Below are 69,216 nucleotides of genomic sequence, written 5' to 3'. Positions count from 1 at the left end.
TCACACCAAGGGCACACTGCCCTGTGCTGCTCTGCCACCCATTCCCCAGCTTCAGAAGCAGAGCAAAGCCATGCAGACAGCAAAACCCACCCCTGCGCCGGGCTAACAAATGGCCAAACAACTGCACAGGCACTTTGCAGCATCATTTTTCCAACAGATTTAGCAGCAGACTGGCTTTTACAGTGCAGCTCTCCCTTCCATTGCTTTATTCATCCTCCGTAATGCACCACCCCCTTAAGAAAAGAGGAAAGCTGTTAAAACCAGCCCATTTCAGAGAAACAGCACTTAACAGCACCCCCCAGCACAAAATGGTTCCTGGAGGGCTGCTGCAGCCCTTCATGCTCTGATTTAAAGGCCAAGCAATTAGCAGCACAAGCTGGGAATGCGCTCACAGCAGCAGTGCGCAGGTGGGAGGCTGGCTGCTATTTCAGGGCACTGTTATTTCAGGAGTGAGGTTGAGCAGCCCCAGTTCTGCTCCCCAAGGTTATGGGGGAGGTTTGCAGTGCTGATGGATGGCTGGATAGTACAGGTGGCGAGCGCCAGTGACAGCTCTTGGGCTGGGGGCTGTGCGGTTGAAGGAGCACCCGTGTGCAGGCTGGCTGTGCCTGACACAGATAGCACCAACCCAGCCAACAGGATGGTGTTAAGCTTCCCATGGGCAACGCCTGTCTCTCATCTGGCTCAGCAGGCTTTGCTCATCTCAGCGGCAGTCTCAACACTGTGGGCTGCTCCGTGTGGTTTTGGGGGAATATTCCTGCTGCATCACCCCAGCAAAGAACTGGGTCCCACTGAGCACAGTCTCTCCCGTCACATCCCTGCAGGCAAGGGCTGAATTATTTTCTGGTGGAACCACTGTCACAGGGAGCATCACACCTTATGCATCTTCCTTTGCTCGCTGGCTTGGGCATCATGCAGGCTTCCTGTCCTTACCCGTGGGGCTGCCCCCCCCCACTTCTCACCTTGTAGCTGAATGAGAGCTGTTTGGGTGCAGCTGATAGGGAAGATGAGGTTTTAACCTAAGATTGACCACAGGGAAAAGGGCTTTTAAGTCTGAGTGCTAACTGAGATCGATTACAGCCATGGGGAAATGACTCGCAGACCCCCACTGCTCGTTTCTCCAGATGCATTTTGTTTGAAATCATTGCTTGAGTTAGGGGCACGTGTTCAGCACCAGGCTTTCTTGGTTCTGTAGCCCAGCATGTGCTCTCATTTCCTCTTCTGAGAACTTTCACCCCTTCCCCCCACCATATAGACCCCACTTGGAAGGAGAGGAGCACAGCAATCCTCTCTGCTAACACACAGTGGTTTGCTTCTGTCCTTTGCATCTCACAGCTTTGGATTCCCGTTTATTCTTGCTCTCCCATCCCTTCTGCCCTCAGGAATGGGGAATTAGATCCTAAAACACGGCCAGAGCATTGCACGGCCAGATGTCCCCCATTCCTCACCTTACCTTTTCCTTCCCTTCCTCCTGCAGGAAAACAGGACCACTGGCAGCAGTGTGCACACAGAGCTGAGCTGCAATGCCATGCAACCATACAGTGCCACAGCCTTGGCTGCATCTCACACCCCAGAGACGGAGATGCTGTTGGGGATTTGGGTGAAATAACAGCCTGCTGAGGGCTGGGGCTGCATGCTTTGGCGGAGGGCTGCAGGCGTGTAATGGTGCTTCTCCCTCACCATCTCTGGTATTAGCTTAATAGCACAGGGAAATAACAGGATGAAAAATTTGCTCCCCTCCAAGCACTAAAAGCCAAGTTTCAAGGTTAATTGTCTGCCCTGTAGGAACAGCTTTAGCGCGCTGTGAGGGGCTTAATTAGTGTCATTTTAGCCAAGCAGAGAGAGCACGCCCCAAACCCGTACTGCGTGCCCCCGAGCCCATTTTGCTCTCACTGTGCTGCTGGGAGAGGTGATAGATTGCAGGCTGCTCCCTGCACTGGCACCAAGTGGGTTGGATTTGGGGCTGATCAGGAAACCTCAGCCAGGCAGCTGCAGCCTCGTGTCCTGCATCCATGGGTGCTGCGCCCATGGGGTCAGTGCCTGTGTTTTCTGAGCCATTGTGCTGCAGCTCAATGCAGAGGAGGGAGAGCATCCCGATGGGAGTGCATGGGGAACAGCCAGTCATGGGGCTGGGGGGAATGCTGGTGTGGTCTTGCAGCAGATGCAGGCATGCAGCAGGTCATGCAGCTGCCTTGTTTCCAATCCCTGCTGCAACAATGCCGTTGGGGAAACAGCCCAGAAATGGGCTCTGTTGCTGCTCCCCTTCACCCTTGCTGGTTTTTCTCTCTGCCACCGGAGCAGCTGCTTTCAGCCCAGATTTGGAAACCAAGGCAGTGCCAGCAGTGGGGCACAGTCGGATGGTCCCCAGCTGTGACCCAGGGCTTTCCCATGGCAGCACCCCTAGCAGGTGGGCAGCAGGACCGCGGTGCCCTGAGCACAGCTTCCCGGCGCCCAGCATCATTCCTCGCCGGCTCCGTCCCATGGAGATGGCCATGACCTGCTGCGCAATCCCAGCCACGAGGCTGCCCTGGATGCCTGCCTGTCTGTGCTGGAAGAGACCTTGGGAAAGAACAGTGCAATGGGACTTAAAAGTTTTCTCTGTGCTGAAGAATTCCCTGCAGCCTCCGCTAAGCCCATCCACTGGCACAGCCCCATCGTTCCATGTCACCATGCCATGTCTGCCTGGCGCGGGTTGCACCGGGTCTGTCCTGCTCTGCAGAAAGGCTCCAGCTCTCCTCCTTCCCCCTCTGCCCTTTGCACTTCAATGTCTCACCCATGTCCAAGTGGGACCCATGGGGCATGGCAGTTCCCCTCCAGCACTAACAAACCACAGCAGCAAACATTTATCCCGACGGCCAGGGCTGCCTCACACCGAGGCATCTGCCCTTTTTGCAGGGATCTGCCAAAAAATAAGTTCTAAGCATTGTGCAGATGATGGGTACTGCATCCTCCAAAGGGGACCTTGGGATTGTGGTGCTGCCTGACAATGTCTGGTGCTCTGGGTGCAGGAAGGAGGGACGTGCAGTGCAGCACAGGGAACAGGGACAGCCCGAGGTGCATCTTGGCTTTAGCAACAAGGGGATTAAACACCTTAAACCTCAAACAAGGTTTTGTTTCAGGCCCTGCTTTCTACAAAACAGATCGCTTTGTGCTCGGTTATCCTTCGCCTTGCCAAAAAGGTTGTGGAAGAGAATCACAAAGTTGGCTCCTGCAGCTTCTTTGTGCTGGAACCACCTGAGCTGGCACCTCGTAGGATCTCACCCCAGGATGCACACATCAGGTGGTGGCGGGGGGGGATCCTGGGGCAGGATTTGGGCAAGGAGGAGCACGGTGGTGGTGCTCACTGCTCTCCCTGTGCCCCTGCTGCTGGCTCTCCAGGCTTTGGGCTCATGGCAGTGAGGTGATGTATTTTTAATTCATTTAAAGGAATTAAGCTCATCTGTGTCCGTCTGCTGACAGTTTTTTCACTTTCATTAATTTCTGAACTGTTCACCTGGTTTTCCTGGGGCCTGGCAGGGCCTTGGCCTTACAGAGATACCTGTTTCCTGCAGACTGAACAATGCAGGAGGCTGGGCAGTGGCAGGATACTCCTACAGCTGTGTCCCCATGAGCAGGGACAGTCCTAGTCACTGCCACGTTGTCTGGCAGGGATCAGCTAATTGGGGGATGTCCGAGGGAGCAATGCTCCGTACCAATCTGTGACCATGAGGGGGTTGATGTGCTCCAGTCAAGCAAAGCTTCTGGCCAAAGTTTGGAGGGAAGAGGAATAAAAAGCTCCTGGATGCACCAGGGAGAAGGCAGGAATGCTTTGCTGGGCTGGCATAAATCAAGGCAGGAGCAGGCAGCAACAGGGCAGCTGCAGAGACACCTACCTCAGCAAGGATAAATCCTTTTCCAAGTGTGCCCTTGCTCCTAATGGCCCCTGCAGCCCCTCTGCAATTCGAGTTGTGTAATTGCTGCTAGCCACTCTGTCCAGAGGGCTGCTCGCTCCTAATTGCATTTCCTGTGTCTGGCCACCACGAATCCTGCCAGCATTTCCTGAACGTGTTTGGATCAGTTTGGATGTGAGTGAGTGCTGAAACCAGGGATGGTATAAACCAGGGCTGGTGTGCAGAAGTGGGGTGAGATTGCTGGGATGTGAGACCACAGCAATTGCTGCAGGCTGAGCCCAACCAGCCATGGGTGCAGGGTTTCAGCTCTGACCTCAGCTCAGCCCCTGAGGGATGCTGCAGGGAGCACATCCAGGGGCACTGCTCTCATCCTTGGCTGGGTGGTGACAGGGATCTGGCTGGAGTCTGGCTGTCCCGTGCCCCCAAGCTTTTTCATGCCTCCCTTCTGAGTTGTTTCTGCAGTGCAGCCTGTAAACAACCATGAAACGGGGGAAGAAGAGAAGATAAAAATAACAACAGCAGTAGTGGATTTGAAGTAAATAACAGCACCACATCAAAGGGGAGGTGGAGCGATGCTCCAAGGAGGTATTTATAGGCAGCTTTGTAGTTCCTGGGGTTAAAGCTGCATGCTCCTGTGGAAGCCTCAGCCCTTCTTCTTTGTGTCCCAGAACTGCACATTGCCCTTCCCTTGGGGCCTGGGGTGTTCTGAGCCCCACCACATGGCTTTGAGAGATCATATGGAGGATGTGCTGTCCCCAGCAGGCTCTGTGGCACAGAGTGGTGCTGGGTGCTGCTGCGGGGGCCATCACACGTGGCACAAAGCCCCACCACTGATGTTGTCCTCCTGCTGACCCCTGGAGGAATTTTTCCCCTCTGCAGCCCCCCTACGTGCCGCATCTAAGAGCAAGGCTGAATGCCCAGGGTGAGGAATAGGAGGTGATGCAGGATGTGGCGACTCAGCCCCTCCATCCCTCCTGCTGTGGTGAGCATTAGGTGGCTCTTCTGCTAATGGAGACACCCTAATAATGTGCCATGTGGGTCTGGAGCAATGCAGTGCACTTACAGGATAGCAATGCATAGTGAAAAGGTGCTGGAGTGCATGGAGTAGCTTTGTAGTCACAGGGAAAGCTGCCTATTTGGGATGGAACTATAAGGCAATGGGGTGCCTGTGGTGTGGGGTGGGCTCATGACAGGGTGAGGTTGTAGCAGCGACCTTTGCAGCTGCCTCCTGCTTTGGGAAGCCAACTTCTCTTCAAGCGTTTGTCCCCACAGAGAGGACATCTGGAGGGATTCAAATGGTTTGGGGGATTTAGGGATTTAGGGCTTTAGGGGAGAGTGGAGCAGCAATAAACCCTGTAGCCGGCTCTGTAGGATCAGTGCACTGAGAACAAGAGAGAGCTCAGGGGACTTCCACCCTCCTGGAGCCCTGAAATATCCTCCTTGCTCCTGCTGCTGCTCCCTGGGCTGTGGCAGCACGGGCTCTGCATGCTGGTGCTGCTGCTCTCTAATCAGACACGGGATTTGCAATTAAGCGACATGGAGTGCCTTGGGGACACAGCCTGCTGTTTGAGCCGAGCTCAGACGAGTTCGGGGAGGGAGAGACCTGATTTCCCACTTAGCAGACAGGTCACGATCAGTGGATTCATTGATCCCAGAAAGCAAAGCTTCTGCTTCATTAGAGACATGCCGGTGATGAACGCAGCCTCAGGGAGCGGGGAAGCTGCTGTGAATCGTTCTCCAAATGCCGGCTCTGACCGCTGTGCAGAGGGAGCTGCTCCATCGTGCTTCACACATCACGCACTTGGTTCTGAGGGCACAGAAATATGCTGAGCCTGGAGGGATGCTATTCCCCTTTGCCTGCAGGAAGGACGGATCCTGCTCTGCCCTCTGCTGCCTTTCCAATTTGCTCTGCCCGGCTCAGCTATCCCTGCAGGGAGGTCTCCTTGCTGGCTCCTGCCAAAAGTTCCTGGCAATAACTTCCCGGTGCCCTTCAGTGCAGCTGCTCAAGACAGCAGATGGGGCCGTGGGTTGTAGCTGTGCCAGACCGGTCGCTCTGCAAACCTGGTTTGTGATAAGCTGTGCTTATGCAAGCAGCTCCAGCTACACCCGACGTTCCCAATTCCTCACGTAAAAACCTACCGAGATGCTCACAGCACAGCAGGAACCAGCTCTGAAGGTGAGCACTGCCCAGGAGCCGTGCTGTCTCTCCTCCCTGCATCACGACATGCACCCACTGGGCACCGCAACCAGCCAGCATGATAAAAACACCCACGGGTGAAAACAGAAGACAGTAACTGGGAGAGGACTGTGAGCCCTCAACGTGGAGATTTTGTAGGCTTTCCTCCATTTTCTGCATGAGGACAGCCACACAGGGGATGCTGTTCTGTAAGATTTCTGCTCCAGAGAATCGTGTTATGCTGTTGGCTTGGGGCAGGGATGTGTCATCGTGCTCCTAGAGGCCTTGGGACTTCTTGCAGCTAATTCCTTCTTTCAAGAAAGCATCTCCCGTGGGCGATCATCGCTCCGTGGCATCGCTGTGTTCCTTCCCAGCACGATTGCCCAGCGGTGACTGTGCTGGCTTCTGCCAAGGAGAAGATGCCTGGCAGGCAGCCCTGATGCCAGCACGAGCATCTTCAGCTTTCAACATCAACAAGCCCCCGTACCACGACACATTCCCCTTCGCAGGAGCTCTCCTCCTGAGGCCATTGTTCAACAACTGCTCTAGGAGCAGATCTCGAGCTCCCAAGCACTCGGCTCTGATTTCTGGCTCAAAGGAGCAGGAAGCACAGCACGCTCAGCCCAGCTCGACTTTCAGCCTGAGAGCATCTCAGGCTTTTGGAGAATTTGGGTATGTGTAGCTGAGCTGGGTCGCTGCATCCCTCGCAACCACGTGAAAGCATGCATGGAGGCAAAGGTGCAGCTACCTCTGCAGATGTACAGGGATCATCAGGATCCATGCGAGTCCCCAGCACTAACTGGGGTGTCAGTGGGAGCAGAGTCTGATTCGCACACCGTATGTTCCCAATCCACCACGTTCAATCAAGCCTAATAAAATTAATAGGGGAGCATTGAAAATCTCGTGATTAATTCTTCATGATCTGTAATAGGGGAGCTGTGTGCCAATTACTCGAGTAAATCATTCATCAGAATATAAATAGAGCTAACCTCCAGCACAAACACTAGAGGATTTCCACTAGGATTGCAGGTCTGGATTGCAGCATTGCACGGCTGGTGACAACACGTTATCAGATGGAGAACAGAAGAGTATCTGGAATTTCAGTGCTGTCTGAACAGCCCAAGGTTTCAGCCTTGTGTTCCAGTGTAATTTGCTTCTGTTTGCAATGCAGTCTTGTTTGTTTACGGTGTTTTGATGCTGTCTTTGATCTGTGCAGCTTGTCGGTCCAAACTGCTGAAGGTTTGCAGGGGGGTCAGCTTCATTTCACGAAAGGTTTCAACCGACGAGCTGTGACACTGCCCTTGGGGAAGGGACGTGAAGTGTTGGTGAAAAAGGCCCCAGACCTATGTGCTGAAGTTAACCTGTGCTCTTGGCTGGAGCTTTCCAGCCATATTTGCAGTATCTCATTTCCAAGGGAAACCCCCAACAGTACTCCTCGCCCTGCACTGTTGGGAGTCCCTCAGTTCTCCTTGCATTCAGGGACATTGAAATGTTTCTGAGCAAGCTGTAGCTTGCTGAGCCATGGCATCCTGCTAAATCTGACAGCCAGCATCCTCCACTGCATGCATGCCTGACCCACATGCAATGAGTGTGCAATGCTCAGAAACCCTCTACAGCAGATGCACCATTGGTCCTCCTTCTGTCAGGACTGTTCTTCGTCCCTCATACCAAGAATGACTTTGTTTAAGTGATCTCTGCCCACCCAGGCATTTTGCAATTGCATACTCATCAGTGACCCCTCAGGATCACGATGGTATTTAGGAGGCTGTTGGGAGGCTTCAAGCTGAGAAGGGACTTGGGAACACTGAGGGAAATGCTGTTCCTTAGCTCAGTGCTCGGAAATTGAAAGCTGAATAAAAGGCATGCCATGGGGAGAAGGAAAGGGATGGGAACACAGAGAGAGACCCACCCTACAGAAAGTCCTCTTCGTCTCCTTCCCAGCTGCTGGGATGTTTCCCAGAGGCACAATAGAGGTGTATGGTGGGACTCCACCATTGTAAATCCCCCAACCCAATGTCCCCTCAACTGGGGAATTGGCAGTAGGAGTGACATGGGAGCTCTGGGACTGTTTCCCATGCAGCTTGTGACAGTCCTCCTCCCCTGAAGCACATGCCCTTGCAGGGTGATCCCCAGTGCGGGGTTGACAGGATGGACATGTCTGTGACATCCCAGCCCCGCTGGCCTTTATTCTCTCAGCCCACCATGACATCCTTGTCCTCTCCCCACCAGCCACACTGACAGCACAGGGACATCTTCCTCTTGCAGCACAGAGGCTGGTCTGGAGACAATTTCTCCCTGCTAATTCCCTCCCCTGGGGGACATTTCCTCCTCTCTGAACATTGCCATCATTGCTCTTCCCATTGCATTCCCTTCGCCCTCCCCTCTGCCCCAAGGACCCAGCTGGTGGGACTTGCAAAACAAACATCCTCCCATCTGCTCCTGCGCTCCAGCCTGGGAGATGGCAGAGGCGATAATTACACACTCAGCGCAGCAAAATTATCCAGCACAAGGGAGAAGAGGCCGGAAGCAGCTGGAGATAATTCGTTTGGGGAACGTTGTTCCCACCCACAGTGCTTTCATCTCACCCCAAACCAGCCAGCTTTGCAAATTCTACTATGAATGTGTTCAGGGAGCCCAGACAGAATGGGGTCCAGCCTTGTGCAAGCACCCACAGCGCAGAGCTGGTTCTGCAGGTGAGGAGATGAGGATGCATGGGTGCAGCAGAGCAGCAGATCCAATGAAACCCAGTTTTTCACTGAGCGAAGAATCCTTGCTAAGTTTCAAAGTACCTTCCAAGTGCAACCTTAAAGGATGCTGTTTTGCTGGCGATGCATGCATGTGAGCTGCCACTCCTGCACCTTTTCACTGCCTGTTAGGGCATGTATGTACAGACATCCCTTTATCCCTTTCCTCACCACTGCTTCTGAGACATCTCTGGAAGGGACGCCTGCAGCTCACTCACGACACTTCCTTCCTATTAAACTCCCTTTTGAAAAAAATCTATTTCCCCTCAAATGAAGATCTTTAAAACTGGACGGTCCATGTAGAGGCCCCGTGGGGGCATGGAAGATACTACCAGACTGCCCACACAGTCAGGTTCAGAACTGCAGCCCACCACATCCACCAATCATAAATACCCAGAAGAGGAGCGCAGAAAATAATGGTGTCACAGGATCACAGAACCACAGAATGGCTTAAGTTGCAAGGGACCTTAAAGACTACTGAGCTCCAACTCCCCTGCTATGGGCTGGCTGTTCCCCACCAGATTAGGCCCCATCTAACCTAGCCCCAGGCACCTCCAGGCATGGGACACCCACAGCTTCTCTGGGGAACCTGTTCCAGTGACACACTGCCCTGAGTAAACATTTCCTAATATAAATTTCCCCTCTTTTAGTTTAAAGCCATTCTCCCTCGTCCTATCGCTGTGGGACTGTTGGGCCCCCTCCCGTTTATCAGCTCCCTTTAGGTAGTGGAAGGCTGCAGCGAGGTCTCCCTGGAGGTTCTCTTCCCCAGGCTGCACACCCGCAGCTCTCAGCCTGCACCCACTGCAGATGCGCTCCACTCTGACATCCCCGTGCCCTCTGCAGACCCCGCTCCAGCAGCTCCATATCCCTGTGCTGGGGACCCCTGGACGCAGTGCTCCTGGTGGGACCTCACGAGGGCAGAGCAGAGGGGGACAATCCCTCCCAGCTGTGCAACCCCTCAGCTGATGCAGCCTGTTGGCTTTCGGGGCTGCAGACGCGCAGTGCTGGCTCGTGTCCCACTTCTCATCCACCGGGACCCCCAACTCCTTCCGCACAGAAAAAAGAGATCCCGGGGACCTCTTGTCTCCTCAGTCCTGCTCTGCAGTGTCACTGACGCCCTGTTTGTGTTCACCTGGGCCTGCGTGGCCAGGCCCTGCAAACCCACCATATGCAAACCCCCTGTCAGCTCCCCCCAGCTCCAGGGGGCCGCACGAGGCCCCAGTCCCCCCCACCACCTCGGTTGCTTCACTGGTCAAGGGGGCAAAGTCCGACCGCCGTCAGCACGGGCCGCCCTGCCCGGCGCTGCGGACAGACACACGCTCAGAGCCCTCAGCGGAGGCGGCGGGGCCCGCAGCGAGGTCAGCCGGGAGCCAGGTGGGACGAGGCCCCGCGAGGTGCCGCGATCAGACCAGGCCTCTCCCAGCTCGGGCCGCGGCGTCCTCTGGGCCGTGTAGTTCCCGCGGCGCACGGAGGACTACACTTCCCAGCAACGCCGCCGCGCTCGCTGGCGGCCGGCCGGGGGAAGGCCGCGGGGTGCCCCGGCTTCGGCCCCGTGCCATGGCGGGGAGGCCCGGGCCGGGAGGCCGGCGGGGAGCGGGGCTGCGGTGGTGGCCGCGGGATTGCTGCGGCGGGCTGGGAGGCCTGGAGTACGGCGAGGTACCGGGAGCGGGACGAGGGGGGTGAGCGGGGGGTGCCGCGGGGTCTGCTGCTCTGCCTCTCCCCTCCCCGCCCCGCTGCCCGGCTCCGTGTGGCTCTGCGGGGTTCCCCCTAAGTAGGGCTGCCCGGTCTCCGTGCCGTGCTGCTGCAGCACGGTGTTCTCCGGCACGGCGCTGTGAATGGAGCTGTGCTGCGCTCTGCCAGCAGCAGGGAGATGTTGGCTCCTGTTGGCTCCTGTCGGCTCCTGCTGTCCTCGGTAGGACTGGGAACGCAGCAGGTGGCATGAGGTCACCACGGCCGGGTGCTCCGTGCCCTCCCCATCGCGTTCCCGTTGCACCGCACTGGCTTGTGCAGTGCCCAGCGTGCTGTGAATGTGAGGCCGAGGGTTGCAGGGCTGCCAAGCCACCTGGGGAACAAATCAGTGCCCTGTGCAACCTCTGAACGGGGCTTGTTCGTGTGGGACACAGCAATAAACCCCTGGGCTATGTCTGCAGTTGGAGCAGATGCACAGGGATGCTCAGCATCAGTGCACACAGTGCTTGAGATGCTTTCCACAGCCCTTCCTGGCACTGATTTCTGCTTAGTCCATGATTGCATGCTCCATCTACGTGGCAACAGCTGTGTTTGCCCAGAATCCAGGGTGCCTCAACAAGACGTGGGTGCCTATGCAACTCTCATCCACCCTGATTTTGGGGCTGTGCAGCTTGAAAGCAAGCAGGATTTGCTACCAGGAGACTCTCAGAGATCGCAGGTGTGGTTATTTATCACCTGTCAGGGAGGAAAGGGGAAAGTTGAATGTTCTGTGCTCGTTATGTTGTCTCAGTGACTTGCAGAGACAGCTCATCCTAATGGGTTTGTTCCCATTTTATCCCAATGAGCACACGCTAGGCACAGGCCAGTCTGCTTCCTGCTAGCAGCAGCAAATTTGGTTGTTGAGAAGGAGAAAAAAAAGGTGAGCGCAATGTTAATGATGTTGCCAGACAGGAGTTAGTAGGTCAAGAAGCTTTTGTTCAGCCTGTGCTGGTAGTGTGCACAGCACTGTATGAAACAAGAGGAAAGAAGCTGTCCTGGTCTTGTGGGTTTGCAACTGAAGTGGGACTGGACAGTTTGGTCCTGGCACCAGTGGTGTGCAGGTTATCTTGGCAGAGCTCATTTTGAAGGGATTTTGAAGTCTGATGGCAAAGGTCTGGCCAGGTGTGACAAGAGGGGCTGGAGAAGGTAGGAATGGGAGCAGAGGGTCATGACCAGGCCATGGGGGCTCTCCCCTTTCTTCCTCACTGGGATGGAGGTGCCCCATAGAGCTGGGATAGTCAGTGGTGGCCTGTGGGCAGCAAGCAAACCTCTGTGAGGATTCCCCGTTCTGCCCATACTGAAGCAACCTTTGCTCTTGCACTTTGTAATGTGGGCGGTCTTCTCGTTGTGAGGGGACACCAGGTCAAACAGCCCCTCTCCATAAATCCCACCACAGCTCCAGTCCCTTTGAAGAGCTCAAGAGGAGACAGCGGGAGTTTCTTTCTTGCACAGGCAAAGCAAAGGCAATGCTTTTTCCAGCCCTTCCTGTCCTCTGGCATTGAAGGACTTGCAAACACAGCTGTGTTTGGGAAGCAAAAACCTTCCACGTCTCAATGTTGTCTTGATTTCGATTCAAGTGAGGGAAGGGCTTGGGCTGGGCTAGTTTGTCATTTGTTTTCACAGTTTTGGGGAAAAGAAAAAGAGAAAGGTGCTGGTTGTTTTTCATTGAAATACCACTGCAGGGAGAGGGGACAGGGATGGAGGAGTAGCATGGCTTACTCCATGTAAAAATGCTGACAATGTCAAGGAGCTGTCCTGGGAAAAATGTTTCTTTCTTAAAAGGAAAAAGAGAGAAAAGCAGCAAGCTTTAAGGTTTCCTTTTGTTGCTGTTAAATAAGACAGGAAAGTCTTTTGCAACCACTAACAATGCCAGAGCATCCCTGTGCAATACTGTGGGCTTGCATCAGCCTTGGTTTATGGAAGGCAAGTTGGAAGCTGATGCAGTTCAATGCTCAGAGTTTCCACGCAGAGCAGCACTTCAGGGACAGTCCTCAGTCCCCAGGGTCACTGGGACACAGTGGAATGGTGCTGCCTTTCCTGCAGCTCAGAAGCAATCTTGGCTTTCCTAGCTGACCTGGAGTCCTGATGCACATCCTCACTGCCGCAGGGTCTTTGCGGTGCCCATGTCCTTCACCAAGCTCCGTGAGAGCCCAGTGATCCCAGAGCATGGGAGGAGTTGGTCTGAAGGTTCATCAGCTCCTGTAGAGCATTTGATTTGGGATGAAGTACCCCATCTTTGGGTACAACACTCAGTGCCTCTGCAGGAACTCTCACCCCCATTAACTGCCTCTCTCCCCTCAGGTGGATGTGACAGCCATGGCGCGGGTCTTCAGCTATGTGGATGTGACTGATTCTGACTTCATTGCAGCCGTCCTGTCTATTGCCTTCAACCCATTCTTCTGGAACGTGGTAAGAGCTGCCTGAACGCTTTCTTTTGTCAGTTGATGTAGGAATACCCTTTGGGCTGTGCTGAATAACCCCCCACCCCCACCAAATTACCCCAAGAGCATCCCTCCTGCAAGAGCTCTGTAGTTCTCATCCTGGTGCAGGTGTTTATTGTTCTGGGAACTTCTCTAGGAGAGGAACTGCTTCTGGAGAAGTTTGGTAGAGAGAGCTGTGCTCGGTTCCTAGGCACTGGAAAAGAGTGAACAGGGAGTTTCTCTGCCAAGAGAGTCCTGGCACTGTGGCTCCTGGGGATGGCAGTGACTATGACATATGTTGCAGAGGTCAGGAAAAAGGAAGCCAAAGCAGGATGCAGAAGGAATTAGGAACTAAGCTCAGATGAGGGGACAGAGTAATCAAACCCATCCTTCAACCATCTGCTGCACCTCCCACCCTGGCAGCCAGGCACTGCTCACTGTACATGGTGAGACATCAGTGGCACAAGTGCCACTCATACCTAGGAATTAACTCCTGCAGGGTATGCACCAGGCCAGTTGTCCACTGCTTCCCATGCAAATATGTTGACAGGAGGCTGCCTGGATGCAAGAAACATAAATAATCAGCCAAAAGTTAACCTGAGGAAATTTCCCCTCCATCCTTCTGCAAAGTCTGGCAAAGAGCTGCAGAGGTGTCAGTGAGCCAGCCCCAAGCGTGGGCAGGGGTATCTGTGCACGGTGATGCTTACTGTTTCAGCAGGCACTGTGTTGCCACTGGGTATGGTAGTGCTTTGGGAATGGAGAACGGAAAAGGTTTTGCTGCCCTTTATTGATGTGCTTTGCAACCTCCCTGCAAGAGCAACAGGATTCATCTCTGGCCCTGTTGTGCAAGCATTGCAGAGCCAACACACCAGGCAAGGAGCCCAGGCCGGTGAAAGCACAAGTTCCTGCAGCGTCCTCGGCAGCACAGCTGAGGTTTGGGGACGAAACCTTCTCCCTGCAAGCACTCATGGAAACGGGATGTCATCGCAGCCAAGATTCCTGAAGTCGCTGCCAAACCTCCCTGCAGTGATTCTCACCCTGGGGAAGTCTCCTTACAAAGGCCTTGTTTTTGCAGAGGGGGAGGGCTCGGCTCTCTCTGAGCATGGGGGCTCTTGAGATTGTCTCACGCTGGGCTTTGGAAAAGCAAGGCTCTCCTAGCCGTGATTCACTATGGAAACCTCCGTCGGAGTTCTTTATTGCAGCCTCCCTAATTTTTCATGCAATTCGTTATTAAAAAGTCTCACAGTGTCTGAAATGCGAACTAGAATAAGCCACATTATTTCTACTGTGGAGTCGTCGCTTAGCATAAAGAATCAATGAACAAGAAGATTCAGAATGTGGTCTCTGGGGGAAGAGATCAGCTCCAGCAAGAAATTGCATAAAAGGGAAGGAAAAAAAAGTACTTTATTGGTGTCTGCTGCTATGCCTGTGACTGTGCTGGTTGCCTGCAGCTTGGGAAATAGTGTTGCTATTTGGATCAAGACTTCAACTGCTCTTAAAGTACAGGGAAATCTGATGTAACAGCAGGAAGTTCATTGCTCTGGGTTGTTGCTGTCCCCTTGCAGCATCTGAAGAGCATTGCCGCTGGCGGCAGGTGGCACTGCAAGCAAGTCGTGCAGAGCTCCACCTGGGAGCAGAAGGCATCTGTATGGGTTTGCAGCGAGCAGTGATCTGCTGCGCTGATGGGGAGCTCTGGGGAGGTGAGCGTGGCACGAGGTGCTCCTGAGCTGCCAAGGGCCAGGTGCCTCTCGCAGTGCACGTGCCTCCATCCATATGCTTGTGCTGCCCTGTCCCCAGGGCTTCCCTCTGATGTGTTCAGGCTCTGGCTCACACCAGTCACAGCTTGAAGGCTGTTGCAGAAGTGCTATGGAATCTTCAGCCCTGAGCAAGCCTCCGCTGTTGCTGTATTTTAGCAGCAGTGGCTCCAGCCATCCCTAGATTTTCTCTAACCTGCTTCCTTCACCTCCTCCCAGTCCTTTTCGTGGGATCAGTGTCTCCTGCCTGCACCAACCCAGCAGCAATTCTTTCCTTCTCCACACCCCCGCATAGGCTTGCTTTGTCTTCTGCTCTCTGAGTTTCTTCTCAGCTGTTGAGATCATCTCTGCATCTGAATTACTTTGTTTGAGCTTGCAAGAGCCTCAGTGTAAAGATGGTTTCTGTGTTGTGCCAGGAACCCTCTGCTTTCTCTCCTTAATTAAGTAAACCGGGACCCTGATCAAAACACCTCCTGTGCATGAAATTCCTGATTTGGACAGAAACTGGGTGGGGATGCATTGATTTAGTTCAGCATCTTAATTCCCATTTTCTGCTGAACTCCAGCCAGGTCTGCCTCTTGCAAAGTTTGGCGCCGGGTTGTCCTCTCTGTGTAGAGCCTCTGAATAAAAATGTGCTGGGGAAACCCCGGCTCAGTGGGGGCTCAGGCTGTGTGTGTCTCAAGGCCACGGGGGGAGCGAGCTCCGGCTGCCCCACTCTCAGCAGTCACAGGGCATTGGTAAGCAGCCGGCGTGTTTCTTCTGGACAAACACTGTTTGTGTTTGTGACTGTGTTTGGAGATGAAGCAAGGCTGATGGAGGCTGTGCAGTAGTGTGGCTGCAGAGCAAACCGTGGTTCTTGCTGATGTAATTCTGTTAAGAGAGCAATTTAGAGAACCAGAGCCTATGAGGGACAGTTTGCAGGACTCCAACTGGGCTGGGCTGGGTTGATTCTCCTCATATTCTTCCCAAGGGATAAAAGCCCCCCCAAAAAAAACCTCAGGTTCCCCATTTTGCAACCTCCTCCATGCAGACATGTCCTGGGGGGGTACCATGAATGTCCCCCTGGGATCCCCAACTGAATTTCCCACCAAACCCAGGGGTCACATCCCCCTTTCTCTTTTCCCTTCTCTGTGCAAATCCAGCTCATCCCCAGGTGACCCTCAGGTTATGTTATCCATGGGACAGCTTGGATGTATTTCCGCGCTCCTCACTTTTTTTTCCTCTCCTCCTCCTGCCTCTGCTTTCCCACCCACCATAGCTGTTACGGAAGGAGCTGTTGGTTCCATGCTCCCACGTGAGGTTGGTTGCAGGCCAGCCTGACTTTCTGAGAAAAAGCACTTAAATTGGATGTTCAAAGCATCCAGGAGACCTGAGCCACAGTTGTGCTGTTGGGGGGGCACCCGATGAGAAGGAGGTGTGTCAATGAAGCCATGTCGTAAAACTTCAATGAGTCGAGGAGGCAGAACCTTCAATAAATCCCATCTGTGTTTGGAAAGCTGCAGGACGATGGGAGAAATTTCCCTTCCGTTGGTAACTAAGGAAGATATTAAATAACGGCTCCTCAGGGGCAAACATTTCAAAGCCAGGAGAGGCAGATAACCCGCGTATTGGAAGCTTCAGAGAGCTCTCTGAGCCTTGGTATATGGGGAGTTTCTAGAAGGCTGGAAGGTTTCTGGCACTGTCTCAGTAGCAAAGAGGCACGTGGCGTAGCAGTGAGCCAGGTGTGTGACGTCTGTCACCACGCAAGCAGGTTGAAGTGGGCAGCGCATCCATCCACCAGCAATCCTTTTCATGGTTTGAGCCTCTTAAAAATTTATGGCTGGCATCGTGGCCTGATTCAGAGATGGCACATCTTTCAGTTGCTGTGTGAGAGCGTGCTCTTCCCGTCACCTCTTGTGACCCTCCCGAAATACCCATGCATCCTGTAGGAATCTGCAGGGCAAAAGCCCAGGTGTCAAGGTTGGGAGTGGGATTAGAGTAACTTAGCATGATTTATCAAGAAAATAGACCCCATCAGGCAAATGTGAATTTATTCTTCAAGGTTGCGGCTTTTCCTGTTCAGGGTAACAAGATCTCTGTTCTCGGCTTCTGTCAAGTGTTTAAACTGCATGAGGTTTTGATTAAAGAAGTGGTTGCACAGGGACCTGAGCTGACAACGCCTGGCTCCTGATGGATGCGTATCTCTTGGTTCATTTATTTTTAATTTCCCTTCCTTTTCTCCTTCTTTGGAGACTAGAGAAGCCTGCCAAGTGGATAAGAAGTGCCTGAGTGGGGTGGAGGGGGAGTTTGCAGGCACTGGCAGCCCAATTTCACCTCCTTCTGACCACTTCTTGCTATATTTGGAGGAAGGTGCCTGCCTAAACCTCCCCACACTGCTGCGAGCTGTCAGGATTGAAACCTCCAGGAGCCAAACCCAGAAACCTTCTGGGGGCAGGAGAAAAATGCCTTATGCTGTGGGATTTCAGCAGCTCTGGCTGCTCGTCTCACAGAAGGGAAAGATTGAGAGGTGGCTTGACTGTGGCGTGTTAGTACCTGGCTGGGGAAAGGAAATTGCAGGGTAAGAAATGGCTGTCAGCCGGCAGCAGGGCGAGGGCTGGGGCGGGCTGCTGGCAGAGGGGGGCCCTGCACAGCTTTGTGCATTCAGCACAGGGCGGGATTGGATAGATGAGCCAGCTGGAGTGGGTGATTTAATGGTCTCTTCTGGCCTTAAAATTCTGCAAATCTGCAAGAGTTTCGTGATCTCTCTGAAAAGCCTTTGCCTGCGTGTAGCTGTGGGTAAGAACACGAAAACAGCCCTCGACCATCTTCTGGAAAGTGCTTTGAGATCCTGTTGTAGCAGCCGTGGCACAGTGACAATGATTATCTGCTTATAACAGATGCTAGATCAATAGCGGAGCTTGAAGCTACGCTGCAAGGCAATTGACTGCAGAAAGCAATTCTTTATTGGGGTAAATCTGGCCTTGCAACAAGGCTCAGATTCATTCTTACAACTCCGGTCTTAAAATGTCAGCACCAGCTCTGATGCCTTTCATCCTTTGTGCTGGGAGAGAATGCGCATTATTCATAATTGGACTCTACCAGGCAGGAATAGCCGTTTTCATTTCCTACAGTGCCTGAGAAACAGTGAGGATTTGCTTTTTTTCTTTTTTTTTTTCCCTTGCCCAAACAGCACTTAGTGGCAGTTTTATTCTGAGTGACTCGGTAACGCTTCCCACTCAGGCGGTGGTGGCTTCGGAGCGATGCTGTAATCATGTTGTGAGAGTGCAGCATCGATTCCCATGGCCACCTCGTAACAAACGCCCCAGGACTGTTGTGAGTCCACCATCCCCAGGCCAAATCTGTAATACTGCACCTGTTTGGCTGCTAAATTTAGTGTTTCCAGTGTGTCAACACCGCTGAGAGACACATAACAGGTTCCAAAACCGGGTCACATCCTCCGGCCTGCTGGCTGGAGTGACACAATTAGGAGCACTGTCACCCTGGGGGAGAGAGACATCCTGCAGCCCAGCACCACTGTCCTTTTCCCTTCAGAATGCCAGACTGGTGCTTTAACCCTACAGGCTGCTGGCAGCCAGGCTGGACTAAGTCAGAACACGTACAGAAAATGAAAATATACATTGAAGCTGAAAGTCTCCATTCACTGCGCCTCGGAGGATTGTGTATAGGCTCTAGATGTTCCTCTCTGTCCCCCTCCATCCCTATCCAGCGTACTGCAGCAAAACACTCTCTTGCAGATGAGATGCTGCTCAACATTGTTAATCTGTGAAACTACAAGTCTATGTCAACCTACATCCAGTGGGACAAAGCAAAAAATGCAGCAAGAAGCAAAAAAGAATGTGGTATTATCGACCCACACAGGGAGATGTGAAAGCCTACTGGGCAGCCCAGGGCTTTAGTAGCATTTCTGCCCAGCCCCAAAGCTCGGCGCTGGTGGCGAAGGGCTCTGGGAATCCCAACACATGCCCTGTGATGTTGGCTGTACTGGGGCTGTGCAAGGGCTTCAGGCAGTTTCCTGCCACAGTCACAAATTGAGCTCAGTGTTCTCCAGCTGTTTAGCAGAAACCTGCCCAATTCCCAGAAAGACAGGATCTCCCAAAATACGTTGCTCTGACGAAGAAAGGCAGAGACACACAGTCTGCTGGGGCGTGGGGGTCAGGCTGGATTTAGGCTGCTGGCGCTCAGGGATAGCACTGTGGTTGAAGCATGCCCTTGTTATTTCTGGTTTTCTCGCCTCTTGATGAACTCAGAGGGGACACATCTCCAGCTGCTCGCATGGCTGTAGGAAATGAGCAGTAAAGCAGATTAGTAAATGAGTGAGGCAAAGCCCTCCTTTTGTTTTCCACCCGAATTTTATTCCTCATGGCAGGAGTAGCTGGAAATACCACTTGGCAGAAGAATCCCACATCCCTGCTCTCGTGCATGAAACCAGGTGGCTCAACAGCCCGATCACAGCAGCGTGAGCTGGGCACTGGTTGCTGGTAAATATCAAGAGCCTTTTTCAGTTAAACAAATACCAGCAACTCCCAGCCTGCCTGCCTGGGTTCTCTCCCTTACTTCCCTCTTTCTAAGGCATCCTCCCAAAGCTTTACACTGATGTACTCTAACCTGGAGACAAACAGTACTGTCGTGATGTTGCTGGGGAGCACTGTGGCCATGAAGCCTTCCAGCAGTGGTTTGGGTTGGCTCATTGCAGAGGGATGGGAACAGCATTGTGCCAGCTGGGCTACCCAGAGCAAGGGCTTTAATTTTGGAGGGTGGCCTTGGAATAGCCCTTCCCAGCAACGTGCTGGGTGATTTTTCTTTTCCCTATCAAGCCATCCTCCGTGCTTGCTCATATGCAGGAAAGGAGGAGAACTCTCTTTGAAAATTAAGAGTTAGGTTGCCTGAAAAGCTGACAGCCCAAGGCTTCCACAGCAGCGTGCATCTTCATTAAACTTTCCTCATCGCCCAGCAAATTTTGGGTCAAGAGGGACTGACAGCAGCCCTTGATTTTCCCATGCAACATTACAATCACAAACCTCTTCAGTGCATTACCTAGCTGTCCAAATTTGACAATATCTTGCTTTTTCCCCCCCTGCAAACCCTTTTTTTTCCCCTTTCTTCACTCCTCCAGACCGAGGATAATGCAGCCGTGGGTTCGTTCTGCAGGTCAGGACGTGCAAGCAGCATCCTTGTCTGGCTGAAGGGCTTTCACTCGCAGTCTGCGTGGGCACATTCATATTTTTGGTGTGATCCTTTTTGTGCATTTGGGAAGAAAAGTCTGAAGTGGGTGAAATGAAGATGAGTTTTAGCAATTTTCTCTGCACTCAGCTGTTGCAGGAAAGTCTGACCACCAGGGCTCATGGAACACCTTCGTCACCTTCTTTGTGTGGTGGGAGGTTTGCTCATTATCTGATTTGTGCTTCGCTTATAAAGGAAAATGTAATTGTAGCAGCTCCTTGCCATAAAAGAACAAAGACTTTTTCAGGGAAGGAAAGGTTCCATGCAGCTTATATGATCCTCTACAGTACTCTATCTACTTTTCTCACCTCCAGCATCAGCTCCGTACTGCATGATGTTATCTGTGGCCACCTCTGGCTTGAGCCTCTCCCTTGCTATAGAAATGCCCCTTTCAGAAGGACCAAATTGAGTTTCCTCCTCCCTTTCTGGGTGCAGGGAAGAAGGACCCAAAATCACCCCACATTGCCATGATGTTTCTATTCCTGCCTCTTCCTCCAGAGCTGTGTTTTCTGTGGTGAATCCAACAGTAGATGCTTAATCTGTAAAATCCCACAGAGGATTTTGCACTGGGAAGAAAAAAACCATTCAGTTCACGTGTGGATTGGGGTGGGAGGCTGATAGTTTTCCAAATCTCTCGTGTTCCAGATTGATCTTGGAGTTCAGATAGCCCAGAGGTGGAGAGCCAAAGTTTTCTACAAGGGTTCAAGTGAAATAATAAAAATCTGTATGCTCACAGTGCTGAGAAGGAAGCTGCAATGTGTACCAAGCATCAGACGTGAAGAAATTATCTCCTCCACCTCCCATTGCCATGGTGAGCACAGCTGCATATACATGCGTAACAGCACTGGAGTGATCCCAAATCAGATCATCTTGGGGCACGCTTGGCTGTTCATACTAAAACAGAATGACCTCAGACGAGATACAGTATTTTTAACTATGAAGCATTCTTACTAAGTGCCCTTTCCTGTTTATTTTTACCAGGACATTGTTTTAATGACTGTAGAATTACTCATTTGATTCCCAAGGCTGGAAAGCAGAAATGAATTAGTTTCATTTCAGGACTTAGTCGTGCAGTCATTTTCCAGAGATTGATGTACTCGGAAGCCAAAGTGAATGCCTTGCCCAACTGAGGAACATTTCCCTCCTGCCTGCAGCCATCAACAGAGACAGGCGTGAGCGTGGGTTCCTGGTATGGATGCTGCTGGCTTCTTGCTAGAATACATGGCACAGATGCACTCAGCCTCCCCATCCGCAGCCATGCACCGCTGTTGGTCCATCCTGTGCTTTGGTACAAATGCATGAGTGAATGCAACAAGATTTGGGCATTTTGCATGGCTTGCACACACATCTCAGCCTTGGGCTTGAGGCTTCAAAACAGAGATCGTTTGGAGTGCAGAGAAGAGGATCATCAGCTATTCGCTTGGCTTTGGGGTTGTTTCCTGCATTGAGCAAAAGCCTAAAGGCATGTGGTTGCATCTGGTGCCTCCCATAATCACCATAGGAACCACCAGCAAGCCCAAGGGGTTTGGTTATTGTATGTAACCCTTCAGATTGTTATTACAAGTGTTATTTCACTTCACACATTGGTCTAATAAGCAGCTCCATGTTCCCAGTATGATTTGCATCAATCTGACTCCTTTGGAACCCAGACGAAGGTGTAAACACTGGTTACAAAATTGAGATGAGCCCATTCATTGCTACATTACTTCCCAAAGCATCCAGAACAGGCTTTCCAGCCCTGGGGTCCTACTTGTTGTGCTGGGCTGTGTGAACATCTCATCCCCAAGGACAGGGGAACGGAGCTCGGCTGCCTGCGTTACATAAAGATCACATTGTCCCTCTCTATTGTTGGCCATTGGGACAACAGCAGCATCACAAACATACGTGTCCTCGGCGCCGTGGGAAATGTTCCCAGGGGAGGCTTAGCACAGAGCATAGAACACGATACGCCGAGCAGTGCGAGGACAGGGGCTGAGCCACCCCACAGAGCAGCGAGTACCGATCTGCCAGTGAACTCTCACTACTTTGTGAAGGGGTATTGGGTTTCCATTGCATTCTGTGCTCTACTGGGTATATTTATTCTCTCCCTCGCCCTCCCATTGCGGCTTCTGGGAGAGTGATGAGTGAGAACACGCTGTCCAGAAGGATGGGTGTGTTGGGAGTCCTTATTAGCAGACTTATTCCAGAGAATTAAGCCCTAATTTCATAAAAGGGCAAAGAGAGTGGCTACAGCTGTGGGAGAAGCAGACCAGCTTTGTGTGTTGTTTGCAAACAGGACAAGAAGTCCTGCTCCCAGACTGCTGGTCCTGCCCATTATTGTATTACGACCAATAATTGTAGTAACTCCTTACTTTTTAAAACAAAAATTACAAAGTAGTTCACAAGCAGCCCCTCCTGCCTCCTTGCGCTATCACTTGTTCCTTGGCTTGTTTTGTTTTTGTGCTTGGGCAGGGCTTTACAATGTTCCTGATCTTCTTCTATGTCACCTTTTGGCAACCCCGCTGCACGGTTTGCCTCTGCAACGCCTGTCATTGTTTCTCTCTGAATTAATTGTTGTGTGTAATTGCGACCTGCCGCAGGACGCTGCCTTGCTCTATTAAAAAGAGCGATGCTAATGAAGAACATTGGGTACCACGTTACAGGAGAGCAAGGCTCGACTCACTGGGACGCGTACTCTGCGTTCTGTTATTGCCAGCCCAGGCAGAAATGGTGTTTCTGTCTCTCGTCAGTCACTGGCTAATGACTGTAATTTTTACTTGCTGAGAAACTCTGGTTATAATGGTCCTTATTAACAGATACAGGAGATGCTACCAGACCTGCATTATGGGCAGAGAGGAGGAAAACAACCTCTGCGTGGAGGCAATTTTATTATTTATTTGTAGCAATAGGAGCGATCCTGAATTAGTGTCAGATTCAACAGTGTGGCTAATGAGCAGGGTTGAGCTGGAATACAAGCAAACCTATTAACAACAGCAAACTGCAAAGATGATGCCTGGGCCTGCAAACCCCCACAGCAAACAGAAGATCTCAGTCAGCACGTCGGGCTGTGTTTGTGTGCTGATGTGTTTGCATCTTGAGATGCTTCTGCTTGTGAATCACCTCCAGCCCTCCTCCAGTCCCCTTCTCCTTTGCCACCTCCCATTACTCTTGTATGCTGAATGAGCTGGAGCCTCTGATTTGATCTTTAAGACAACAGAGTCTAAGTATCTCCACTCCCATGGGCTATGACTGCTGAAAGAATCGCTTCTCTTGAAATAGTGCAGCATCCAGCTTTGGTTTTCGGCTTTGAGTGGCACACCTGCAGGTTGGAGACGTGGTTGGGAATGTGGTGACAGAGCTGGGTGCTGCACTGCAACACAGGTCATGTGGGAGAGCAGGAAGCCATAGCATTAGCTGACATCTTCAGGGCAGCTTTATAGCAGTGTCTTTGCAATTAATCAGAGGCCTCAAAAATGTCAGAGCCGTTAGCTGACCTCAATCTTCTTTTACCTGGAACCAGAGAAGGCTTGTCTCAGCCTGCTAAGAGGATATTTCTTACACAGGATGCATTTGCTGAAGACTGTCCACTTTTATTCCATCTGGAATAACTGGGTTTAATCCGACTGGTCTTATTTGCAGCTGTTACAGAGGTTTAAACTGCAGGTTTGCAGCAATGATTGGAAAGCTTTGGAAAGCAGAGTGGATGCTTTGTGACAAAGATAGAAAGCTTTGTGCCCCCATCTAAAACCAAACCCAAGGCACTGAAATCTGCAGCGACTTCAGAATGACTTGACCTCAGCACCGTGGGTCAGCTGTGATCCAGGGCCTGATTTGGAAACAAGACAGCAGAGTGGAGGTGCGAAAATAGAAGGGAAGTCTTAAAAAAGAGACACCGACTGCCTCATAACGTGGCATTTGTATTGAGAGCTTGCTGACAGCGTGGTGCAGCACAGAGCTCTTTACATATCGATGCCAGATCAAACATCGTCAGTGCTATTGTTGGAGTGCTTTGTTTAAAAATGGGTCTTCTGGGCAGATGGCCGGGTTCAGAGCAGCGTCTGTGTGTATAGCACTTCAGGCACCTTCCCCTGCTTTGCTTACTTATTGCTGCGGGAGTATGAGCAACAGAAAAAAAAACAAGCAAGTACAGGATGTGAGATGGGCAGAACAGTCTCAGTCATCGAGAGATCGACGTGCACCTTTGCTTCCAGTCAGCTTGGGAAGGTGCCTGCTTGACAGAGTGCCTGAGCAAAGTCAGACCTGTTTTTTTCTCAGGAAAAATGCTCCAAAAAATGTATGAAAATATGAGATGTGTGGTTTTCTGGCTCAGGTTGAGTGTGAGCCAAGACATCTGAGCGCAGAAGATGTGAAAAATAAAATGTGCAAAATCCCATCAGGGAAAACGCTTCCTCATCCTGCGTGCAAGATGCTCATCTGGCACCTGAGCTGCTCACCCGAGATGGGTCCCTGTGGGCTCCAGCCCCGTGCACTGGTGCAGGTGCAGCCTTCGCCTGTCGCTCGGAAGCTTATTTTGTTAGGATGCATTTTCAGTGTTGGGCCATCCACACCCCATCCCGGGCTGGGAATGGAAGGGCCTCCCACAGCCCATGCTGAGCTCTGGAGAAGTCATTATTTCACAACTGCTTTTTCCATGGGCTGTGTTGGCCAGCAGAACCCGTTAGGGCCGTGCAGCGTGAGCCCTGCGTGGGCTCGAGGAGCTGCTGGTTAGGGCTCCAGATGCCCACTGCCAGAATTAATTAACTCAGCTCACCCTGGGTTATGCAAAATCACCTGCCTTCAGCTTCCAGCTCCTCGGACATAAATCATGAGCTCCTTGCCTTGAGGAGAAGCTGTTCAGATTTTGTGTTGGAAATTGCTAGCAAGTACAACCCATATTCCATGTCGGTTTTGTTTTTATTGAAGAGGAGAGGATATGGCTCATGGAACATTTGCAGACCCAGGCTGCCTCGGTGTTCGTTAAGTAGGGGCTTGTTTTTATTGCAGTCAGCTAATGAGATGGTACTTTGACAAATCACATAAACACTATTAGACAAATGAAATTTATTATCTAACTGTTTATCAAGAGTGGATTCAAGGTAAAGACTCGTGTGGAGGTAATCTCAAGGGACAGCTTTGAGGTAAAGCATACCCAGTCCTTATGAAACCCTTATCTGTTTACCTGCCGACTCATTTTCTTTCCCCAACTCAAGGCCGTTAGCTGAGGTGACCTGTGCCATTTCAGTCCAATTGCTTTCACTGGAGAAGGATGTGGGCTTTTTTTCTAAGCTAAACTCATCCATGCTTGAGACAATCTGGGTTTCCATAGAACTCATTTTTCCAATTCTAAATAAACAGTCACTCTACTCTTCTCCCTATGTGTCAGAGTCCTCAGACTGGATCCCGTTGACCCCTCGTCTGCAGCACGCTGGCTTCTTCGGGGAAGAGCTGCTAGAAGAAGCACTTCAGCACTGATTTCTTCCTCTTAACTCCCCCGTTTCAGCAACGGCTTTGTCACAGTGGCACAGATGAGTCCCACAGCTCCGCAGTGCCTATGCTGCCAGAGAGGAGGTGTCTTCAAAGCCACCAATCTCCCCACATCACCAAGGCTGGGCTTTGGAAGGAAGCCTGGCCTTCTTTTAGCTTCTCAATATTTATCTTCTTGAGCCCGTGGGTGCTCTCATTTTATGCAGCCTTTCATGCTTTCCACATGCATTTTTGTCCTCCGTGAAGCTATCTGTCACCTGTGCTCACAGCCATGCTGCTCCAGCTGGCTGTTCTCACACCACAGTGTCTTTATGCAGCCAATCCACATACCACGTCGTCTTTCCTAAACCCCGCTGTTGTTTCTTTTGGCAAGAACAAACAACAAATCCCCACACCCAAGGCCCATGAAAGGCAATGGAAAAGTCTTCTTGAGTCGAACCAATGTCTTCCTTTTGAAGCTCTGGCAGACACGGATCAGCTAAGCCTTTCCACTTGGCTGTGCCTTGCTGACAGCTGTTATTACCATCGTACAGATTGGGAAAGTGAGAAAACTGACTGCTGCAGCCTCCCAGGGTGGCTTTGGGACTTGTGTCAGGACTCAGGGAGCCCAACACCCTCAGGCTCTGCCCCTGCCCATGCCCTCCTCTGACTCTGTGTGGCACAAGCTGTCACCCACTGTCTCCATCGTCTGCTGCTCGTTACACCAGGACTGCAGCAGCCCCTCTCTGGGAGCCAAAGGCACACTTCTGACCGTGCTGGCTTAACTCTTCACCGAAAACCCAGAGGCTGGTACAGCACTTCTGCCGTTGTTCTCTGCCTCAGCTGCAGCATCCTTTGGGAACGGGATGTTGCAAACCCCACTCTGTCGCCACCATGGGTCTGCACTGATCCTGGAGGTACTTTGACACTTGGATTGTGCCTATATCTCATCTCCTCCTGGTGCGTTATCAAAAAAAGGCATTTACAAACCAAGGCTCTGGCTTGTGTTGCTGTATAGCTTCCATGAAACTGTTAACACGGTGCCTGTCTCTTCTAATATCTCTGCAGTGTTTTAATTGCATGGACTGGAAGCTGCTGTTCCAGCACTAAGTGAGGGAACTTTGCAGGGCTTTAATCATTTGCTAAAAAGCTTTCGGGCTCCATTACCATCTCACAGCATTCTGTAATTGAGTGCCTGGGAGTAAAGAAGCCTTCAGAGCAACAGCTCAGATCCTGGATCAGACAGTTCGAAGCTCCAGTGGCTTCCCTCAATGCAGGAGGAAGCAACTAAATGACATTAAGCTCTGTGAGGTGATGGCAGGAGGCAGTGGGGCAGAAAGGGGCCTCACAGCTGCTCTCAAGCACCAGCTTCTCCTCCTGTTTCTGCAAAGCATCCATTCGGGGACAGCTCAGCGGATGCAAGCGGGCAGTGCAGTTTGGCACGTGGCATTCAGTCTGCTGAGCAGTGCCAGTGGTGGAGCACAGCTGAGAACTGGTGGCTAATAGCATACAAGAGGTGGATGCGGGATGCATGAAGACCCAGCCTGCTAATGGCTATGGGAAGGAGGACATCCGTTGTTCATCAGTGGTGCAGGGACAGCAATCCTTGCTATCACCACCACGGCTGCATGGAGAACATGACTGAGGGGAGGTGACTGCTAATTGCTGCAGCGAGTCAAGGGCTGTTTAAGCAGCTAATTAATTCCTCCTAATCAGCCCTTGATCTGTTGAAAACTGCATGGCATTATCTCTTCTGCTGCAACACCTTGATAATTCCTGTCTTGAATGGCCTTCACGGAGAACATATTTAAATAAACTCAATAGAGATTTCAGACAGATAGCAACTATAATTACCAGCTTGTACAAATTAAACCATGGTTTGTTCTGTTCTTTTTCTCCTGCTTTCGCTGCCCAGAGCTCCTACTAATCATGTTCTTGCTGCCAGTGGCACGCGGGTCCCCGGGGCGTTGCTGCACGTGCCTTTGGAAAGCCTGCACCATGCCCAGTGCTGGGGTGGGCAGATGGGGCTGCACGTGGGCATCCAGCATCCCTACCGTGCTGCTCCTGGGCTGGGATGACAGGGATTTTGGGAAGGGATGCAGCAGCCTGGTGATGGAAATACCACACGTGGAAGGCAGCATGGTGCTCCCCAGCATCAGCCCTGCCTGCTTTCCCCCTCCTACTTCTGCTGAGGTTTAACCTGAGGTTTTCTCCCCTTGGAGCTGCAGGACCACTCAGATATGTGCCTCAAGGAGCCCACATCGGAGCTTACAGCTTGAACAAGCAGTGCTGCCTTCCCAGCACTCAGCAATAAACCATCTGCACCGAGCGCGCGGTTTGTTAGGAAGGATAAGGTCAGGCCACACTCATTTCCTCTGCGGTCACTTGGGACAGCCATAGATGCTGCCTGCTCTGGCATTTGGCAAAGGTCAGGCAGCCCCAGTGCTGCCAGGCATGCAGTGTGTGCATTTACATTGAGCCTGCTCAGTTATTCCTGCCCTGCCTCATTGCACCCTCCCTGTTCCATGTAACGCCTGTAAGTGCCTTAGTCAGAGTTTGGGTGCTCAGGCGTATCTATTTTCTCCCATTTTTTAGACAAATGCAATAACTGCAAGCAAGGTCATTTTCTGGCACCCAGGCTGTGACAGAGAGCGGAGAACGTCATGCTGGTTTAATGAGGGAAAATGGATTTTTCATAGCAGGGGAACAGTTCTGTTCCCATGATCTCTAAAGGTGAAATAGGAGTACCGTCACATTTCCTGCCCTCTCCTCGCTCTGTGAGCTGGCAAGGACACATCTACCACTGTAGGAGATGCTCACATGGCGCCAACGAATGGGCCAGGATTTCCCCTGCCCCAGCAGCAGCACAGTGCCCAGTGCTTGGGGCTGCCCAGGGGAGCTCAGACAGAAGGGGAATGTTAAAAATTTGCTCAGGTCTCTCTTCTATTAAGGTTTTTTAGTTTGAGTTGAATTGTCCAGGCATCCAGGGCTATGCATGCATATCCTCTTGGGTCTGAGGTGCACAGTGCCAGTCAGATGATCTGATTATTCTTCCTCTTGGCTTTTCACAGAATGTTTGAGTCCTGTATTTCTTGGTGGGTTGTTTCCTGGGCCCTACGTGATGGAAAATACTGTGAGACAAGGTACAAGGGAGGCACCTCCCGTTCATTGTCATAGAATCATAGGTTGGAAGGGACTGTGAAAATCATCTAGAAAGACCACTAGGTCATCTCAACCAGCCACTGACCCATCACCATCATGCCCTAAACCATGTCCCAGAGTGCTACATCAACCACAAAATAATAGAAGCATAGAGCATAGCATCATAGTCGTATTTTAGCCCAGAACAGTTCACTCACTCTGTGCCAACAGCTTGGTCAGGGCAGAAGCATCCCCAGAGGCAGGCAGAGCCCTCCGATGCCTCAGTTTCCCTTTGTGAAAGAGAGCTGCTAATCCTTCCCAGGCACTCCACATGCCTAAATTCACCAAAGCCCACGCGGTGTTCTGATGCTATGGCAATGGGGCAGCGTGAGGACAAGACCAGCTGATTAGCATTGAGATGCAGCAGTGAGCCTTTGGGGTATCTGGTTTCATTCCCTACCTCTGGGGCAAGCCGGATATAGAAAGGGAGTCATGCAAAACAGAGCAAAGTCTCTATTTCAAAGCTGGGGTTGAGCAAATTAAAATGTAACGTGTTCAAAAGCTCACTTCCTTGGATGGCAGACAAAAAAAAATCAATTTCCTTGAAACAAATACTAAATATTAATGAGAGGATATGGTCTGCCATGCACAGAAAGCTGTAAAGAGCAGTTCCCGTTGATCAACTGCAGAGGAGAGCTCCTGAGATGAAATTGGTTTTCGAGCAGATATTTGTGGCCCGTCTCAAGGCAGCTCAGGAAGGTTTACCCACCCAAAAAAAGAACAAGAAACTCAGAACATTGCCTTCTTGGTATCAGGGCAGCCACTGGGGATGTGTGCCTGTGCTTTCATTTTTGTTTTCACGTTAGCCCAAGTGGCTGGGGAGATGGCTGGGTTGGTGTGCACAGCAATCGACGCGGTGTTATGTGGGCAGGGAATGATGCCCGGGGAGGTGGAAAATGCCAAAAGCAGAGCATGGGACCCAGCAGCACAGCCAGTTCTGCAACCATGTCTGCTTGCTGAATTATTTCTATAATGAGCATTGGGGAAACATTCAGCAGTCTCTTACAGCCATCAGCAAGATTCCTAAAGTAAAAGCACAGGCCTTTAAAGAAAGTCTTGGTTTTTTCTACTGTTTTGACTCTTGGGCAAGGCAAGAAAGTTGGTATTACTCTGTATCCAAACAAGGAGGCTGGAAAACTGAAAACACTCGGACAGCTGGCACATGGGGCTTCCCATTCTGATGCCAAGATCGCTCAGGTTGCCCAGGCACAGCGCTGGGAGCGTGGGCAGCCAGGCTCAGCCCAGGGAACAGGCACGGCACCGGGAATAGCTGCAGCCGTGGAGGATGCCAAAATCATCTCGTATCCGTCATGCAGTAAATAAAAACACGTTGGCTCATGATTCTGTAAAACCATAACGCCAGCTGCGTAACCGCAGGTTGAACAAGAGCTAATATTAGCCAGCAAACAACTAAAATTAGAAAATCAGAAATTGAGCCAGAACTAATTAGCTGCTCAAGGAACAGAACCAGAACCGGAACAAATTAATTGTTAGGAAGCTGAAATACCGGTGTGGGACCCCTCAGGAGGTCTCTGGGCAGGCTGTTGCTCGGTGGTGAGTCGTTGTGTGAGATTCTGGGGTGCTTGGGGAAGAGTCCCAGCTATGCCCAAAGGCTGTGGCAGCCCAAGAGGAGGTGATGTGTTGGTGCACAGAGCTGGGACAGCTCCTGAAGGGCTCAGAAATGTTCTTCATCCACCTTGTTTTGTAAACCAGCACTATGGCAAGGGGAATTAACAAGACCACCAGAAGAGCTCTACTCAGCCCCACAGCACTGCCAGCTCCACTCCTGCCGCTGGCTGAGATGCTCTGCAACTCTCCCAACAGCAGCCAGGAGCTGCAGCCATGCAAGCGATGCTAGGATAATTTCCAGGGAATTAAGGAGCTCACATAGATAACGGGCACGTGGCTGCATTTCTCATCTGTGACTCAGTCACCTGTATGGTTACTTCTTTTCCTTTCCGAAGCCAGTAACTCACCCCATATTTCTTTTTCCCATCTCGCAGCATTCAAACAGCAGCTCCCATTTTAGCAGCAGCATGACGCACGGTGTTTTAAATTCAATTTAGAATACAAACTATTTATACCAGCCAGAAAAAGGCAGTGAAGCAGCTCTCTCTGTCATGAGTGGATTTGTAATTTCGGAGCAATCATTGCATAACTAATTGAATCAGCTCTCAGCATGTGAAATCAGTGCCCTGCTTATCAGAGGTTTTCATCTCACTCCCCTCCTGAAGCCAGCAGTCCCCCTCTACTTTGTGCTTCTGCATCAGCCTGGGAAGAAGGCAGCACCTGCAAAGCTGCCCTTCTCTGCTCGCTGCTTAAATGAAGCCAATAGATTACCAAATGCACTCAGAATAGCTGTATTATGGATGCTCCCCAGAGCTGCCCATGCGAGGGGCTGAAGTGTGTCTGAAGCTAATGAAGAGCCAACCATGTCTGAGAAGCAAATTGGTGTTCAGCCATTCCCCCGACTCTTGCCTCTCACTTCATTGCCTGGGTGTGCTTGGATTGGCTTGAATTCAGGGTCTGATCTAAACCATAGAATCACAGAATTATAGTATGGCTGAGGTTGGAAGAGACGTGGGACATGGTTTAGTGGGAGCTATTGGTAATAGGTGAATGGTTGGACTGGATGATCTTTTAGGTCTTTTCCAACCTTGGTGATTCTATGATTCTATGATTCTATGACCTTAAAGACCACCTAGTTCCAGACTCCTGCTCTTGAAAAGGTTTCCATCCACTAGATCAGACTGCCAGGGCCCCCCTTGAGCACATCCAGGGATGGGGCACGTACAGGAATGGGGCACATAAAACTTCTCCGAGGGAAGGAGGGCCACAGTGCAGGATCTGAAAATGAAACCTAGAAGAGGCAATAAATATACCCACAGCATTCCGAGGGATACAGACAGGCAGAAAAGTTAATCATGTAAAGACTTTGGTCTGCTCTGGGGTGAAGATCCCAATTGTGGTGACCTGGGTGGATGCAGACCTCCAGTTTTGGGAGCAGTTCCAGCCACCTCCATGCAGCAGCATCTTGGGGTGTGAAGGGCACCTCACTTTGGGCAGGGGGCCATCAGCTTCTGCTTCTCTGTAAAACCTGGAGCTCTTTTGGAAGTAGGCTGGGAGGAATTACCCCTGTCAGGTGTGCTCCCACAGCTGGATGTAGATCACAGAGCCTGGAAAAACAAAGCAGGGTGTCCATCACCTGCTCTGGGGTCTGTTTTTCTTCTTCCTTGCAGGAGCCTGGGACTCTTCCAGTGGCTCTGGACATCTTCAGCAGTGCTCTCAGCCTGTTAAACAAGACAGGGAACCCCTGAGGTTGATGTGAAGCAGGCTTTCTGAGAGCCAGTGCTCAGTGCTGCTGGCTTGTATGCTGGACAGGGAGATGTTGGCACAGTTAGAACCAGGCTTTCCTCCCAGGCTCCATTTAAGCCACATCAAATCAGTGATCCCTGCTTGCTTCTCACCCAAAGCCATGGAGACAGTGCTCTCCGAGCAGCAGTGGGGTTGTGTACCTCCAACCACCTCTTCTGTTCTCTGTTGTCTCTCCAGGTAGCAAGGTGGGAACACAAAACACGGGCACTCAGCCGAGGCTTCGGCTCTCCACGCACCGCCTGCTACTGCCTGGGCGCTGTTATCCTGCTGCTCAACTGCGTGCGCAGCCACTGGTAAGGAGCTCACTCTACTGCTATGCATAAATGCAAAGAAGTGCATCTGCAAGGCAGGGTGATGAGGGACATCTGCTCTGCAGTGTTGTATCCAGCCTGTCTATCAGCCTTATGTGCTGTTGGTTTATGCCTTCAGCCAGATTTATTCCAGGATTTGGAGTTCTGCTGGCAAGCAGAGGGATGAGATGGGCTGGCTGTGTTCAGGAGAGCAAACCATCAGCATCAGCAGCCATCAGACACCACAGGTTTTCTTGTCCCTCTCTCAGGGTTGTTTCCCCTGCCCTATGTGCAGTCCAGGTGGCAGGAAGGCTGTTTGCACAGCACGGATCATATGTAACAGCAAAATCTTTTAATTTTCTCGTGGAAACTATAAACAAAATTAAACCTGTTTTTAAGAAGCTGCAGTTTCCTGAGCAGAAGAGTGGGATTATCTGTGCACTTAGCAAGCAGTCTCTTTAAACTCTTATCTGTGATCTGTTTAAATACTACCTGTGCTAGCTAATAGTGTTGTATGACTGATGCACTGTACACCATGGGAATACGCCTTTTGACGTTCTAAGTGCAGCAAAGAGGTTTACTGCAGAAGATTTCCTCAATGCCAGCAATTTATCTGTGATCTGATAGGCTTTATCTTCAATGCTGTTAGAAGAGACAGACTCTACTAAATTTCCAGATTCAATTATGCCAGGGTCAGAGCTAATGGGTTGTTTAGTACTTCAGGTAATTTCCCAGGCACCGAGATCTCAGGTTGGAATTTGCACATGTAGTTAAGAGCTTTGCCTTCCTGGAAGTGACACCGAGACCCGCTCTTGCCCTTCTGCGTTTGTCACAGCTACTGCTTATTGCAGAAGCCATAAGAAAGCCTGGAATGAATGTGGCCATAATTGAGTTCAGGCATTGCAGAGGGCATGTGTGTGCTCTGCTCGTGTCTCAGTGACATTGTGTGCTAGGATTTGGTTGGAGTATGTCTCAGCAATCTCTTGCACAGATGACATAGCTGCTTGTTGTCTGGGAAGCAATGCAAAGCTTTGTGCCCAGCCTTTAATTAAAAACACAGCTGTAGAAGGGGCAGCCTCTGCTCCCAGTGATCCTGCCGAGCTCCAGGGTCACCGTGTGGCACTGATAGGGCATGGCTGGGAGGGACAAAGAGGCTGACCTGTCCCAACATTGTACCTCACACTATTCAAACAAGGCAAGTCCTTGCCAGTGGGAGCAATGGAATGATTTCAGGATGAGCATTGGATCTGCAGCTGCTGGAGATGCCCTGAGATACACCAGGACAACTCACTGCCTCCATGCCCAGCTCAGCCTGCCCACTACATTGCATCCCAAAGCTCCAAATCAGCCTTTGAAACTCCTCTCTGTATGCTTTGAGGGTGTTTTTGTTGGGTAGGGGCTGCAGGTTGGCATCCTGGCTGGAAGCCCCTGTTGCAGGGCCACATGGCTGCTTTGCCCCATGCTCCATGCAAGGGGCCCCTCCTCCGTCCTGTCCCCACTTCAGCGCCATGGCAGTCTCCAGTTTCCCTCCAGATGGATACCTCAGTTGGAAGAGGAGGGATATCCTATGCTTGTTAAGCAGGTGGGTGTTTCCCCGTTCTGAACTTTTTTTATCAGCCTTGGTGAGTTTCTGAGAAATAATCCAGAACGACCTGTGACCAGCGAGGACAAGCTTAGTCAACGGCACAAGACAGGCTTCTTTAATTGCTTTGGTGTGATGATGACTTTCACAACAATCGAGTTCTTTCTACAAGACGCCAGGAATTTCCACCAGCAAGTCCCTTATCAGCGAAAACACCTTCTGAACTTTTGAACCATTTATCTGCACCATTCATTACCCAAACAACAATTAACCTCAAACAGTTTATGACTGTTTGACATAGGTTGTGACAACCCTTAAGGTCCTCCAAATTTCCGTTCAGTGTCACTCTCTCCTGCACTAGCCACCCTGTTGACACCACATTGACTGCAAAAAAGCCTCTGGTGCTGCCATGCTCCCCTTTGAACGCTTTTGCAAGCTCCCTGGCTCAGAGCAAACACCTGCAGGTGCTTCTGTACACAGGGAGCTCGTGGACTTCCCATTTTCAGGATGTTGGGGCATTTGTCTGAGCTATAAGGCAACACCCACACACATGTGGAGGACGTTGCAGATGCAGAGCAGAGCTGTCAGGGAAGCCGGTGGTGTGTTGGCCTTCTGTCCAAGTGAGCTCCATGAAGGCTGAGCAAGGGCAGTGCCTTTGGCACCATGCTCTGTCTGCTCAAGAGAAAGAATCTACCCTAAGGTAGGTCTTTGCCCAGGGAAGGGATGTACGCCACTCCCCGGCATTGTTGCTCAGCTTTACGCTCAGTGCTGTATACTTCCTGGCTCTTGTGTCAAAACAGAGGTGGTGTAAATGGCACTGACAGAGTGCTTTGTGCAGAAATGACTGTGCTCTGATGAGAATTGAGCCTAAAGCAGCCAAAGTCACCTCCAACATTGTCCAGGAAAAGCCCCAGGTGGCCCAAAGCACTCCCAGGTGCCACTGCCAGGCAGGGGAATAAGCTGCTGCTAAACAGTGTGACCTAAATAACTGACAGTGGTGCAAGCAAAAAAGCAAAGTCATTACTGGCAAAAGAAGCTGTGAAGATGATGACCAGGCTGAAAATTGCTGATGCTACTGGTAGGACTATTTCAGCATTTGTTTCTTTAATGAACAAGGTCTTTTGTTGCAGTGTGCATGCGGCACTGTTTGCTGCTGGGCTCCACTGGATGGGTTCACCCCCGTTGCCTGCTATTGCCACAAGGAACAAAGCCTTCAGCACAAGGACGTCCTGCACCTCTGCTGCTTCCCGCTGCCTCCTGCCCCTGGCCCAGTTCTGCCCCAATTGCACTTGCCCAGTTTCCAGGCTGATTTTTGGGATCATTAAAGGGAGCATCGCAGCAGCGACCCAGTTTGCTTGATGAGGTCTTTGCCCTCCTTTATGGGAAAGGGATTACAAAATGTGGTCACTGTGGGCCACATTTTGATGGAGGCCTGGAGCTGCTCTCTCCATATGTCAGCACTTCCAGGCTTGCTTCATGCTTCATGTCACTTTTTGGGACGTACTTAGGCTGCATGGCAAGCTCTCTGGTGTTGCAGTCACCCCTTAACTAAATGAACACCTGCTTCTACAAACTTGGCTGGTGCCTCCAGTACCCACAGCACATTTGTCTCACCCTGGTGCCCAACACACCACGGGTTAAAACCACTTCCACCTGTGTGACGTCCCCATCCCCACACTGCAGGGCCATTTTGTGGGTGTTTTTCCAGTTCATGTACTTTATTCCCACGCAGCAGCACCTCCTGCGTAGCAACAGATGAGTGTCTGAGCGCGTGCCTCTCTGTTTCGGGAAGGGTGGGCCAAACAGTGCCTGTTGCCTTGGCTCCCTGGTGCAAAGCCAGCCAATGTACACAACTGTGGTGGCCACGGGCTGTTTGCAGCCCTCAGGAATTGGCCAAATCTGTTGCTTTGGTGGATTTGGGTTTTACACCTGTGCCACTCACACTGGAAAACTGGCAGATACTCACAGGGAGATGTTGGAGGAAGCATCATGCCCTCCTCAGAACTGGGGGCACACACCCCCCCAGACACAGGCACCTTTAAGCCAGCAGCCAGGGGTGTGATTAAAGTAGGTCACAGCCCATCTATCTGTGCCCTGTAAGAGAGGAGCTCCTCACCATGGCAATCGCTCCGCTCGGCGCACAAAGCATTTCCAGGTACTGGGACAAAGCATGGCTCTAATTGAGGTCCTCTTGGGCGCCGAGCCGGGACACAGCCGTGAGATGTAGCCAGAAATACAGGCTGCAATGAATGTGACTCAGAGGCACATGGCAAAGGGAACGGCTGCATGACATGGAAGGAGACAGCCTCCGCCTCTTCCTCCTGTGCCAGGAGGGTGAGCCTCAGAGCCGCCGTGCTCCCCTGCCACCCAGGAGCAGTCACAGATGCCAGAATAACTGCTGTCTCTGACAGCTCCATGCTGCTTGTCGTGGCCCCGGCATCATAAATGCTTAAAAGGTTTATTTACCAATCCTGAAAACTCCAGTGTGCATCATGTTTAATGCAAATAGAATGTGTGTTTAGGAAGATATAAAGCATCACTCGAGGGAAAGGCAGTCCATTATCTGCATGCAAACACCTCCCTCTCTAGCTGTAAGCTGAACAGCAGGGGACTTAAGTGGGACATGTTGATGAGGGCAGCTAGTGCAGCCATACCAAAAAAAGGGGGAATGGGATCATCTGGAGCGGGGAAGATGTCTTTGCCAAAGCAAACCCCCATCACAGATTGGTTGCAAAGCTGATTTGTTGTCATCTCATTCGTGTCACCTTTGTTCTTCTTGTACTCCAAAGCCAAGCAGGGTCACGAGCATAGGAAAGGGAAGGCTCAGAGATGCGTAATGGCATGATTCCTGATCACCCTGAGCCAAAAACAGCCTCTGAGCAATCACTTCGCACACAAAGCCAGGCTGTGCTGATAGCGGGGATGCAGGCTTGGGCTTCGTCATAGGGGACACTTGTGTCACTTAGTAATAAATACCAGGGATGTCATGAAAAGGGATGTGAGGCTGCTGTGGCTTCACGATAAGGCAGGATGGCACGTTTCCGTCAGCACTGATTTTAAGCTGAACCAAACTGAAGCTGGTGAGAGGAGGGAGGTGTGCTGGGCACTGCAGCAACTCTCCCAGGCTCTTTCCTGCTCTCTCCCAAGCACATGATATTTATTCTATGTTTTGCTGCTTTGCTCCAGTCCAAAGTGAAGATGAAGCACCTTGCTGTGGGGCCTAAAAGCTCCCAGAGAGCAGTAAATCTTATAGGAAAGAGCTCCAAGGAGAACAAAAAATATCATCCAAGTTTCTAAAGCGTAAGGATGAGGAATCATCCCTGGCTTTGCTCGGTGTGTGCCTTCCATCTGCCTTCTGAGGCTTTGCAAGGTGTGCTTGCAGCCACATCTCTGGCAGGGCTCTCGGCTTCAATTGAGGCAGCAAAGAAAACCGAGGGATTTGCAAGACTCAGAGAGCTGGACGTGAAAAAAAAACCACATCCCAAATGCTGCAGATAACGTCAGAGCATTCAGAGCGTGGTGGAGCAGCCAGGGAAACCACTGGGCTCCTTCCACGTGAAGATCCAGGAGCACGAGGAGGAAAGGCTGTGCCCGGCAGGCAGCAATGGCCAGAGGCAGGAGTGCTGTTATTCCACTTGAATTTCAGTCTCCAGGGTGCCCATTTAAAAAAAAAAAATAAAAAAAAAAGCTCCAAGTTTCCTACCTCGTGTGTCAGACATATGTGGAGAGATCCTGCATACAGCACTGTGGACCTGTTATCTTGCTGTTATTAATGAGCATTTCTTAATCACGGAGTTATCCTGTTTGTGGGCATACTGGAGCTGTGCGAGAGGCCAAGCCCTGCTCCTGGGCAAAGTTCAGATGGCCCAAGATGGGGGGGGGGTCACAATTATTGCACTCACAAATGAGTATTGGGAAGGTCAGACCTGAAGTGCCTCGATGAGAAGCAGTGCTCACACTCCAAAATCTGTGTATCTCGTGTTTTCCTTTCGGTGTTCAAATCCTCCCCCTGCCTGTCAGCCTGCAGCCATGAATCACTCCTGGGCACGTGGTGAACACATGAAGGCTGCAAAATATTTTGGTGGAGGAGAGGAATGGGGGTGGGAGCACGAGATAACCAGGCAGACTGCTCCCAGCCCTCCCAGTGCCGAGGTTCTGCAGCCTCCAGCACTTACATTCAAGGGCATCTTTAGATACTGTAGTGCAGTAGGGCTGATATTTCCAGGAGTCATCAAGGGTTGCAAGTAAAAATAACTTCCCCAGGGCAAGACCCGGCTGCTCACCAGACTTTGTGGCTTCTGCCGTCGGGAGCTGGAATAGGTTCAGATGGAAAAAGAGACCCTGAGAAGCGCCCTCCCCAGCCAGCATCCTCTCCCAAAGCTCTGCATCTCCCAGAGGGGTGATGTTAGCAATGAGTCGCTGTTGTAACAGCCCTTGTTGTCTCTCCGACAGCTTCACAGAAGCCATGAAGAGCCAGCCGAAGCTGGAGGGCTTGGACAGCCACTGGGCCTATTACTCAGGCTTGGCCATCATGGCTGTAGGGACCTTGTTTGTCATCTCCAGCTTCTTAGCACTGGGATTCACCGGGACCTTCCTAGGTAAGCACTAAAAATTCAACAGCTGAACCAGAAAGGTCATTTAATCCTCCCAGAGTTGGACTTAATCATCCCTGCGGGTCCCTCCCAACTTGAGATATTCTGTGTCTATGATTTTGGTAGGGCAGAATCTCCTGTGAATTTCCTCTTCCTTGTCTTCAGGGTGCGATTAGGTTTGGTCTTGGCTTTGTGATACCAAAGCACGACACAGCCATGCTGTTACTTTGCATGAGATGATCGTGCAGTGATTTTCTACAGCGAGTCTAATCACCTTCTGCATCAAGCCTGAAATGTTAGAAACCAGCTAATGATCTCAGAGATCAAACGTCCGACAGAGAAGGCAGCCCAAGGGCAGATCTTGTGAGCAGGTCAGCACCAGCACCAGCACTGCACGGTGGGAAGAGGAGGAAGAAGAGGAGGATGAAGAATTAGGAGCCATCCAGCAGCCTCGTGCTGAGCCCACAGCCGTCCGGCACTTGCTCAGGCACAATCTCACTTGCTCTTCCCCTCTGCAATAAACACAACATTCTCTGACAGATTCTTTTATCTGCCGCTTCATGGCAAAAGGCATTTTCCACTGTGCCTGCTTTCACATTTAGAGCGTAATTCTATTAGCATTGTTGACTTTAGAAACATGCCAGTATGTGTGGAATTCATAAAAATAAAATAGAGACAGGAACAATAAATACCAGAGGAAAGGGGCAGCTCCCGCTGGCTGGAATAATGACAGCTCTAGCTTTGACACTGCATTTAGGCTGTGCTTTTTGCAAGTGCTTTACAAACCAAATTCAATTAGCTCCTGCCGCGTCTCCAGGAAGAAGAGAGGGCGGGAATAAGCCTTCCTGCTTTCAAGTTGAGTTGCAAAGAAATGTGTTGAGTTGGCCAAGCTCCTGCTGCCAGAAACAGATCCCGGTGCTCCTGGACGTGTGCTCTCAACATCGATGCTCCTGGCCCCGTGTTGCATCCCTATCCCCAAGCCACGGGGCAGAACGTACCCACAGTGATGCTGCGTGCATGGAGACGTGTCCGGGAGGCCAGGCAGGGCAGCACCCATCAGCTTGAGCTGGTTGAGCGCTCCTGAAGCGCAGCCAGCTCTGGGCTTGCTTACGCAAAGCCTGATTCACTGCCCACGAAGACCCACTGGCCTTGAACCACAGGGGGAAAGCAAACGGGTGAGTCAGGCTCAGCGTAAGCAGGGGCACAGCCCCGTGCTCTGAGCAGGGAGGAGTTGGGTGCCGGTGGCCTGTAGTGGCACTTGTGCTCATCCCACTGAGTCAGCAGCAAGGAGGGGTCTGCAGGTCTCGGGGGGCTCACGTGGGTGCCATCTGGCTCAGGACTGTGCTCTCACCGCTCTTTTGCACACACAGCACTGGCGCGGGCAGCACTGGCACTTCTTGCTGCGGGTGGCAAAGAACTGAGCTTCTTCGGCAAGAAGAGGGTAATGACATCATCCTGATCTTCTCAGTCGACTGAGCTCAAGAGACGTTTTGAGAGAGCAAGAGATTCCCAGGCATTTAATAAACTGACTGCGACAGCATCGGACCTTTCCCTTTTGGGTTTTCTTAAAGCAGTGAGTGCTGGAGAAGGCAGGACAAGGAAATTGCATCAGGGATGCCCATTAGATCCCAGTGGTGCCACTCCCGTTCTCTGCTGTGGCTGGATGCAGCCCATTGCCCTGGCAGCTCTTCTCTCTCCCCTTCTCCCAGCCATGCACCGGCTGGAATTTATTTTGGAGCCGTTTGCCTTATTTTCTGACACAGGCAATAATGAGTACTTGACTTCCCAAGGGCCGAGGGCTGCACTGCATGCCCGAACCCATCCGTCTGTACCCAAGCGCAGTTCTTTTCACTGACCAAGATTTCAAGCAGATTGCACCTGACCAGACTCCATCAGTGGGTCAAGGTGGACCCAGCAGCTCCAGGTCAGCCCCAGGGGGCTGTGGGAAGCACTGCTGCAGGATGAAAGGTCTGCAGGCCCTCGCTGCTGCTTGCATTCACTCTGTGCAAACCTCCCCTGCGCCAGCGCCCTTTGGGGAGCAAAGTGTTCCACCCGAAGGCGAGGGCGGGCAGGGGATAATGAACGTTTTGACACAGAAGAAAGCACAGCAATGGGCTGTGGCTTCGGGGGGGGCTTTCGAGCAGAACAATCTCCGAGTCGCATTGCCAAGCGACTGTGAGAACATGTCGTGTGAATACCAGGCAATTATCTCACTTAGTGGCCTGTAGTTAAAGCCCAAAAGCATTGTATAATTGGGCAGGCGCTATTTATCCTTGGAAATAAATGTTTTTGCACCACGTGAGGTCAAAGAAATTACACCACGATCCAGGTAATAATAATAACCTTGAATACTTTGCACTCCCATCATGCCTTTTATCTGAATTTCTGAGCACTTTCTCACCATCCATTAATCCTCACCCCCACTGCACGACGAGAAAGACTGGTATTGTGATCGGTGCACAATGGCACTGGGAGGGATGGAGGAGATTTGCCCAAGGGCAGGGAATGAGCTGGGGACACAACCCATGGCCGTGGGCTGCTTGCTGTGTTACGCCGTGTCTTGTGCTGAGGACACAGCAAAATCCTTGCTGGCCTTCGTGGTCTCATTATAAGCCCAAGGAAAGCCAAAGCTCTGCATCCCAGCCCTGTCCCTCCCCCAAAATGCCTCTGCACGCATCTCCTCGCTTGTCATGGAAAGATTGCTCTGAGGTTGATAGGAAGCTGGTTGGAAGCTGACAGTTCTGAAAGCTTTCCTCGTTACAGATGAAAATCACCTATTATCATCATCATCACTGTGCTGATAATTGAGCGTTTTGTAGGCAGAGGTGCTATTTTCTGAAATTCTGAGAAATCCTCTGAACTATGAGATAAGAGTGGCACTGAATGGGGGCATTTGGTGGCAGCGGTCTCAGCTGTACCGTCACGAAACACCATTAGTGTGCACCGGGCTTATTTCCCCATTAGATGTATTTGATCCTGTGCACTCGTTTCCTCATCAAGTGGCTTCAGAGGGGCGATTTTCAAATGAAAAAGCAGAACCAAGCAGTTGGGACCTCGAGAGCTGTGTCCTGATGAGGAATGTAGCTGCCATCGCCTCACCGCAATGCACAAACACACAGCCCTTCCTGGTGGGCAGAGAGCCATTCCCGGAAAAGCTGATGGAGATGGAGTAAATGCAGCCTATTTGCTGCTGTTTTCTCAGCCTGAAAGTCAGCAGCAAAACCCTTTGTTTGCCGTTGCTCTGCCTCCATGGCAGGGATGCCCCATGGCGTTGCATGCTGATCCACCCCACTTCATGGAGCCTAATGAGAAACCCTTTGTTCACCCTACAGGGGATTACTTTGGCATCCTGATGGAGGCAAAAGTGACCTGCTTCCCCTTCAGCATCCTGGATAACCCCATGTACTGGGGCAGCACGGCTGTCTACCTGGGCTGGTCCATCATGTGAGTATGTGCTCCTCTCATGGTACTTGGGGGGGTAAGGTGCTGGCTTGGATCAGCAGCCAAAGAAGCACTTGGTGACGGCAGTGACACAGCTGGGGAGTAAAGCAGCAGGGGAAATGCAGCACGCCCCTGGCTTCTCGCTTCCCAACTATTTTTGCACACGCAAAACCTTTCTCTGTCATAAAAAGACGTGTGGAATTAATTGTCGAAAAATAAATAACGGCCGAGTGCTGGGGAGAGGAAACATCAGCAAACGCTCTGCAGCCAAATGGGGTCCTTGGCAAGCTCTGCACGTGGAAAAATCAACAGCCAGGGCCGAATTCATGCCGGGTGTCGCTCAGCGGGGGCCAGGCACTGATACCAGGGATTGGTGTGACCCTGTAATTACCTCTGGAAGAAACAAAACAAGCCAGCACACCTCCCCCCCCACTGCATGGCGATAGCACTTCCGAAAAACTCCTCGTGATACAACGCAGCTTAATAGCCTGCTTCGGAGGAAATGAATAGGCTGTAATTTAGCAGTAAATGAGCAATACACTCGATTCTGTGTAATAAGTTTTATGTGGTTTTCATTTGATATCGCATTTTATTTATTTGCCTGGGAGTGAAAACCACGGCAGGGTTGTGTCGGGAGCCCGTAGAGTGCTGCTGGACTTTATCACCTGGTGTTTTGCACAGGCCCTGCCACGTGGGACTCCTCTCTTAGATATCAGTGGGAAAACAAAGCACTTTGCCACTTCTCGCCTTCCCAGCCACATGCACAGCATTGCAGTGCTTTCTGGCCCCTGTTAATGAGTAAAGCCTGTGTCACTGAGCCTTGTGTTCGTTCTGCACTTTGACATCCCCCCTGCAGCCGTCAGGGCTCACTGCACGGCACCCTTTGCCTTCCTTGCAGCCCCATGGCAACTGGGTTGGGCCCAAGCCCTGGGAAACAGTGCCCAAGAACTGGGGGACAGGAGCTGCAGGGGACAGGGGCACAGAACCGCACATGCCACCCCACAAGGAGGTATTTGGATGGAGAGCTCGTAAGGAGGTCCGTATTATTTTACAATCGAGCCACTTCCTAGAATTCCTGCCCAACCAGGTGAGCCCTATCAAGCTGTTTATATTGCAGAAATTCCTCCCTCACCCCCACGACGGAGCAGCTTCATACTGGGTGCACTTCACTTTGGTCTTTAGCCACAGTCCTGGGCAAAAGAAGCTTGAAGCGGCTCGAGACAACGACACGATTGCCTCTTTTTCTCATTAAAAGGCTGCCACCATAAAGGGCAGCGAGGCGTGAGCAACAATTGCTGTTGACAAATTGCTGGAGCTGTGCAGGGTGGCACCAGGGCACGGCGTGCCTGGTCTTGTGGGAGCTCCACACAGCCCTGCACACTGTGATGGTGATCGTCTCTCTTCTCTGGAATCTCAGCTTGCGTTTCTGAGTTGTAATGGGGATCCTAGGGCTCTTCTGAGCTCTCCATGGGGCCACAGGGCTTTGAGATGTGGGTCAGAGCCAGCGTTCTGGCAGCAGGGATGTGCAGCTGAGCTGTTGGCACACGAGGAGCACAACTTCTGGCTGGTTTTGGACGGGCCTGGAATGTAGAGCATATTTCTCCTCCCTCAGTGATATATTACACCCCATATTGTGGCATCAGAGCCCAAGGATTTGATTCATTTACATCCACAAGGGTACATACTGCGTAATGTAAGCGAGTCTGGCAGCACCCCAGACAGCCTGTGATTAGGACTCCGACATTAAGAGCATCACTTGAGGCCAGAGCTGCTATTTTCTCCTTTCCAGGATGCTGCACATATTCCAGACTCAACTAATGGCAGCTCCTTGGACAAAACAAATGTGTCTGCTGAGCACACAGCGGGCAGCACTTTGGCCCCTTCTGCACACAGCGAGCAACGGGCACAGGGCAGCCAGGGCTCCTTGCTGTGCCTACAGGATGCACAGGGAGGGGTTTCCTCCACACTTGTCATGAAAATGGGAGCAGCAAGCCTACAACAGGAGCAAATACCCCATGTTCAGTGCTCAGGACCAGCAGTGCTGGAAGGGAAGGATGTGAGCACACAAGCATTGTGAAACGTCCGCAGCAGTGTGGAGATGCAGCAAGGGCTGGGGACAGACAAACTCTCAAAAAAGCCCCTGGCTGCTACCAGGACCACAAAACCTACCCAGCTGACTCGTCATTGACCCTGCTGCAAAATGAGCTGCTGCCCAAGAAGTAGGTCGAGCTCATAAGAGGAGTGAAACACCAACGTGCTTCTTATTGCTCCAATCGAGCAGCCTCGTTTTTCCCGAAAGACAAATGGAGCATTAGCTGTCTAGAGATGGCCTTGTGTACTTGTGTGTCTGTGGCAGGGGAAGTGCTTTAACTCACGGCAACAGGCTGTGTAAATCAGAGCAGGCACTGCAGCCAAATGATGCAATTAGAGGTCTTGCTGTCAACAAACAATCATGCAAATTTGTTCTCTCTGATACAAATCAAGGAGGAGACATGACTAAGCATGTAATAGCAGGAGGCTGGGAATGAAGAAGTTGTCCCCTGTTTCCAAATGAGAAAAAAACCTTGTTGTAAAATGGAAGCAGTGGAAAAGTGAAGATTTGTGTGCATCTCTCCAGGAACTGATGTGGCCAGGTACTACCTGATGGCTGCTTTGGGTGGTGTGGGGCTCAGGTCGTTTGGTCTCTCCTTTGAAGGCACTTTTTCCCAGAGGGCTGGTCCCCTGGCATGAGGGTTGCAAGACATTTATCCTCACCAGGGACCAGCTAAGTACATTTTTCTGCTGACAGCCAATTCCTGTCCCCATCAGAGAGCTGAGCTCCAACCAGCAATTAAAGACAAGCAGCAGTGTCCTAATTAAGGGCACGTGCAGCCAGTAGCTGGAGGCATAGGATGCAGAAAGAAGGTTTGGGAGTCTAATGCTAAGCAATGAACTGGACACAGCCATGCTCCTGGCTGGGGAGACGAGACTGGGACTCTGTGGGGAGTTTGTACATCGTGGAGTGCTCTTGGTACCTGGTTTGGAGGCTGCTGGGATCCTGGGGCCTTAGCAATGACCCCACTGCCTTCACCAGCCATTCTTTGCCATCTCTTCCAAACCTTACCATCCCTTCTATTCTACCCACCCCTTCCATCTCTGCCCATCCTTGCCATCCCTTCCATCTCAGCCTGTGATGGCTCAGCTCACTGTCTACACGACCATACGCTGCTCTGTCTGCCAGGTGCCTCCTGCACCCCGGGTGGCCGTATTTCTGTGCACATCAGGCATTTCCCTTATAGCACTGGCTTGGAGCCGCAGCCGTACGTAAGCAGCTGCTCAGCTATTAAGCAGCCTTATAATCTCAGGACTTAGCATCAAAGCAGAAACTCTCTGAACAGAGACATGAGGGGATCAGACTTGAAAGAAGTTGCCGAAGTAGGCTGGGGAAGAGTCTTTGCCAAGTAACATCTGTCTAAGACAGTTAACATTAAGCACAGAAAAAAAATCCACCTTTTGTTCTCTCCTGTTTAATGAGCGAGAGTGCTCTTGTGGAGCCTAACGTCTCATTTCACTTTCTAAAGCAGGTCTTGCATAAGCCCATGTACTCACCTGATCTTTTCCTTCTCTTTCAAAACAGGCATGCAAGCCCAGCTGGCCTTTTGCTGACAGCTGTAGTGGCAATTTCCTACACAATTGCAGTGCTGTACGAGGGGTGAGTAGCTCTGCAAAACTGGAGAGCTTCTAATTATTTCTACCAGCTTTAACTCCCGAGGTTTCGGGGAACTGCAGAAGCAGAGATGTTTTTTTCCGATTCATTCAGCGGGGAATAAGGAAAACAGAGAATTGTTTTCCAATTGTTTTGATAATGGGCAGATTCCTTTCTGAAACTATGTGCTGAGTTCTAGGAACATTTGTGCATTTGCTTATTTTTACCAAAATATGTTTCTTTTTTTCTCTTTCGGATGCCTAATTCTGTCTATATGAAAACAATGAGGAAGGCAGGAAGAGGGCTCGTAGTGGCGTCTGATGGGGTGCAAGGAGAACATTTTGCATCTGTTAATTTCTTGGAAGGGCTTCTCTGATGTTTCACCCCACAGCTGTCCAACAGCCCTGGGTGAAAACAGCCCAGAAGCGCTGGGAAAGGTCTCTGTGGGAGGTGGGAGGTGGGAGGTGGGCTTTCCTAGAGTGTGCAGCACTCATGGTTTCATCTTCCCCCCTTCTTTTGCCCTTCTCCTGTGCCTGCACCCACAGGCCTTTCACGGAGGAAATCTACCGTCAGAAACAGAAGGGAGCAAAGAGCAATTAGCCACAGGTACGTTTCCAAAATGGCCGTGCCATGTGCTCTGGGTTCTGCACGAGCTCCTCACCAGACTCTGCTCTTTGCCTCTCACAATGCAGTGCCTCGGACACCTCAGTGCAGCGCGCCCTGCTGCGCCTCGTGCTGCCCGATTTGCCCATTTTCCTACTGAGATGTTTCCTACTAATTAGCCCAGACCCCTAATGAGCCAACTGAGCGCCCTGCAGTCTCGGAAGCCATCAGAGGAACAGTGTGAGCACAGGAGCTGGAGAGCCCCATTCAGCCCCCCAGCCTGTCCTCCCACACTGACAGCTGAAGATCTGCAGGGACGAAGCAACCCAGCTCCAGCACCAGCCTGGAGGGCAGAACAGCGACATGGAGGCACCAGGGGCCTTTTGGAAGCAAGGTGTGAGCATGCAGCAGCATGGCAGCGGGTGATCCTCCATTCCTACAGCTGCTAAGGACGGGGTGCATTGGACGGCCGTTCCTCAGCATTGGGCACTTTGTGCTTTTTGGACAGCACATGGGACCTCGTTGCTCGCCCTACAGGCTGGATGTGGAAAGGAGGACACAGCTCACTGATCCTCTGTAGCAAACAGGTACTGCCAAAGAGGCATGGCTTGATCAAAGTGGTGCCTATGCAGCTCTTAAACTGCAGGGGGAGGAAGAAGGGCAACCGCTGCAAATCTGACCATAAACCCATCCGGAGCAGAGAGTCCTCCTCGTCCACCCCGTGCTTTCCCACTGCTGCAGAGCTCTGTAGCATCTTTGTGCTATTTGCAAAGGCTCCCAGACAGGCGACAGCAGGGCACATAGATGAGAATGCCTGAGAGGACAGAGACATGGCAGCTGACCCATAGCAAAGCCCCAGCATGGAGAAACCAGTCTGGGAGTGGACAAGACCAATAGAAAGATTCATTCCCCATCAGCAGAGTGAGCAGTCCCCTGGTGCCCGTGCCCCACTGCCTCGTGGCTCTCTGGGCCCCAGGGACCAACCCCATCCAGCCCCTCCAACCCCACGCAGCTCCTCCTTTCCCCATGGCCACACGAGGCTCCTGCCCACCATCCCACCACACAGTGCCTTGCCCCCACCAGCCGGGATGAAACGCAGCCTGGGCTCATCCCTGCTGCTGGATCCGGCTCCAGAAAGAAGATCCCAGGGCTGACGCCACAGCCCCACACTCACTGTTTACAGATTCCCAGAATGGTTTGAGAAATAAGCTATGTATGACCAAAACAAAAACCACCAAAAACTAAAGGGAAGGGATCAGCGATGCTCCCGGCTCCCACAGGGACACGGGCTGAGTCTGGTCCTGCAGTTACGCCGTGCTCCGTCCCAGCATCACAACGTCCCCTCTGGAGAAGGTCTTCTCCCAGCACATCAGTCCCATTCCCTCCTGCTCGTGCCCGGCTGTAACTCACCCTTCCAGCATTGCTCAATGGGAATTAAAAGTGTAGGTTTCTTTCTCTTTTTTTCTTTCCTTTCCTGTTTCCTCCAGCAGGGCTCAGGGACGCTGTGCTTCTGTTTCTGAGCCATTGCACAAGGATTATTTTTTTATTGGTATCTCAACGACCTTCCTCCTAAAGACTTGGGCATAGTATTTTATTTTTAGATAAGTTTCCACATCCCCTCCACGTCGAATGTTTATAGACAGAGGCTAAAGCAGCCCAGTGCCATAGCAACCAGCAAGGAGAGGCTCCATTGCACTGTGCAGACATTCGTGTCAGAGTTGCCAATCCAGACTCGAAGTCACTGGTGCAAATAAATTCAGATTTGTTGAGAGGTGAAATTGGTGTTTGCAGAAGAGCCGTGTGCTTGTTAGGAAGGATTGCTCCACTGGGAACACAGTGAGAGCCCTGTTGGTGCTGCCTCACTGCCAGTGCAGGGACCACCACAAGGATGGGGCACTCTGGCTGCACAGCTCCCGTCCCCAACCAGGATAACCCCCCAGGATGGTGTGTAAACCAGGATAACCCCCCAGGATGGTGTGTAAACCAGGATAACCCCCCAGGATGGTGTGTACTGCCACAAACCCACTGATGGGGCCACGCTCCCTTGCAAACTCACAGCATCCCAAAGGCTCAGGGGCTCGGTGCTGCAGTGGGTGCTTCACACCCAGCCCTTCCCTCTCTCCACCCGCTCGTCCGTGGGGCTGTGCCCAATTTCACACTGCCGGCGCCATGCTGTGATGTTCAGGCTTGGCACAGCAGTTTGTTTGCAGCCTTGGGGGAAAGTGGCACGAGGCCGTGTGCAGATGCAGCAGATAACTCCCTGCGCTCAGTGCGTTTCTCCAACGCAAACACCAGGAAAGGAGGAGCTGGTTAAATGACAACTGCTGGCGGGCAGGGACAGCCAGGTCAGTGCGGCCACTGCTGTGCCCCCGCTCACCCCACACAGCACAGCCCCCAGCACTGCCCTCAGTCACATGTCAGCGGGGTTCTGCCCCACATTCCCCTTCTGTGCCAACCTCGCCCGAGCTCCGTGCGCACGTGGTACCGTATGCATGTGGCACTGAACACGTCAAACTCCATGGGATGTTTTTTTAGGGAAAACTACCCATGCAAACCCAAGTCACCGCAGTGCATGGCACTGCTGGATCCCCTCTGCAGGGGCACACTGGGCTGCATCCTGATTGCTGTTCCTTGGAGGCATCAGAACCAGACAAGCAGTCCTGGAGCCCCACACTCCACAGCGAGCACCCATCACCTCTGTGCTGTGTTTGCTTGCATCCAGCACTACGCTGCCCTCCTCACCTTAGGGAGAAAAGGCTGTCGGCCTGGTGTGGCCACGCAGGGGGTGTGGGTTGGTCTGGTACCAGTGGTTGGGTTGGGGGTTGGTGCAGAAGGAAGAGAGGAGTGAGCACAGCGCTGCCCAGCAGTACGTGGGCTTTCAGGAGCAGGTTGGGCACTGACTGCTTCATCAGAGCCCCGGAGGAAGGGATGTGATGGGACTCATCCTCAGGGGGGCTGCCTGCAGCTGGATGCCGGTGCTGAGCAGCCCCGCAGCCTGGAGAGCCCATCTCTGATTGCTGCCTCTTGGGCTCTGCTTTCATCTGAAGGCCTTTTATTTTTGTCCCATTGCCCTGGCAGCTGCTGCCATTTCCATGGGAACCCTCCTGAAATCTGCAGCAACACATCTGCTGGGGTCACCGAGACTCTCTCTCCCCCATGCCCTACATTTCAGGCCTGGAGCCACCCAGGTCTGATTACAGGTGACATTTCTCTCTAATCCCAGGGTGGCTGATGCTCCTCAGAGGTGAGCAGGTGCTGCTGGAGTTGGGTACAGATCCAGATGCTTCCAGTGTCCCTGGGCTGTGAAGCTGAGCCCTGTTCAGTGCTTGGCTGCTCCGTGCACATGGCACAGCTGTGAGCTGGGTCCCATCCCAGTCATGATAATTAGAAGCCCATCAAAAGAAGTGATGGGAAAAGAGGAGAGGATGCAGAATGCCAGGAGAGCAGGGCACAGAGCTGCCTCATGCACATGTGATGCCACAGCAGGAGCTGTGCTGGTTGGACTGGATGATTTTTGGTTGGTTTTCCAACCTTGGTGGTGATTCTTTGATTCTATGCACATAATAGTTGGGGATTTGAGGCATCTCTGGCTTTCCTGCTCTTTATTGATCAAACCACAAGGGTGAAACAGGAGACATGAAAAGTGTTGCAAAAAGAAACAAAGTAGGAGGGTGAAGGAAGGAGATAAAAGCAGCCCCTGATGCTCAGAGACACAGCAGCCCACTGCTGCCCTGCATCTCATCTGGGAAAAATTATACGTTGTGAATTACATGCTTCTTTTGAAAAGCCATAAAGGGGATTTAATAAAATGAGACAAGCTAATAATATAGGGAATGAAGAGCAACGCCGGGTCCTGCATCTTGATTTCATCAGATATTTTTCTCCATGGGACACACGGGAGCTACAGCAGAGCCCTCCCTGCCTGCCCTGCCCAGTGCTCCTCCCTGCTGGCTCCATCCTGAGGAGCAGTGGGGCAGCAGTTGGGGCCTGGGGGGAAACAGCAGGAATTTGGGAGCCAGGAGTGCAGGGCTGGGGGTGTGCACACACACAGAGTCCCTGGTGCTGTGTAGAACAGGACAGGTGATTGGTAGGACAGGACAACAGGGCATGGTAAATCCTAAGAGTCGAGATACGGAGCTCACGTGGCATCCACTCCTCTCCATGGCCCAGGAGGGGTCTGGGGGCTGTGAGCTGTGGGACACAATCCCTTCACATCTTTTAACCCCTTGGACCCATGGGAAGCAGCACAGCCCTGGGATGCAGACACCTCTTGCCTCCAGCAGCAAGCAGAGCCGTGTGCTGATGCAATTGTTCCTTTCTGAGCGTCCCTCCAGGTCTCCTCTTCCAGGCTCAGCTGTGCCATGCACGCTCACAGCTTTCTGGTACATTTTGCTTCCTACACCCCCACCGGCACAGCTTGTCCGGGTGGGACCCCGGGGAGCTGCACGTTCTGCCCATGTGTGCCACTTTCGTGGAATTTCATTTGAGGTAGAAACAGGTAGAAAAGAAACAGTGAGACAGCAGGGAGCGATTGGTGCTGAGGATGGTGGGTTGCAGAAAAAGTTCCCCCAAGCTGCCGGCTTCATGCAGAGCGGCTGTGTGAGCAGGCACAGGACCCGCGTCCTGCAAAGGCAGCAAAGCCGGCACCCTCCGGGGCGGGTCGGACTGCAGGTGGGGGAAATGCTGCCATAGCTGCCTCTGCTTCGGGCTCAGGCAATCTGCAGCCGGCTCAGAAATAGGCGGTGAGTTTTTGACAGCCGTATCCGTGGGAAGGCGCTGCCTCACGGCGAGGTGGGGCTGTGCTCATCCATCACAGGATACAAGCGAGCGTGCTCTGCGTGCACCAGCAGTGCTGAGGTGCTCCTGGGGGACTGAGGCTTAATGCCTCGTAATGCTGCTCTGTTCTGGCTCTGCGTGATTCTGAGAGAGCCTCGGGTACTGCGCCCTGGGCTGATGGATGGTGGATGTGGGCTCTGCCAGCTCCGGTCCCACTCCTCACACCCGGGGATCACAGCTCCTGTCACCCCCCCCCCCCCCCCCCCAGCCCACACCTCTGCTGTCACCAAAGAGCCCTTTGCAGAAATGGATTTTCCATTTGCTAAAGCCTGCTCGCCCAAGAGGAGGCTTCGAGCAGGCTATTTTTACCCATTCCTGGCACTATTAATAGGGGTACGGTTACCAGCAAGATCTAATCAAGGTATTTGATGTGTCTGTCCCCCAGAGGTAGGCACTTCTAATTCCTCCTGCTGCTTTCCGTCAGCTGCTACAATTAAATGATCTTTTCGTTACTTTGGGTTGATACATTTGTGTTTTATAACGGGCCCTTGGCGCTGCTCTCTATCTATCTCCCACTCGGATCAATACGGGCTCAGCCCCATACACCGTGTCTCACAGCCTCTACCAGAGCTGCGGCTCTTCGGCTGCTGCCTCTCGGCTGCAGCTCCTCCGTAAACCATTGGAGAGTGCTTAAATTAACTTCCAAGTGTGAGAACACCCCCAGAGGAGACGGTCAGCTCAGCAGCATCCATTTCCTCAGCAGCGCTGCTGAAATGCCCCGTGCTCCGCAAATTCCAGCTTCCACCCGTCCCTGAGACCCGTGCAATGTTGCAGGTGGGGCTTCTGCTTTTCGGAACCACGGTTAAGCATCGACTTTTGCAAAGTCGCTGTGTTTGTTTGTTTGAACATCCTCAGAGGTGCCGTTCATCCAAAGTTTCTCAATCGCAGCTATGTCAGCCAGCCGGCAGAAGCATCTCTGCGTTCCCGCGAGCATCATCCTTCGCTGCCCCGGGGGCTGCGGGTCCGGGCTGCGGCTGTGTCCTCTCGGAGGGGTGGGGGGGGTTCAGCCCTAGCCGCGGTGGGGCCCTCGGCCGCGCTCTAGCGGGGGCGGGAGGGGCTGCAGGCGGTGGGGTGCGAGCAGGGGCTGGGATGGGGTCGGGACGGGGAGACGGACAGGTTGGAGCGGGGATGGGAATAGAGTCGGGATAAGATCGGGATGGGCTGAGAGTGGGATAGGGTCGAGCCGAGACCGGGCTCGGGATAGGGCTGGGGAAGGAGCCGAGGACGAGCTTGTATCAGCCCGGGGTAGCAGAGCTCGGGCCGGGATCTCAGCAAAAAGCACAAAGTCCCCCTTTCAGGGCCGCAGCAGCTGGCAGCGCCCCGACTCTCGGCTCCCACTCCTGCGCCGTGCCCCGAACTCCCCCAAAAGCGCCTTTTCTGCCGCTTATCCCACGCACGGGACCGCAAGCGCGAAACGAAGCCGGGCTGCGGCTCCCCGAGGTCTCTGCTCCGCGTCCCGGATCCTCCGCTCCCCGTTTGGGACGGGCGGATCGCCGATACCCGCACCCACAGCCGCACCGCCCGCGGGACGGAACCGCGCCGTGTGCGGGGCGGAGCGGGGCGGCACTGACTCAGCCCCGGGCCGTGACGCGCCGAGGGGCGGGCGCTGCATCCTGCATATAACGCGAGACCGCGGGCGTGCGGAGCTCAGTGCGGCCTTCCAGCCTGGGAGAGAGAGGGGCCGAGCAGCCGGGCACACCACGCCTTCCTCCTCCTCGTCCTCTCGGCGCAAGCTGCACTTCGGCCGGCTTCAATGAAACTGGCAGCGATGATCAAGAAGATGTGTCCCAGCGAGGCCGAGCTGAGCATCCCTGCCAAGAACTGCTACCGAATGGTCATCCTGGGCTCCTCCAAGGTGGGCAAGACGGCCATCGTGTCGCGCTTCCTCACCGGGCGCTTTGAGGAGCAGTACACTCCCACCATCGAGGACTTCCACCGCAAGTTCTACAGCATCCGCGGTGAGGTCTACCAGCTCGACATCCTGGACACGTCGGGCAACCACCCCTTCCCCGCCATGCGGCGCCTGTCCATCCTCACAGGTGCGTGGATGGGGAGCTCTAGGAGGAAATGGGGGTTCTCCTGTTGGAGTTTGGGTTTTCTTGGTCACTTTAGAGACGGTTTTCTGCCTGTCTCTGGGTGGGATTTTGTGCGTGCGTTGGGTGGGTGACTTCGTTGCCTGGTTCTCCCCTCCCCTGTTTATCTATGGGTCGGCGTGTGCATCCCCATCTCACGTCCCCGCTTTGTCCCCAGGTGATGTTTTCATCCTCGTGTTCAGCCTGGACAACCGGGACTCCTTCGAGGAGGTGCAGCGCCTGAAGCAGCAGATCCTGGAGACCAAGTCGTGCCTGAAGAACAAAACCAAGGAGAACATCGAGGTGCCCCTGGTCATCTGCGGCAACAAAGGCGACCGGGACTTTTACCGGGAGGTGCAGCCCCGAGAGATCGAGCAGTTGGTGGGCGCAGACCCCAAGAAATGTGCCTACTTCGAGATCTCGGCCAAGAAGAACAGCAGCCTGGATCAGATGTTCCAGGCACTCTTCGCCATGGCCAAACTGCCCAGCGAGATGAGCCCCGACCTGCACCGCAAGGTCTCAGTGCAGTACTGCGACATCCTGCACAAGAAAGCTCTGAAAGGCAAAAAGCTGCTGAAAGAGGGCGGCCGGGGCAGCACGGAGGAGGCGTACGGCGTCGTGGCTCCCTTCGCCCGCCGGCCCAGCGTCCACAGCGACCTCATGTACATCCGTGAGAAAGCCATCGGCGGAGGGCACGGCAAGGAGAAGGACCGCTGTGTGATCAGCTAGGAGCCCCAGCACGAGGAGGGAAGAAGGGAGGAAGGAAGGAAGGAAGGAAGGAAGGAAGGGAAGGGGGAAGGATGCTCGTTTCCAACGGGACTTTGGGCAGGCAGGAGGGCGGGCACGCACCCAGCTGGGCACAGATTTGCCTCTTCCCCAGCCTCCCTCCTCCCATCGTCTTCACCCCCCCCCCCGTGTTGGGTGAGAGGGAGGACTTGGAGGCAGGAGGGAATCAGGGAGATGATAATGGCGAAGTGCAGACAGTGAGCTGGGGGTATGAACACTCCCAAACTGCCCAGCCTTGGGCCAGGGCATTGCTGTCAGGAGGGCAGAGACCTGTGAGAATCCACCTGGGGCTTATGGGTTTCTTTTTGTTTCCTTCTGTTTGTTTTTACTTGAGAAGCTGTGCACGGACTCTGGCTCTGTGTCGTGTGTTTGTCTGTGTTCGCCAAACACGTGCAGAAGACACTTCTAAGCTGTTGCAAAGACTCTGCAGAGTTACAGCCCCAATGGACCAAAAACTGACTCTTGTTTACATTTGTCTTGTCTGATTTGCAAGATTTGGGGGGCGGGGGGAGCGGGAAGGGTTTTTTAAATGAGAAAACAATAGGCACTTTATGTAGGTATTGGTTGTCACTGACATGAACAAAAACCTTCAAGTGTTTCTACCGTGGCTGAAACTTGATGTTTTATTTTTTCTACAAAATAATAAAAACCTTTTTTCAAATGACGCCTTGCGGCTTTTCGCCTTCGCTTCTTCCCCGATCCCTGCAGCGAAACCAAATCCTGTCAAACCCAGGCCGGATCCCAGCTGTAAGGCTGGATCAGCACTCAACTCAGTGCCTTTATTACCCCACTTTCTCTGACTCCCAGCGCAAAGGGAAGCGGCCGCAGGGGGCGGCGGGGCCGTGCGTGCTGTTACTCAAGCAGGCCGCTGAGCCAAAGCTCTTTCCTCACTCCGCTGGGCAGCGCTGACCTGCGCCAGGCATTGCCATGTCGTTCACAGCAGAAACCAAGTGAAATGACATCATTTAATGACAAAGAGCTCATTGTGCTTCATGCCTTCCCCCGATTGAATAAACACTCTTTAATGATGTCAACAGAGAGTGATTCATTTGCGCCCCATCCAGGATATTGTTTTTATTTTGCAACATGAGTAAAGGAAATGCTTTGCTCGAAAGGTCACCTTTGCGTTTGATGGGTTTTGATCTCTGGCTGCCAGTAATCACTGCTGGAAGTGAAAGGAAAAAGTGAAAGCTCTGCAAACAGCAGCTCTCACTGGCTCCAGATTCTCCAAAGCAGCCTGCTGGTTCCGATCGCACTCAGCAGCCCCCTTCCACCCTGAAGTTGCACAACAGACCTACATTTAATATGTATTAATGGGGAAAAGTTCTACTGAAGCCATAAGGTGTGGGCGAGTGAGACTGCAAACAAAACCACTTCAGTTTGGTCTGAAACTTGGATTCGAGTTCACTTGTTGCTGCGCTAAGTGCCAGGCATTTCTTTGGAAACACTTTGCTCCTTCCAGCCCTTCACACCGCCTGGTTTGACTGGAAGAGCAGCTGGCCAAAAGGAGAAACCTCCGTCCAGGCATGAAACACAAGAATTTATTGAGCTGGAACAGGGAAGGCCTGGCAGAAAGGTAATTTCAGTAATAAAAAATTGTACATTGTGCCTTGTTTACCTTGGTGTTCTGCTTTGCTCAGAGTTTACACACGGGCACCCTCCCAAAGAAATCAGTAGCCAAGCACTCTGTGATCTCTGAGCTACAGGTGAACTGAACCACCCCAGCTCCCAGAGAGCATAATTACCTGCCTCTTGACTTTAGGAAGCCAAATCCTACCCAAACAGACCCCGTTCTCATTGTTTGAATGCTCCCTGCTCTCGGATGCAGGCTCTCAACCAACGCTGTATTTCACCACTCCGTTTTTCACCTCTTCCACTCCTGAGCTGCTCCACCTTTCAGCGTTACCTCAGAGAACTGCGAGATCCTTGTCACATACCTGCTAGTGGGTGAGATGCTCACCAGGTTGTCATCTGACACCCGGGCAGCTCCCAGCAGGAGGACAGAGGACAAGGAGTTCTGAGACCCATCCGAATGCAATACGACATTCGAGAGCTTTCCACGAGCGTCTGACGAACGTTCAATACTCAGTGCTTGTGTTTGTGGGAAGCCCCTGGAGCATTTCAGACACAGAACTGATCCACCCTGACTTGTGTCACTTAGGGAATAACTAAAGCTGCTGTCATTTATGCCTTTTGTTTTAATCCTGCTTCTCCTTTTCCTGTTGTAAGAGCAGGATGCGCCGTGTGTCGCTCACCAATTTGATGTGGAAGCCCCACACATCCAAAGCCCACTGAAACCCGCTCCCCTGGGAGGCTCTGCTTTGCTCTGCCATCACCAAAAAGCAATGCTAAGAGACAAGAGCAGCGCCCAGGCTGTGCACCACACCTCAGCCCTGCTCATCCCACGTGCACTCATGAACACAAAGAGGGACAGTTTGGAGTTTCTAACCTTTACTCGGCTCATTTCAAGCACAACTACCAGCTGTTTAAAAAAATACAAAAGCAACAGAAAGCAACCATTCCTCTTCCGACACACTGACTGCAAAGCACCCCAGAGACCCTTCCCAGCAAACAGGCTTTCCAGGCCAGACAGCTCGTGCTTCCCCTGCATGTTCCCTTTCAGTGTTTGTCGTTTCAGAAGCAAAAAAGTAAAAATGTGGAAAATATCTCCTTTTTTTTTCTGTTGAACTTAACCAGCAGGTACTTCGATCTTTTCTTTAGAGAAAACATAATGTGCTCTGCTTGCTCGAATGAAAAAAATACAGCTAACCTCAAGGGAAAAGAGCTGCATATACAAATGCACACAGTCCTACAGCAGATCAAAGCGAAGGCACTGCTGTGACCATCACACGCGAAGGACACACGAAGGGTTCTGGTTCAGTGTCACATGCCTGTGACCCACACAGCCACAACTTCACAGTAACGTGACAAAAAAACACAAAGTAAGCCTCTGCCAGCTTTTTCTCTCCTTTCCAGCCAGGAGAAGAGGCATTCCAGATTCAGACAACAGAGCTGCTCCCTTCCTATTCCTTAGGGATTTCGAACATGCAAAGGCTCTTGTACTTCTGCAGCAGTTCATTCTTGGTCCTGACCTGCTCCCGCAGGTTCTGCAGCTGCTGCTGCTGCTGCTCTGGGCTCACACCGATGCCAGGCATGGCACTGATCAGCTTCCTCATCTCCTGGAACTTGTTCTTGAGCTCGTTCAGCACCTGGTGAACATCCTGGCTATCCTTGTCCATGCTGCAGAGGGAAGAAAACAGAGACATGATTCACATCTCCTGTTGGACAGGCCTTCAGCCTGCTGGGGGACCACATAGGCAGGGCTTATGCTGGAATTCACTGGGAAGCTTTTGCTCCTGGTATCTAATTCACACCCAATTCACCTATCACAACAAAACAACCAGAGACAGACACACAGAGCGGGCAGCCTCTGGGACAAACTGGTTTCCAGGTCTTCTTCAGCACACAATCCAATAACCTTAATTGCAATCCTACAGGTTAAGACCTGGTCTGCAGCTTTAAAACACCACCACAAACCCTCACTCTGTTTAAATTCCCGTATGGGGAAGGTAAGATTACACACATATGCTGTGTGTAGGCACCTGGGAAAAAAGACCTCAGCCCCGCCTGTGACCTGTTGCCAAAGCAATACAAAAGAATCAATGCAGTCAAACTGCTTGACAGCAGAAAATAGAAATTGTTCCCCAAAGTACCAGAGAGTGTCCAATGGCAGAGACAACGGCATTTCGGAGCTTCAGAACGACTCTCTGGGGATGTCTACCTAATAAAGGAAGCAACAGCTTATTCTTTAAGAGCAGCTCAATTGCTTCTGCAGCTCTGTGCTTCTCAAGGATCAGTGTCGTCTGAGGCAGCGTCTGCCCTCAAACCCTCATTAGTATCTGCTTCAGCTTTGTTAGCAAAGGCGAGAAGTGTTACGATTCCAGGCAAAGGCGAGACTGCTTCCAAGGCAGCGCTCATAACGAGAGAGAGATGCTGACGGCCTCTGAAAGCTGGGAGCCTGCTCAATAGCCAGACCCAAAAATAAAACTGCTTGGCATGACCAGGGCAGAGAGGTGCCTGATTACAACTTTGGGGAGTCGTGACACGACTGAGAGCAGAACTTTTAACCAGATGGTCTCGTTCATTTCAACAGCCTGTTGGAACAAAATATTCATTACTCCTCTCTAAATAAAACTGCAGCTGGTACTACAATGTATCCCCATTATGCAGGCATTTACGGTCAAGTTGACAGTGGAAAAATACAGGCACACACACGTTGCACATCTGGGAAGGATGGGCTGGCACTGCCTTTAATCCACACTAGCTACATGCTGGCTCTGAAGGGGCGACCAGGTCCCTCCACAGCTTGTTCTCTTCTCCACACCCAGGGAATGGATGGTTGCCTGTTTGGTTGGTTGATTTGAAGGAATAATTATTTTCAGGCTTGTTGTTTTTCTTTTTTCTGATAGGAGGTTTTCAAGCAGTTGAAGCAAGTCCTGTTGAGGGCACAGACAGGCAGAGGTGAGAGGAGGAGTGGGAAGAGCTCAGCCACCTGCAATTACACAGATTTAAACACAATGTCCAGCCACAGCCTGGGTTGATGGACAGTGCTTGGGATTTCCCTTACAGGACTGAGTTCTCCAAACCCCTCCTGAGCTGCCCACGAGCTCTCCTTCACTGGTGTCCCTCCATCGTGTCTTGCCTGCAGCTCCTGGCTACAGCAGCACAACCCACCATCCCAAGAACCACACACCTCACAGGTAATGCCATTTGATTATACAGGGGTGAAAGTAACAGCAAGCCCTGCTTGGGAGAACTTTCTCAGGACTCAAACAACAGGAAAGAACATGTGTCCTTGAATGTAAGCAAATGTACACGATACATCATTGCTCCTGAGCACAGTCACCTTGGAGATGTGAAGTGTCTTCAGGGCTGAGTCAGTGTCAGAACAGCAGGGCCGGGCTCAGAGCCTGGCGGTGGCGTTAAAGGATAATATGTTTGCCATCTGTCAGGGACGTGAGGCAACACGTCCCACCACTCCATCTGACCCCTCTGCAGTGCTGCTCAGTGCACCTACGTCTGCTCACACCATCCAGGAAATGCTGTGTGCCAGCATGGGGGGGGGAGCGGGGTAGTGGGAGTGGGTGGCTCAGTGGGACAGGGCACAGGATATCCTGGGGACTGTCGTTGTAGGTCGTCATGACTTGCTCGGTGACACACAGGAGTCTGGGAGGTCTCAGCCCGTGGATCCAGCTCACTTTGCCTCTGTACTCAGATGCAGACGGCAGCGGGCTCAGCCTCACCTCGGTGGCCTGGATGGATCAGGCAGGGTTGAGCGCAAGGACAGCGGCAGTGCAGTGAGGAAATGGAGGGTGGGTTTGAGTTCTCACAGCTCTCTTGAATCTAGGATGTTGTGTCTGTGGGGTATTTGGTCTTTCCTTGTGATGACCCTCCAGCTGCAGAGTTATTAAGGGCAAAACTTTCTCAGCGCTCACGCTTGACACAAGCAGAACCCCAGCAGGAAACAAACCAGCCTCAGCTCCCATAGAAGTGTGCAGGGAAAGGGCAGTCAGGCCCAAAACAAGGAATGGGAATTTGCACTTCCTGTGCCCTCTGCCTCACTGTGTTGCGTGCCCAGGTCACGGGGCTGCTCACAGCAGGGCTGTGCCCCTACTGGGAACTCAAACATTTCCAACAGGGTTACCCTGGGCCAGAAACACTCTGGTTGTCAGGACCCCAGGACAAACACCTTTAACCCTACAGCATTGATTCTGAACTGGAGAGAGACTAACTCAACCTGCAGAAGCTTTCCTCTTTCTCCCAGCGCCAGCCAGCAGCTCTGCCCTGGGACAGCCCGTTCTTTACTTATCAGCCAAACGGAGCAGCAATACAGGGCAATAACTCTGCACAGTGCAGCTCGGCGGGTCTGCCAGGGCTCTGCCCCACCTCGGTGACCCCAACTCTGCCCGGGGACGGGCACGACTCAGAGCAGAGCCGCTCCACCCCTCCCAGGGACCCCAGCGGGGAGAAAAAAGGCAGAAGGGAGCATCGCTGCGGGGCGGCTGGGGCAAGGCCGGCCCGGCGCTGAGCGGCGAGCCCGCGGCCGCCGTTACCATTTGATGATGTCGTGGACGAGCGGCAGGAAGGAGAACTCCTCCTGCGCGGGCGCCGGCGGTGCGGGCGGCGGCTTCTGCTCGGCGGGCGGCTCGGGCGGCGGCGGCTCCTCGGCGGCACGGACCGCGGGCACCACCGAGGCCATGGCGGCCCACGGACCGCCGCCGCGGCGCTGAGCAGTGACGGAGCGGGGCGGAGCTCCGCCGCTCTGCACCGCCTCGGCAGCGGCCTGGGCTGGGCCTCCGCTGCGGCCTGCGCCTGGGTGTGAGCTTGGGCGTGAGCTTGGGCCTGAGCCTGGCCCGGGAATGGGCCTGAGCCTGAGTCTGAGCCTGGGCCTGAGTTTAGGCCTGGGCCTGCGCCTGGGCCGTGAGGTTGCTCCAGGACGTGGCCTGGGGCTGGGACTGAGGCATCAGGCCTGGGCCAAAGCAGGGCGTGGAGGCCTGCCCGGGGCCTGAGCCGGGCCTAAGCCCTGAGGCAGGCGTGGGGGCTGAGCTCGGGGTCACGCTTTGGGCCTGGGGCTGGGAGATGGGACTGCGCTGCTGCTGAGGCCTTCATCGGCTGGGCCCTGGTCCGTGCTCCCGGGGCAGTGCTCTGCACACCCTGCTGAGCACCCTGCGCTGTGCCGATAGGGCGATAGGAACAAGGACGGCTCCCTGCCCGCACTGTGACCCACGGCATCCCTGACCTGCGTGCATCCCAACTTCTCCTGGCAATCCTCGTGCGAGGAATAGGAGAGGAGGGCCACGAAGATGCTCTGAGGGCTGGAGCACCTCTCCTATGAAGGCAGGCTGAGGGAGTTCAACCCAGAGAAGAGAAGGCTTGCTGGGCTTGGAACTGGAGAAATCTGGACGAACGGAGGCATAAATCCAGTGCCAAGGCTGAGACCTCCATGAAGCTGCAAGGAGGGGGAGAGATGGGGTTCTTGAGTGCCTGGCTTATGAGTGAAAGAGGGGATGGAGAAACCCTGCCTGGAAGCTGGGAGATGAGCAGCGCTGCCCCTGTGCACCAGCAGGCTTCCAAGTGTGCTTCAGCAAACTGCTGCTGCTGCGTTTAAACCGCTCTGTCAATACACACGATTGTAGCACTAATAATGCCAGCCACAATCATGAGTTATCCTTCCTGGAACTGGATTACAGAGCATAGATAATTTCATTTTTCATTTGAAATAAGCTCCCAGGTTCGTCAGTTAGTTATAGCCCAGCGATGACAGGAAAGGTAATTTTCTTTTTTAAAACGATTTCTTTCGAAAAGCAAACTATTTGTGTACCAAATGAGAATGCTGGTAACCGGTTGTGCGTATGTATTATTGACTGCTCACTCTAAATATAGCAGATGCAACTGTTCACATTGTTCTACTGTCAAGAATAGTTCCCGGCTTGGTCACCAGTTCTGGAATGTGCAGGGGAACCCAGGGGAGCCCAGGACCTGCTGAGCAGATCCCTGTGGGAAGGCTGGTGGGATTTATGGCCCTTGACTGAGCCAAGCAGGAGGTACAGGATGCTAATGCCTCTGTGTGGGGCTCAGCAGAGAGGTTCATTTCTGCACGTTGTTTTATGGGCTGTTTCAAAAGCGAGACTTGATTCAGGCTCCTTGGGGGTCATTTTATTCTGTGCTATGCTGGTTTTAACTCTCCCCTTGACTTTATCAAGGAGTGTGGCTAATTGCTAGGCTGCTGGATGCCTGCCTCTGATGGGTGAGTCAGGCAGTCATTAGAGTAGGTGACAACATGCAGATGCCATTCAGCCAGAACTACAGCACTGTCAATCAGAATTTCTTTGTACCGTTCAGTTCCCATTTTGGTTCACTTGTTCCCACAGCAATTGGAATGTACAGCTTTATCTCAGTGGCTTCAGCCCTGCCTCTGCCTCACACCTTCCCTTTCTCATGTGAATAGAACAGCTCCTTCAGGTGACCCATCCCCATCCTTTGGGGCTGGTCAGGTCTCATGGCAAGTTCAGTGGAGAGTGACAATGTTTTGCAGTGAGAAAGCGGTGCCACTGGCTCCTCCATCAGTGAAGACACTGATGAATTGATGGGATGAGACTGCATGGTTACTATCTGAGTGTCTGCCTGTTGCCTGTACCATGACTGGTGTGTCTATAGCCTCAGTGAAGACTTCAGGGAAGGTAAAGACCCAGCTGACAGGTCTGGGAGGGAAGAGATCTTTTGGGCAAACACATGGCTGCTGGTCTGAGACAAGGAGCACTGCCCTGATCTTCAGCTGCCCTCACAGAGCTCCAAGCTGTGAGGCCTTTATCCCTGTGAGATGGTGACCTGGCTTGCTTCTTTGTGGTACAGTTCCTAATGGGTAGACAGCATACTCAACACGATCTTTGCACTACACAGGATCTCCATCTCAACTGGAAGGGCTGTGTCTGGATCTCCTTCTGTTGTCTCATGGAGCTGCAGATCTTCCTAGTGTTCAGTCTGTTTTCACCCATTTACAGACCCTCAGTGGATAGGCTTGAGTGAGCAACCTTTAAAAACTCATAGTGATGCAGCTAAAGTATAAACAAAGGTGCTTAGCATTGAATGAACAGAACCATTTTTTCTCCTAGATTTGGTAATAAACCCAAAATGCAAATGATTGTCCTGTTTTTCACTGAGGTACTGGTATATAATTGTGGCTTTTTGTGGAGTTCCCTTGCTGGTCATCCCGTTTCTGAAATGTTCAGGCATCTCCAGACCATCTGACCTTCCTTGTCTTAAAGCCATCACATAACTTCTGTTTGCCCTAACATTTGGTGTATCCGTTATTCTAAAAAAACCAGCTGATCAAATCAGGCGTATCCAATACCTCTTATTGCCTGTTTCTTCACAATACCAATCTTCTTTTTTTTTCCTTGTCTTTCTATACAAATTGCATCTCACATCTGCTTCCAAAGATAATTTTTGGGGGGGCTACCAGCAGTTATCTAATTGAACACCACGTATTTCACCAATGTTTCCTTACAATGACCTGACATTTTTGTATGGATGGTCTGGCATGTCACCAGGCTCTGCTCCTCTCTGTCAGGCTATCTGGAGTTGCTTGTGCCATTGCCACCAGCTCTGTTATCATTTTTTATTGCATGGCTATCATCAGGTTGAACTTTATCTCTTTTTCCTGCCTCAGTACCTCATTGTCAGCCTGAATTTTCTATCTTAGGCTTGCTGAGCTGCTGTGGTGGGATAAGTCTGTATTGCTGAATGAAAAAGGTGTTGCTGGGACTGTGGCTGCCTGGTGTGGGCGATAGGAACAAGAAATAACAGCTCCTGCTGGCCTCTGGGCAGTCAGCCTGGGGCTGTGCTCAGCAGCACCAGAACATTGGCCCACTGTCCCAGGTGGTGGCTGTGTGCCTGCAACTGCTGAGATTCCTAGCCAGCATCCCCCTACATGTGACCAGATGGAAGTTTGGCCTTGGGATCTGACCTGTCTTGAATTCTGGTGTCACTGAGGACCTGTTTCAGGGCTCTGGAGTCCCTGGTTCTCTGTGGTGTGCAGATAGGAATGGGGGATCTGTAAGCTGAGCGTCACCCAAACACATCCAAAGAACTCCGGTGCTTCCCAGAGCTCACCTTGCTTTGTCAGGGTGACCAGCTGCAGGGGAAACTGTGTGCCCCATCCCAGAGCTGCCCAGGGGAGAAGGGCCATCGAGTGACATCAGGAGCTGCTGTCCTTGAGGAGAGTGGCCACCTCTCCCAGGGAGCTCAGCCTGCAGGGACGAGAGGTGGCACGGAATTGTTGGCTGAGCTCACAGTGGCTCTGGACTGGATGTCAAAGCTGTAGGGCATTGGCCTGGCCATGAAGGCCACTGCTTCGTTACAGTGAGCCTCGTGGGGGGAGAAGAGGGATGATTCAAGGGCACAGGGAGTGTCCAGCGATCGCATGATGTTCGCTGATGCCCCCCCTGCTGAGCAAACATGGGGGCCTGCCTGGGCCACGGTCCACCTCGGGGGAAGTTTCCAGGCCAGTGTGTGGGCAAAGGGAACACAGAGAACTGCTTGCACAAAGTCAGCTGTGCAGAAACACAGATCCAGGGAACATGCAGCCAGACAGGCCACGGCACCCAGCCTGGCCCTTCTCCTGGCACAGGAGGCTCTGAGGCTCATTGCTCCCACCCAGTGCAAAGGGGTGAAATTCACCCAGAGAGCTTGCAGTGTGGGTCTGGGGAATTAAACCCGTTCCCAAGTTCTGCTCTGCACTCCTGCAGCAGTGCTCTGCTACCACTGGGCAAAATCAGCTCTGGGTCCCTGCTGGCAGTGTGTTTGACTCTGCAGTGTCCTTGCTGCTATTTGTAAATAATGAGTGAGCCACCAAACACGTGCCATGGAACATGTGAGGCAGCGGCATTCAAAGCTCTTGATGTGCAGTCAGAGCCTCAAAGCGATGCTGCACGTGCCTGCAGCAGAGTCCAGCAGCCAACCAGGGCTAAGACTGCTGGCCTGAGCCTCCAGCTTCACATCCTGTGCTTTGGGAAGTTGCTGGAGTGGGACGGCACAAATGCGTGCATCCCTGTGTGCATCTCTGTGCACATCTCTGTGTGCATCCCTCCGTGCACCCCTGTGCACTTCCCTCTGTATATGCACATGCAGATCCCAGAGCACTGCTGGGCATGGCTCAGTTGCACTTCTTGCTCTGTGTAGAGGACAGATATCCAGATCCACATGGCAGGGACTGGCTAACAGGGCTGCATTACGGACTCCATGGAAACCCCCGCTCCCTTTCTTGGTTAGTTTTTATTCTGCTAAAGTAGGTCAGGCTTTGTTGATGTGTTCGTCGGGTTGTCTTCAATCATGGCAAGGAAGAGCTGTGACACGAAGCTATTTGAGCAGATCAAGATGTGGCTCTTCAGTTACTACAAGCAGGGACCACCACGGCCATGGTGAGAGCAACATTCTGAGGAGGTTTCTTCCTCCTGCTGCCCAGGGCTAGCAGCCCCATCCCCACTGCTGGCCCCAGGGAGTATCACCCAGCTCTATTTGCCATGGCTTAATGTTTAGCAACAATAAACAATTCATATCAGGCTTTGCTGACCGGATAGCTGCATTTTCCTGGGAAGTTCACTGCTCTTGCAAGACAAACAAGCCCAGAATGTTGTGGCACACTTAGTGTGCGTTAAGTTTTCAATGGAAAGTAGTCAGCATTCCTCCAGCTGCCATTCGTCTGCCCCAGCCATTCCCTGGGCATCAGCCAGGACCCAGTGCCCAGTCTCATCCATGCCTGCCCTTATAGCTTTCTCTCCATCCTGGCTACACTCTGATTTATTTGGGAAGGGGTTGTTTACCTGCTTGAGGTTAGTTTGGATTTTTACTCCAGATTGCTGTCAGAAAGCAATGCTTACTTCATTCTAGCAGCATTGAAATGAGGTTTTTAAACAATGTCAAGGGGGAAAACATAACAGCTTTCCTTCTTCTGACTTGAGAAATTTCAGAAATTGTCCTTCATGTGGTATTTCTCAGCCAGCAGTCCAATTTCTCCCCACAGAGGAATGTGCCCTATGTGCGTTATGGGGTTTGATGCCCATTGGACACCCAGGGCTCCATCCAGCCCAATTCTACCTTGTGCATACTGCTGAGCCCTGCCCTGCTTCCCCCTCAATGGTGACTGGCAAGGAGGGAAGCAGGAGCATCATCTGGGGCAGCTCAGACCCTGACTGCATTTTCTGTTTCATCATTAAAAAGAATGCAAACAAATACTAGAGATTGACATTCAGCTTCCAGGCAAACAGTTCTCTGTATTTTGCTCCTATTTTGCATGGGAATTACACGCAGAACTGCTGTTCCTGACATTGCAGGAGGTTCTCCTGGTGCTGGTGCTTTTTTTGGGGCACTCTGAGCAGGACTGGATGCAGATCCCAGTTGCACAGGGTTTGCAGCTGGGAGTTGCCATCCGCCAGCCCATTCCGGCATCTCTCAGCAACTGCACAGATAATTGCAGTCGCTGCAATAAGTCTAATTGTTCCTGCTGGATAATGAGCATTTTGCATCGTCATCTCCAGCTGCAGAGAGCATCATCCGAGATGGTGTTTCAGGGGTGGAAATTGGCTCCTCTGGGCCAGGGAAGGATGAATCTGGCTGGCTTCAGCCATCCAGAAAGAGAAAACAAACAGCACCCACGGATGACAGCTCTGCCAGCATGGTCTGGGACGAGGCACGGGCTGGAGAATGCTTCCTGCAGGAAGCCTGGGCACAAGGCTGTGCAAATGTGAGATTTCCAGTGTGTTTGTAAAGCACAGCCAAATCCCTGTGGATGTCTCCAGAGTGCCCTACTCTCACCTCCACTCAGCATTGTCCCTGCAGGACACTGAGGGGACGTGTGGGCACATGCATGGGCATGCACACATGTACACACACACACATGTGCATGCACATGGAACTGCTCCCAGCCCAGCAATTCGTGTGCTCCTTTGCTGCTCCAGCACTGCTGAGTGTAAGGAGTACAAAACCAAAGCCTTTCCTGCTACATCATGCCTCTATTGCCACGCACAACCTCCTGGCAATGTGTTTGCAAAGGATGCTGCTAAAAATGCCTTGGAAAAGAGTGGCTCAGGGTTGGAGATAAGAGCTGGTTGGGCAAGGAGAGAGAGGAAAAAATGTGTCAGGCCAAGAAAGGGGAGAGATAAGCAGGGCATCGGGCTGGGAGCACTGAGCCACCCGTCTCCCCGGCGCCAGAGGGCTGCAAGGTGGCTGGATCCAGGCCGTGATACCCTGGGCTGGAGCCAGCCACGTGGCAGAGCCTGCTGCCCACAGGGCTGGAAAGGCTGGGGATGGTGGCACAAACCTTCTGGCTGCACAGTGCAGGGGGCAGCCATGGCTGTCCCAGGGATGGGAGGGATGAGGACAGGGGGATGGAGTGTGCTCCTGCAGCCCTGCACAGCTTGCGGACTGTTCACCAGCAGGGCTGCCGTCCCAGGTAATAGGATTTTGTATATGCCAAGGACATGCCCAAGAGGGGAAGATGCTCATTTCACACTATCGATCAGTTCTGTCAATGGCCGTATTTAACGCCTCAGGGAATTGCAACACGCTGCCTCTCTGTCAGCTCACTCCTGCTCCGAGCTTTCGAGGCTGGGATATATCTGGTGCCAAAGCAGTCTCTGCTGCTGCCTGGAGATGGTTTCTGGGGGGCAGGAGGAAAGGCACTGCATCTCAGAGCTGCCGGGGCTGAATTGTGCACATCGCCTCCTATTTGCTGCTCTTGATGCTCTCTCAAAATGAAAAGCACGATTTAGTCAGGGGATGGGAAACACAGGGAGCCGGGTCAGGGCTGAGCTCCCACCCCTGCAAAGCCAGCCACCAGCATCAGTCACTGTCCCCATGCTTCGTTCTCTGTGCCACCTTCGCCCTGGCACTGGCAATGCTCCCTGTGCTCATTCCACTGCCGCACCCATGCACACACCGAGGGCTGATCCCACGCACACACACGCTTCTCCCGTGCCAGATCCGTATTTGCAGCCGCTGTATATACAGTAGAATCCACCCACGGGGAGTCCAGGCTGTTCTCAGCTGAGAAGGACAGAACATCCTTGTGATTCGAAAGGTCAAAACGAATGTCAGTGCGCTGTCGGCTTGAGTCAGCAAGAATGCCAAAGCTGCTGTGGGGACATGGGGTGCTCACAGGGATGGTCGGGGGCTGCCAGGGACGATGGTCCATGGCAGAACCATCCTGCTCATTTACCCACTCAGCCCCGCTCTATTTCTGGTGGCTATTTCAGGCTGAACCCAGCAGCAAAGATAGAGAGGGCACAGGCCCATTGAGCGGGTGTCGGAGATTGATTTCTGAGCGACAGAAGTGCTCATGTCCCTTCAGCTCCCATCCCAGTTCCAAACGATTTTCTCTGCCAATAATCCCCGCGGATCAGGCAGCAGTGCATGAGGACGAGGGGACATTTTGGAGCTGATTGCTGACAGCAGGGCCATGCGCTGCTCCTGCCATACAGACCTGATGTGTTTGTCCCTGCCTATCTCAGCAGGAGGGTGCAGCAGCCCCACACCAGCAGGACCAGCCTAACAGTGGCCTTGGCTATTAGCAGTGAGTCTCCTGTACTGGCCACACCGCTCCAGGCAGCACCAAAAGGTGATTCTGCCATGGCTAGATCTAGCTGAGAGGTGCTGCAGGACTGAGAGATGCATTAGGAATTCCTGCAGGGCAGCAGGGCTGACTCTGGAAGCTGATGGCATCCTGCAGCCAGGCTTTGGAGATGCAGAGGATAAGTGTTGCGTTCACTCCGACCCAGAACACCACTCTGCAAAGGACACTCATTGCCCTCCTGCCTCAAAGCCACTCAGAGCCACACATCTCCTCTGCTGCTGGTGTGATGACTTGGTGCTCTCCTGAAGCAATATCACACAGCATCTGCTCCCAGAAATGTCACCCTGCATTTGTCACCGAGCTGCAGAGCATTGCACAGCCCTAGCAGGCACACCAGGATGCTGCCACTTGCCACCATGTCCCTGTGATCTGGCTGCATTCTGGGAGTAATCAAAGCATTCCCACATATGTCCTGTCCCTGCAGCACACCTGGGCAGTGCACACTGGCTGGTAGCAGCAGTGGCAGTGCGTCAGTCCTCCCTTGCACCAAGCAGCAGAGCTGGCAGTGCCGTGGTGCCTGGCAGGGCCCTGGTGGCCCCGACCTCTCTGGCTCTGGGTACAGGACAGGAACACTCCGCACTGTTGTTTTCAGCTCAGAAGGAAGAACGGGACCTTCGGGCTGTTCCCGACATCGTGGCGTCCCGACTGCTGCCGGGGGGGCTGTGCTGCTGTCACTGTTTCGTCCTTCAGGGCTGCAGATGGGCTCTCCTCTCTCTTTCCCACCACTGGACAGCCTTTGGGGAAGCACCAGCGGCTCTAGATTAGAAGTTCAGTGAGTTCAGCAGCCCTGCTGCTGGGTGGGAAGTGTGCCCACTGCCCTCGTTGACATGGGCAGTGAGCTGGAACACAAGCATGCAAGGAATGCATTCCCACCTTGTCTCACCCCAAACCTGGCTCCTCTCCTTTGAGCAGCTCCTGATCTGCAGGGAGAGGAGAGCACAGAGCAGCTGTGATTTATGCCCATGTCATGGGGGAAAATGCAGTTGAGTCCTGAACATCAACTTGTCCCTACTCAGGGACCTGAGGGCCTTAAAGTCACAGGCCTTAGGGACAATGCAGGCCTGGACTATACAGATTTGGACAACGTACCTGGGGAATCTGGTACAGAGCTGGCAAGGTTTGATGCTGGGCACATGGGCCATGAGGCGGGCAGCAGGCAGGGACGAGGGCACTTTTTCCTCTATTTCTAGAAGA

The 69,216-nt window shown here is 52.4% G+C and overlaps 3 protein-coding genes across 5 annotated transcripts; 2 read left to right on the top strand and 1 right to left on the bottom strand.

Annotated features, from left to right (window-relative positions):
- The first annotated feature begins 10,094 nt into the window (after positions 1-10,094).
- Positions 10,095-47,909, top strand: PEMT (phosphatidylethanolamine N-methyltransferase). 3 transcript variants are annotated; one of them, XM_042864096.1, is made up of 8 exons: positions 10,095-10,181; positions 12,837-12,944; positions 32,125-32,240; positions 38,272-38,417; positions 41,744-41,855; positions 45,469-45,543; positions 46,083-46,143; positions 46,230-47,909. In XM_042864096.1, the coding sequence occupies exons 2-7, from the start codon at positions 12,852-12,854 to the stop codon at positions 46,135-46,137; spliced, it is 597 nt and encodes a 198-aa protein (XP_042720030.1). In that variant the 5' UTR covers positions 10,095-10,181; positions 12,837-12,851; the 3' UTR covers positions 46,138-46,143; positions 46,230-47,909. The 3 variants fall into 3 exon arrangements, with proteins under 3 accessions (XP_042720030.1, XP_042720033.1, XP_042720031.1); XM_042864099.1 differs by having other exon boundaries at positions 10,104-10,165; XM_042864097.1 differs by lacking the exon at positions 10,095-10,181 and adding an exon at positions 10,384-10,463.
- A 4,728-nt stretch (positions 47,910-52,637) lies between these two features.
- Positions 52,638-54,498, top strand: RASD1 (ras related dexamethasone induced 1). The gene is made up of 2 exons (XM_042864095.1): positions 52,638-53,015; positions 53,227-54,498. The coding sequence occupies exons 1-2, from the start codon at positions 52,730-52,732 to the stop codon at positions 53,775-53,777; spliced, it is 837 nt and encodes a 278-aa protein (XP_042720029.1). The 5' UTR covers positions 52,638-52,729; the 3' UTR covers positions 53,778-54,498.
- Positions 54,499-56,268: 1,770 nt separating this feature from the next.
- MED9 (mediator complex subunit 9) lies at positions 56,269-60,093 on the bottom strand. Its single transcript, XM_042864100.1, has 2 exons — positions 59,948-60,093; positions 56,269-57,074 (listed from the first exon to the last, which is right to left on the bottom strand). Exons 1-2 carry the CDS (start codon positions 60,091-60,093, stop codon positions 56,858-56,860), a joined length of 363 nt encoding a protein of 120 aa, XP_042720034.1. The 3' UTR covers positions 56,269-56,857.
- Between the last annotated feature and the right edge of the window lie 9,123 nt (positions 60,094-69,216).

The sequence above is a fragment of the Lagopus leucura genome, unplaced genomic scaffold, assembly GCF_019238085.1.
Source record: "Lagopus leucura isolate 7727_CA_CO unplaced genomic scaffold, USGS_WTPT01 Super-Scaffold_760, whole genome shotgun sequence".
Lineage (NCBI taxonomy): Eukaryota > Metazoa > Chordata > Aves > Galliformes > Phasianidae > Lagopus > Lagopus leucura.
Note: the sequence above shows the minus strand (reverse complement) of the source record. Positions and strands in the feature narration are given on the sequence as shown.

What these genes read in the sequence shown, in the direction of transcription:
- PEMT (XM_042864096.1), top strand. Translation starts at nt 12,852, where the DNA reads ATGGCGCGGGTCTTCAGCTATGTGGATGTGACTGATTCTGACTTCATT. An exon ending in AACTGCGTGCGCAGCCACTG is followed by an intron (nt 32,241 to 38,271) that starts GTAAGGAGCTCA and finishes TCTCTCCGACAG; the next exon opens with CTTCACAGAAGCCATGAAGA. An exon ending in ATTCACCGGGACCTTCCTAG is followed by an intron (nt 38,418 to 41,743) that starts GTAAGCACTAAA and finishes TTCACCCTACAG; the next exon opens with GGGATTACTTTGGCATCCTG.
- RASD1 (XM_042864095.1), top strand. Translation starts at nt 52,730, where the DNA reads ATGAAACTGGCAGCGATGATCAAGAAGATGTGTCCCAGCGAGGCCGAG. An exon ending in GCGCCTGTCCATCCTCACAG is followed by an intron (nt 53,016 to 53,226) that starts GTGCGTGGATGG and finishes CTTTGTCCCCAG; the next exon opens with GTGATGTTTTCATCCTCGTG.
- MED9 (XM_042864100.1), bottom strand. Translation starts at nt 60,093, where the DNA reads ATGGCCTCGGTGGTGCCCGCGGTCCGTGCCGCCGAGGAGCCGCCGCCG. An exon ending in GTCCACGACATCATCAAATG is followed by an intron (nt 57,075 to 59,947) that starts GTAACGGCGGCC and finishes TTCCCTCTGCAG; the next exon opens with CATGGACAAGGATAGCCAGG.